The 72,089-nt window shown below is 40.1% G+C and overlaps 2 protein-coding genes and 1 long non-coding RNA gene across 7 annotated transcripts; 2 read left to right on the top strand and 1 right to left on the bottom strand.

Annotated features, from left to right (window-relative positions):
• The first annotated feature begins 7,002 nt into the window (after positions 1–7,002).
• On the top strand, positions 7,003–13,755 carry LOC121707767. 2 transcript variants are annotated; one of them, XM_042090567.1, is made up of 11 exons: positions 7,003–7,392; positions 8,227–8,321; positions 8,448–8,544; positions 8,630–8,764; positions 8,894–9,039; positions 9,155–9,291; positions 9,375–9,468; positions 9,560–9,895; positions 10,160–10,322; positions 10,414–10,541; positions 10,886–13,755. In XM_042090567.1, the coding sequence occupies exons 1-11, from the start codon at positions 7,323–7,325 to the stop codon at positions 11,207–11,209; spliced, it is 1,725 nt and encodes a 574-aa protein (XP_041946501.1). In that variant the 5' UTR covers positions 7,003–7,322; the 3' UTR covers positions 11,210–13,755. The 2 variants fall into 2 exon arrangements, with proteins under 2 accessions (XP_041946501.1, XP_041946502.1); XM_042090568.1 differs by having other exon boundaries at positions 7,005–8,321; positions 8,436–8,544.
• A 15,991-nt stretch (positions 13,756–29,746) lies between these two features.
• klhdc8a (kelch domain containing 8A) lies at positions 29,747–63,315 on the top strand. Its single transcript, XM_042090314.1, has 6 exons — positions 29,747–29,946; positions 55,936–56,423; positions 56,824–56,988; positions 57,464–57,682; positions 60,279–60,380; positions 61,704–63,315. The coding sequence occupies exons 2-6, from the start codon at positions 56,039–56,041 to the stop codon at positions 61,904–61,906; spliced, it is 1,074 nt and encodes a 357-aa protein (XP_041946248.1). The 5' UTR covers positions 29,747–29,946; positions 55,936–56,038; the 3' UTR covers positions 61,907–63,315.
• Positions 43,324–50,245, bottom strand: LOC121707620. 4 transcript variants are annotated; one of them, XR_006031356.1, is made up of 6 exons: positions 49,893–50,245; positions 48,626–48,706; positions 48,290–48,322; positions 47,146–47,283; positions 45,849–46,113; positions 43,324–43,659 (listed from the first exon to the last, which is right to left on the bottom strand). It is a non-coding gene; the product is annotated as an uncharacterized LOC121707620 (long non-coding RNA). The 4 variants fall into 4 exon arrangements; XR_006031355.1 differs by lacking the exons at positions 48,290–48,322; positions 48,626–48,706; positions 49,893–50,245 and having other exon boundaries at positions 43,352–43,659; positions 47,146–48,221; XR_006031357.1 differs by lacking the exons at positions 48,290–48,322; positions 48,626–48,706; positions 49,893–50,245 and having other exon boundaries at positions 43,352–43,659; positions 47,274–48,221.
• Positions 63,316–72,089: the final 8,774 nt, after the last annotated feature.

Here is a 72,089-nt window from a genome sequence, read left to right as displayed (position 1 = left end):
TAATCCATCAGTTCTTATGGATCTCTTTTTTTTTTGTTTGTAAGTTTCAGATCAAGACCTTGCTCTATAAATGGACAGTTTATTGGGGAGCAAAAGTACATAGGCTACTGTAAGGAATGTGAACCAAGCCAAATAGTGTATTACTGTGGAGCAAGTCTTCTCCTGGACCTGGAGTATTTATCAGTAGTACTTGTTGTTTTGGGAGAGAGGAGAGTGTCTCATCCTTAAGCTGCTGGCCTTAAATCTCCTGTGGAGAGACAAACTAGCTGTGCAAAAACAAACACACACACACAACAAATATACTAATAAAGTGAACAGCACTCCAGAGTTTGTAGCTATTGACCATTTTTGCTAAAATATATCCCTGTCTAGTGGGCAGAATGAAGATCAGGCCTCACACCTCATCTTTAGCCAGAGCTAGACTCGATCTTTACATGTAAGTTATGTGGGTTGGCAGGGAAATGATAAACAGCAGAGAGGACAAAAACCTGTCACCTTAGAATCTGCTGCATCAGAGTTTTTGCCCATTGCTTACACACTAAAAATGAATGCTTAGACCAAAGCCTCAATACGTAAACTTCTTGTAGCATACCTTAAACACTGTGTAACCATAGTATAAACACATTTTCTGCTTTGCACATTGTTTGCAACTCTGCAACACACTTATTGCGAAACACTACGTACGGTTTCTTACATTAGACACTTTGTTCAAAAATGAAATCTCCTGTTATCATTGGGAAAACACATCCATTCAAAATGCAAGCACATCTGGTAATTGGTAATACCCACACACATACCTGAAAACACTGAGAAAACTGAACACCATTTTACACATCAAAACAAACACAAGTGTGTTTTTCCAAGTCAAAACACAAAATAGCAATTTCACTGAGACAAAACAAATCAGTCTACATCGGGTCGTCTCTCTCAAAATTCTGTCTACATCGCATGCAATGTCCTAGTCCAAGGCACCGGGAAAAATATATTCTGGAATGATGTATCCAGGCCTGACATGACAATATCCCCACATGTAGACTGGGTTTTTTTTGTCTGTAAAAGGGCTATTTCTTTCTCTTCTCACTCGTTACTTGTGGCTTATTTATAGTGCTTAGGCTGATTGCAAAGTGAACTAATTATCTAAAACAGTTTTCACATGAGAAAGTGTGCCAGAGAGTTGGCAAAATAGTGTGAATAATAGCCATTGTGCCTACAGTTGTGCAAAGTGTGTGTTACAAAATTGCAAACTGAGTGCAAAGCAATGTTTGTGCTTTTAGTTTTGCGAACTCTGTGAGTGGTTTTGCTATAAGTATTAATAGTTTTAGAAATTGTGCTATAAGAATCACAGTTGTGTTTAAGCATTCAGAAAAAACTGTAGTCCGGCCCACAACATTTGAGATCGGGAAGTTCGGTCTGGCATTGCTCCGTTGTGGAGCAACTATGCTCGCACCAGAGCTGTGCGGACCATTCAAATTGGGCTTTACGATGATGGACAGGTGAGCAACAGCGCCTCATCTATCACGTCATCTGAGCACGCTTAGATTGATTATGTTTGCAACAAAAATGCTGTGGCTAGAAGGAGATAGATGGCTTCTAAGACCCCATATGGAAAATGCATATTATTTCAATGAGGTTTTATCACTGAAAACAATTATTTCTGAAAACTTTGGCCAAAGTTGAGATATGGGAAAACTCATGGTTTCACTTTCATCAAGGGAAAACAGCGTGTTTGTTGCATTGTGACATGTTGTTCTCTCGTTCGTTTGAAATCTCTGATTGACCACCTGTTCGAGGGATTTGCGACAGCCTTTCCCAGCTGTTTATAACATGTTTGTAGCATATCAATGTTCAACTGAATTATTTTAAAAAATGGAGGGGGTATAGGCTATCAGTTTTTTCCTAATAGCCTACCCTACTACGTCTTAGATTTCGCTAATGAGTGTGTAGGAGATATTGAAGGCACAATAACTTTTACAAAAGACCACAAAACAATGTTAAGGCATTTGTGGAGAAGAAGGATGGTTTGTGTGTTCTTCCTACATCTCATGGTAAGTTATTTCGTTGCTCTGATTGGTTAGGTCTATCCAATTGAGTGCAGAGGCATTCGCCCGGTATTGGTTGATACATGCCCCATAATTACATCCCAATGGAGTAGTATTAGACTCATATTCTGACTAGAATTTGAGTATGACAACGTCAGGCTAAGTGAACCGATATTTAGCTGCAAAAAGGACATAGACAACATATCAAATGTTGAAAATGAAAATGTTGACTATTTCATGGAAAATATATGTTCATTTTAAATTTAATGCCAGAAACATGTTTCAAAAAAAGTTGGGACAGGGACATAGGACCACTGTGCTGCCTCACCTTTACATTTAACAACATTCTGTAAATGTTTAGGAACTGAGGGGACCAGTTGTTAGAGTTTTGAGAATGAAATGTTAACCCATTCCTGCCCAATATTGGATTTCAGTGGCTCAACAATATGGGGTATTATTAATCATGTTTTTCATTCCATGGTGCACTTAATTTGACAGGTCTGGACTGAAGTCCATTTTGTCACCTGGACTCCACCTCTATGGAGAAATATTTTTATATATGTGCATAATTCATTTTTCCATTGTTTTACTGAAATATTCAAGGTCTTCCCTGAAACATACATTGCCTGGATGGCAGTTTAAGTTAAAACCTGTATACATCATTCAGAATTGATTGTGCCTTGCCAGATGTATAAAGATGCCCATGCTGTAGGCACTAATGTACCTTCACACTGTCATAGATGCTGGGTTTTGAACTGAGTACTATAACAAGTTGGATAAGTTGGATAGGCCCTTTCCTCTCTTTAGCCCAGAGGAGTCCATGATTTCCAAAAAGAATGGCAAATGTTGATTGATCTCACCACAGGACCTTTTTCCTCAGATAATTTTAAACAAGCTGAGGCCCAGATAAGATGGTGGTATTTATTTATCACGTCTAAATACAATTTCTTCTTTTGCATGATAACGTTTACACTATTTTTGAAATGAGTATCAAACTGTGCTCATAGACAATGGTTATCAGAGGTTTACCTGAGCCCATACAATGATTTTCATTACAGAAACAGGTCTGGTTTTAATGCATTGCCATCTGAGGTCCAAAAGACCACAGCCATCCATTGCTGAAGCATTTTACAGTTTTTTACAACTGTTTACACACGTTTTCAAAACTCTGTGTCTATTTTTCAAAACTCCACACACAAAACCCACAACTGCTCACACAAAATGCAAAATGCCTCAAATCTCCAGCAAAATGACACACAACAATCAAAATGTCGCAAACACATCTTTAAACCAAACATTCACCTCACATTACAAACACTTTTTTCATAATATGACATTTTGGATACATCATGTACACACTGTTGCTCAAAACCTAAAGCTCTTCTGTCTTAGGCTTTCTATATGTATTTCCATGCAAGAGTGAAAGTTACGGTATCAACAAAGAGAAGTTAAAAATACACAGTAAAAATGCAAGCAATATTGAAACCAAAAATAGTGATTTTTCACAAATAATTTGCACAAAATGATGAATACCTCTACATCTTTACTTCTAAGAGACTCGGTCTTTCTGGGCTGCTCTTTTTCATACCCAATCATGTTGCCAGTTACCCTAATTAGTTGTAAAATATTCCTCCTTTTGTTTTCTTTATCATTACACAACTTTTCCAGCATTTTCTTGGCCCCATCCCAACTTTTTGTAAAACATGTTGCTGGTATCAAATTCAAAATGAACATATATTTTCCATGAAATAGTCATACATGTCATTTTCAACATTTGATATATTGTCTGCATCCTTTTTGTAGCTAAATATGAGTTTACGAGATTTACAGATTATCACATTCTGGTTTTATTTGCATTTTACACAACATCCCGACTTTTTCTAATCAGCCATTTCAAAACTCCACCTGGTTGTTATTGTTTTGCTTTGTTTTTTTCCTTGTTGACTGTAAAATACTGTATTCACAACAGCAAATTATTTGTGGGAAAATCAGTATTGTTGGTTTCAATATTGTTAACATGTTTACTGTGTATTTCAACTTCTCTCTATAGAGACTTTAGATAGACTTTCACTCTTGCATGAAAATATACATAGAAACCAATGAAAAACAGAAGAGCTTTAGGTTTTGAGCAGCAGTGTGTACATGATGTATCCAAAATGTCATAATGACAAAGTGTTTATACTGTGAGGTGAACACTTGCTTTAGTGATGTGTTTATGACATTTTGAAAGTTGTAACTTGTCATTTTGCCCATTAATTTGAGGCATTTTGCATTTTGTGTGCTATTCTGAGTTTTGTGTGTAGTTTTGAAAAATATAGACACAGAGTTTTGAAAATGTGTAAACAGTTGTAAAACTGTAAGCTATGGTTACACAGTGTTTAAGGTATGCTGCAAGAAGTTTAGGAATTCATTTTTAGTGTGTAAGCAATGGGCAAAAATGGTATTGTGTACCTGTTCAAGTGTGTACTTTTACATTGAGTACCTGTGTACAGTTCTGCATTTGCCCCTTTACTCCCCATTTCTAAAACCTATCAAAGAATTATTTTCAGTGTGTCAATGAAAAGTATATGACCACCAACCACATACCAGCCTGCCTCTTTTGCAAGCAATGGAAGGGGCATGCAAAGATATCAAAGTTGGGTCAGTTCAAGGGTGGATATGGCACACAAGGTGATATTTTCCCCAATGCGTAGCCCAAGAGAACATTGCCCCCCCACCCCCGGCACACACACACACAGCAACCTTTGATCAAGGCGACTTCACGAGAATACCTGCAATTATGGGGCATTCAGGCCACCTGGGAATATAGGGACAGCCCCCGTGATTAGACCCTACGTTGTTTTTCTGACTGCCAGCGTTCATGCGCACTTGTGGCAAAGATCTGAATTTCTACTTTGTGTTTCAGCAAAACCACTGGAATTTCAGGTTTGATTGTAAAACCATATTTCACCTAAGATAACAAGCATCCGAAATTAATTTCCACTTTAAAAGTGCATTTGTCTAGCCTGGCCCAACCCACCTATCTTCTTTTAGGGAAATCTAGTCTGGAAACCCATAGTTCATAACCTTTTCCCTCAGACAAGAAAAATGTCAGGCCAATCAGCGACAAGAGGGGAAGACAAAACCGAAACTTATTGTGATAAACAGAAACAGAAACAGCAACACATGCAAACATGCAAACGTCAAATGTAGAAATTTATTTACAGCAAAGGTAGACCCACATACATTGTTTCCTGACTGTTGGTGCTGTTTATTGTCAGTTTGTAAAGTTTAGGCGAAGTAGGAAGTAATGTTAGGAATTTCTGAATTGGTAAGGCTGGACCAATGATTTCAAAGTTAGTGCCTGTCGCGATGCAATTGTTGGAAATGTTTCCCAATCGAGAGTTCAAAGACTGTATTCACTTCGTGAATGAGTGGATATTTCCAGGCTAGCATTTGTCACCAGAACCATGATAAAAATTTGGAACTCTTTCATCATCGAGTGCATTTAGCCTGGAGAAGGATTCCTTTGAGGCGTTTCTTTTCTCTTGTCAGCTCGGTTCTGTGGTTGCAGGTTTGCAGAAGGCGAGTTGCCTGGGCAGGGCCAGCGAAGGGTTGTCTGAGGATGGCAGAACTGGGTCGAACCATCTGGGCCTCCGCTCTCCCGGGCCCAGTTCTGTTTTTAAGCCCTGGCGCAGAACATCCGAGTGCAGATACTCTCATGCATCAGTTTAAGAACAACACGGAGGCTGCAGTAAGTATGAGTTTGTTTGCGTTTATTTCCCCATTCACTTGTAGTTAGTCAGGAGGACGTGAGGAGGGAGGAAAAAAGGAACTGGCCCACTCAAAACAAACCCATCACACGTTCTTCACATCATCAGTTTAGCGTGGTGCGCTGTGAGCACATTCCCCCAACTCTCTCATCGGCACTCTCCCACTCCAATATGTGCTTTACGAATGCCAGTGTGGCAGTCACAAAAATGAATTCTATTTGATCCACGATTATTCATTCATCCACGCGTCGGTGTGGCCGTGCGGATGCTCTCATGGGGACAGTGAGTCATCCAAGGCTCTGAAGTGACGTCGACGGATCTTGTAACTTTGCTGGGGAGATACAAAGACCCGGGGAGTGTGGGATGCTCATTAGAGTTTGCTACCTTTTCCCTGACATTAAATATTCAAGATGAAAATGCAAATGTGAGATGTTTTTAATACATGATAGAGAAAACACTGAAATCTAGACATACTTTTAGTTGTACTTTCACTGAGTTTTCATCCATTGTGGTTTTCAACCTGTGTGAGTGAAGCTTGAGTGGAGGACGGTAAGTGTGTGTGTGTGTGTGTGTGTGTTAGTGTATGTGTGTGTGTGTGCGTGCGTGCGTGCGTGCGTTTGTGTGTGTGAGTGTGTGCATGTGTATGCATGTGTGTGTGTGTGCATGTGTGTGTGTGCGTGCATTTGTGTGTGGTGTGTGTGTGTGTGTGTGTGTATATATCTTTCCCATCCTACTCCTGTGGGTTTGCTGCCGCACCCACATCACACTATGATTCCACAAAACAAAAAAAAGAACAAAAAAATGAAAGTTAAGGGGTTGGACCAACTAAGGGAAAAAAAGCTCCCCCTCACAAAAACACTGCACAAACAACAGGATGGTCTCGATGCGGTTGATGGAACAACATATTCCACTTATTTATTTATTTAATTTTTTCCGCAATCTCTGATTGTGTGTGCAGGGAAGTGCGAAAACATACACTCTTATTTGCATATTCACTTATTATACTGTCACTTACCATTAAGTGAGAATAAACAGTTGTAGCGATTTCTCTCTGGCAGTCTGGTGATGGAAAACACTCTCATGCCCACGTATACCCCTCCCTCTGAACACACACACACACACACACACTCACTCACACACACACTCTCTCTCTCTCTCTCACACATGCACACACACACACACACACACACTACCAGTCTACTTTTGCAGTTGTCACCCTACGGGGAATTGGCTTGATCATGGATGATCTTGGGCTTGTCTGTTTGTGGAGGACAATTAGGCAGTAAGAACACTAAGAGCTCCGCAGCAGCACACAGCGACCCAAAAGAGAATGGATACTGCACAGCAAAATTCTCAGAGTTATTTTCCCAGTGTAAAGCAAAAGTGTTAAAATACAGAGTTAAAACTACACTGAAAACAGTTAGATTAACTGTTAAGGAGTCAACTTTGTAAGAGAGTTAGTGTCATTGGCCAGTGTTTGGGACTCAACTCCTACAGTGTTATGAAACCACGCCTCTCCTAACGTGACCTCATGGATTTCAGCCACATTTCAGCAAGGTGTAGAGACGCCATCTTTCTTTTCGATGGAATCCTAGTATATGGTAAGTCACGCTCTGCTTTATAGTTGTACAAATATGTCCAAATAATTGTTTCTCTTTCTTTTAACCTACAACTGAAGATTGAATATTGTTAGTTAACTAGGAGTATGTTAGCGATGATGCAGCTAACTGAACTAACTGATAAAATGTTAGCTATCGCTAGCTAGCTAACAACAGGCTAGTTTTGGTTAAACGGAGTAATATAAGGCTGCATTTTAGCGAATTTGTGAGTAGTCGATGGTCTTTGTCGGATAAAAAGGTATTGGATCACTAATAATCCAGCCCTCTCGTGTATTTGTAGTCATATGTGCCTTTCTCAACTTCGTTTTTTATTCTGTAGCTGCTAGTGTCTGTGGCAGATTCAGGAGTCTGAAGTTGCTAACGTTAAATCTGATTGACTAACGAAATTCTTGTAGACATGGGCAGTCATTCCAAGACAAATTAATGATCCAATAGAAGGCAACATTTTCGAATTAGGTTTTTTTTAGTTCATGCCTGCACTAAAATGCCAACAGATTGGCATTCAGTTACGATAGAAGAAGTAAGTCGACTGCAGTGGCAGTGGAAAGGGGAGGGAAAGGGAGAGAGGTTATGTGTGTGCACGCGAGTGAAAGGGTGCAAAGCGAACCTTCTGATTTTATCGTCATCGTCAAGTTTGCCGTATAGATAGAACTATAACTTTATATGGCTATTGACAAACCATGAGTTATGTTCTATTTTGCAAGACAGCATCAGCTCTGTTTTTTTTAATAAAATGTGCAGTGATCTAAATTTGAGATCTAAATTGTTCCTTGGAATGCTCTGGTCAATTTCTCCTGTATTTTCTTATGTTTGCAGTACTGGATAATTATCTTGACAGTTATCTTGGTCATAATTACCCTAATAACAACTCTGTCAGTGTTGTGGATTTTCTTGTGTCATTCCTAGCTTGGGTAAGATTGACAAAGTATTTATTATTATTCTTATTAGTAGTAGTAGTAGTAGTATTAATTATAATCTTAGTAGCCTAAACTTGACTATACCTTTGTTGTTACATTTAAAATTAGCTTCTTTTCTAGAGAATGCTTGTGAAAGTAAAGTACAGAGAAAAGCAGAAATATGTCAAGGTTACTAACAGTGATGGGACCTGTGACTACCAGCAGTTCCACCAAGCAGGTTAAACATGCTTTATTACTGACCAATACATGTTGATTTTGCAACCCTTTGAGAAGTACTAATGATAACATGCCGCTCTGTGCAGTCGTAGAAAAATTTGGACTGCCTCCTGACGCTGAGGTCATTTACAAAGATTCTTCTGGAACAGAAGTGGACCCGGACATCTTTTCTGAACTGTTGGAGAAGGGGGAGGATTTGTTCAAGGTGTATGTGAATGATGGTAAGTAATTGTAATGTAATGCAGGAATGTCATATTTTTCTATTGCATGAAAGTTTTAAATATGCATTGTTCTTGACATTATATGCTTATTGTGGTGATTCAAGTTAAATAAAACTCTTGTTTTACAAGATTTCGATTTAGAGGATATGTCAGTGTCTTCTGAAGCATCATACCCCTCAGATGCCTCCACTGTTATATTGGATGACAGTCCGTGTGAGACTCCAAACAAGAAAATTAGAAGGGATGACCAGAGTCATAGAGAAGCAGTCAAAAATGTAAGCAGTTTTGATAAATGTAAAATTACTGTTTTCCTTGAGTGTTCATTGTTGATGTTTGAGTGTAATTGGTTGTATGTGTATTGTGGTATGTGTTTATGTGTTATATGTGCAGATGGTCAATGAAGTTCTTCAAAGAAAGCCAGGGGGGGAGAAGATTTTTCAAGAGTACACTAAAACAAAGTCACTGTCAGATGGAACCAGGAGACAGCTTGTGAATATCTTGGTTGCTGACATGGTGGAGGTGCATGGGTATGTTTCAAGAGTTTTTGATGGTCAAAATGCCTTTATGATGTCCCAATACCTACTTTTAACACTTTATACTATTATTTCAGACGGATCCCTTCCCAAGCTGTTCGAGTGAAGTATGCCCAAGGCATTGTGGCCTTGTTCCCATATCTTGAGGACCCATTGTCGAAGCATGGATATGTAAGTTTGGTATTGTGAACTAAATTGCAGTTGTTAAATGTCAATTTAGCAATCTGAAAGTGACTAATTTATATATTTTTATTCCCAAAAGGAACACTTTTATGATGCAGCATCAGGCTCTGGGTACATTGCATGGCGTCTTAAGACTGTACAACGAAGCCTATCTGATGGCTCAAGGTCTCGGGTAGCAGTGGAACAATGCAATGGTGGTCCAAAGGCTGCAAGAGACTCGGTTTCTACCATACAACAGTTGACTGATCGAGATTGCGAAGAGGCAATATCTATGATGAATCATTCTTCCGATGAAGCACTGGTTATGGAGAAAATGAAGGCCACTTTTGAACACAGACAGAAACTTGTCCGTGATCCTGACAAGTCAGTAGATGTTCTGGACACCTTCCCAAGATTTCTTGACATACCTGGCCTTGTGAGTTTACATTTAATTGTGAAATATGATCATGCTATTAAAAATTAAGGTTAATGTTAAGATGTGCTCAGCTATGCCCAATTTGCACTGTAATGTTATAAATGTTTGTGCTTTCATGGTAATATTGTACATTACTTAAGAAATGGGAGAATGTCATCAAGTACATCACGTTAATGCTTAGTTCCGTAAAAGTGTGGGTATTAAATACTCTATGGGTAGAAGGGCCGAGTACCATGTATTAACATTCTATTGTTTTAATATTAGATTGAGCAGGACTTTCTGATGCTTTTTGGAGAGGAGGCATCAGGGAAGTTCTTAGCCAGATGGCCAACGTTTTTCAGACCACACATCACTGAAGATGCTAAGGGGCTAGTACCAACTCTACATGTTGAGGAGCTCCTTAGCTCTGCACAAGGAAATGATGGTGGTAGGTTGAGCTCATTTGAAAATGTTATCAGTCTTTACTTCCTGTTTCATACTTGTAACACTGCTTACTTTGTCAACACTAAACTGCTTAGGATGGGACCGTGACATTGCTTCACTGTGCTTGCTGCTGCATCTCATTCCTCCAACATCTAAGGGCCACAAGAAGTCTGCGAAAATCAGTGCCCTCCAAGCAGAGGACTACTTGGTGAGGTATCTGCAGGTAAGTTCTTAATGTTAACAGTTCTTCCTAAGCAAATAGGCTGCCTGTTCAGAACAACTAAGGGTTGCAGAACTTGTAAAACGGTAATTTATTGCCATAAATAAACTCTTGAATCTTTTTGTGTCACAATCTGTACAAAACTTGTATTTGAACCTAATTTGTTAATTTGAACACAAACCCTAGCGTAGGGAGACATTTGTCTGTAATAAGTAAATATAGTGTGGAGAAAAGGATTGAGAGGAAAAAAAAACACAATTGAGAAAAACTACAGATAATTGACTGCAAATATTGAGTTGGAATATCTTAATGCATAGTGAGTTCCTTTTTTTGTGTTGGTTTTGCAGGTTGGTGCAAGCATTCAAATCTTCTTGACCAATCTCGAACCGTCTCAGCCCTTTCTGCTCTGCATTGGCGAACAGAAGAACAAGATACAGAAGTTCTACATCATCGTGGATAGCAAGGCAATTCCATGCAGAGCACAGACATCAGTAGCAGCATTTGACGAGCTGTTCAAAACACACTTTGTTTTTGGAACGTCATATAGTGAGGCCCTTGATGGTTTTTACACTTTCATACAAACAGCTGTGTACAACATCGATGTTGGTATGGTCAGAGAAAAGCCAAGAGTGAGGGAACTTAGGGCCAGGTTTCTAAATTTGAAGAAGTAATAGTACATAAGTTATGTTTACTTGTTTTGTTTGCAAAAACGTACATTCAAATACATATTCAATTTGCCGCCATTTAAAGTTTCATCATGGCCTATATCCAGGAAAATATTTGCGTCTTAATTGTGCAGAGGGTGGATGCACATCAGTGTTCGGAACTTACTCTGGCTTTAAAAAGCATTTAGTTCAGATTCATGGAAATAAAGTTTCTTTCAGTTCCTGTCAAATAGATGGTGGGAGAAACGAGAGTGAGGGTCTCTCTGAGTCGGACAGTGGATGTGATCGTCATGATGGAGTTCTGCACACCTTTGACAATGATCTAGCTGTATGTAATGAGGATGAAAGTGGAAGTTTGATAAAGCAGGGCTCTTCTGGGGGTGAGATTAACTTGAATGATATGTGTGGGTCTTTAGTTGCACAGTTTCAAGCTAAAATGGTAGCTCATAGCACTGTTCAGGCAGTAGTTGAGGCAGTTGAGGAATTGGTTGAAGACATACAAACAAAAACAAAGGAGACCATTCTTAGTAATATTCCATCAGAGCTTTGTGAGACAGTTGAGAGATGTTTCCGTTCAATTGAAAATCCATTGACAAAATTCAATACAGAAGCTAAAAGACAAAGATACTATACAGACAAGTGGAAAATTGTGCAACCAGTAGAATATGTCCTAGGTGTTAGATTTGATGTTAGACGTGACAAAAAAACTGGGATGTACAGTCAGGTTCCTGTTACTGATAAGTGTATATATGTCCCAGTCCTAAAAACGATTCAGTCTATGTTCAGTAACCAAGAAATACTAAAGGCCTTTCAGCAGATCAAAGAAAACAAAGATTGCTTTTATGAAGATATTTGTGATGGTGAACATGTGAAAAGTAACCGATTATTTGCTTTTGAGAAGAGTGCTTTACAGCTTCAGCTATACTATGACGATTTCGAAACAGCTAATCCCTTGGGGTCCAAAAAAGGGATCCACAAACTTGGTTGCATGTATTTTATTTTGAGAAATCTTCCTCCTAAATTTAACTCTGTATTAATGAACATTCAACTACTTTTGCTTTTTCACACGGATGACATTAAAAAGTATGGTTTTGATGCTATTCTGAAACCTTTAGTCGATGATTTGAAACGTCTGGAAACAGATGGTGTACCTACCCCAGTATCTGATAGCCCATTAAGAGGGAGTGTTGTGCAGATCACTGGAGACAACCTTGCACTTCATAGTATACTGGGCTACGTTGAATCATTCAGTGCCACATACTGCTGTCGTTTTTGTTTAGCCGAGAAGGAAGCTTTTCAGAGGATCTTTTCTGAAGATCAACCTGGCATTGTGTTTCGTTCTAAAGAACTTCACTCTCAACACTGCAGCAGTTTAAGGGAAAATCCACAGTTATTGTCAAGTTTTGGTCTGAAGAGAGATTGTTTGTTTAATAGACTTACCTATTACCATTCTTGTGAGAACTTTGCTGTGGACATCATGCATGATGTCCTAGAGGGTGTGGCCCAGTATGAACTAAAACTTGTTTATCAGCATTTGGTTGATACCAAAACAATTACGCTAACTGATTTGTGTGAACGGATTCATGCTTTCAATTATGGATACCTGGAAAGAAAAAATCGACCAACTGCTTTGAAAATGGATGATAGCAAAGATCTTGGTCTAAATGCATGTCAAGCATGGTGTTTATTGCGCAACACACCTCTCATATTTGGAGATCTCTTTGAAAGTACAAGTTCTGTATGGCACTTATTTTTACTTCTGTTACAAATTGTATATATTGTGTTCTCCCCTCGTGTAACTGAAGGCATGGCTTGTTTTCTAAAGCATTTAATTTCAGAGCACCATAGCCTTTTCAAGACTGTATTCCCAAGCAAACGACTCATACCCAAGCACCATTTTTTAGTTCACTATCCCCGTTGTATTAGAAAAATAGGCCCCCTCCTTCATGTTTGGTGTATGAGGTTCGAGGCTAAGCATAATTTTTTCAAACGCTCCGTTAAGAACTTCAAAAATGTAACCAAAACTATGGTGAAGGCACATCAGTCACAGATGGCCTTTTACTGGGAAACATTTAATTTTGAAAGATTTGAGCATGGACCAATACATATTGAAGTGGTTTCTAATTTGGAGGGATATGAAGTTATATGTCAGTGTCTTAATATCAGCTCACAATATGATGCCCATACAACTAGCTGGGTAAAATATTTTGGAAGTGAGTATCATTTGAGTTTATTTGTGTGCTGTGGCGTTCAGTCTGATATGCCTGTGTTCAAAAAAATTGTCAATATCATTTTGAAAGATAACTGTGCTTATCTTGTTCTTTGTGAAGTTGTGACTTTGGGGTTTCATGACCATTTCAGTGCATTTTGTATAGAAGAGAGACCTGGACCGTTTCATATTGTAAGCATTGATGACTTATTTTACCACAAAGCTTTTGACAAGCAATTGTCTTACAATTCTGATGAAAACATTTACTTGGTCCCCCATTGCCACCTGTGCTAATGTAATGTTTTGTACTGGTATTCGATTTTGCAATAAAATCTCTGCAAGAGTTCAGTGTATGGTGTTTTTTAGCTAAATAACTTATATAACTAAATAACAATTATTTTCAGAAAATGTTGTTGTATTAATCAGTATTGTACCAAACTATTCAGTAGCAAATAATAACACTAATTAGTGTAAAATTAACCCATAAGCCGATTTGAAATTGAACTCTGCACTCTAGTGTAACAGGAAGTTAACACCTCCTGGTGTTAATTGTTAACTATATATAGAGGTGTTCCAACACAAATTAGTGTGAAATAAACACTGAAACAGATTTGAAATTTAACTCTACACTCTAGTGTAACAGGAAGTTAACACCTCCTGGTGTTAATTGTTAACTATATATAGAGGTGTTCCAACACAAATTAGTGTAAAATAAACACTGAAACAGATTTGAAATTTAACTCTACACTCTAGTGTAACAGAAAGTTAACACCTCTAAGTGTTCATTTTAACTCTATACAGAGGTGTTCCAACACTGTATCTGAGTTGGATTATTTACACTCGATAGAGTGTTAAATTAACTCTGACAAGATTGGGACAAAATAAACACTGATCTAGTGTTAAAATTGACTCTTACAGAGTTGTTTTAACACTGTAAATTTTGTAGTGTGTGCTCATTTCCTTAAAGCCTTCAATGGGACTTCTGCTCCCTGCACCACTGCATAGCGCAGACAAACGGGCAATAAACAGCAGGCTGGACTTCTGAGACCACCACAGACCATGCCGGTGCTTTGTGTCGGCCATTAGGGAGCCATTATGCACATTTCGAGGACAAATAGGAAAGTGCAGAGGCAATTTTGTCTTAGAGTGCAGTATCGGCAGAGGGATTGAAAAGCACTGTAACAAAAACAGACACACAGATACAACACCTTTTAGATCACTCGGTCAGGTCTCAGTCTTTTTAGATCACTCGGCCAATACTGACCATTCAAACAGAAGGAGGCAGAAAGCTTTTACTTCGGTCCAGTCACATAAAAATACAGTAATGCAATCTGTAGTCATTTGTTATGCTCTCATCTATCCTAATTTGCTATCATTTATGAATCTCAAGGGGTGGAGGGGGAAGGGGAAGTGTGAAAAATCCATTGCTTTTCCCACATGACGCTAATCATGCATGGATAGAAACACGGCACATGCTTCTCGCACTATTAAGGTAGTGGCAAGGCAAGGAGCCCATTAAGAAAGCGTTCAGCGAGGGGGAAAAATACGAAACGCAAGGATGTGGCTCTGCGTTCTCGACTGTGTGAACACACCTCGCACCCACCCTGCTCCCTATCCCCCTCCCTCTCATCTCCCACACAAGCAAAGTCAGACGGATGTCAACTGAAACAGTGTTTTCCAACTTGAATACAAAAGAGTATCAAGCAGGAGACCGAGCACACAATGGGCTCATCCTGACTTAATTATTCTGTTGACTCAAATACACTTATACATTCCAGCACCAGTGCTTTATCATTCTGCTAATAAAAGTTTGAAACCCACACATATGTAATTAAGGGTGGATTGTGGTTCAGGCGAGGAGAGAGAGAGTGTGTGTGTGTTTGTGTGTGTGTGTGTGTGTGTGTGTGTGTGTGAGAGTGAGAGAGAGAGAGAGAGAGCAATTGAGGGGGAGGGAGGTATAATTAGCTGTGGGTGCTTTAAGTAAAACCCCACGGTGTTACAGGCTTTTCGTGTTGTGCTCGTGCTACCTTTCTTCTCCACTGAGAGAGTGTGAGCTGTGGCAACAAGCAGGAGCAAGCACTGTTGAACAAGCTGTTTGGCTGTTTTATTAGGATGAACCTGTCACTGTTGTCAGACAGGCTATGAAAACAATCTGTTGGGTGGCTTTGCAAAGAGACTTACAGCAACCACTGTCTCATATCTTACAAGATCCCTTGTGGAAATTGCCTGCGTTTGGATAATTGAACTAGATTTGCTTTTACTTGCTTTGTTTAGACTTATTTCCCTGGGAAATGGTGCATTTTTCATGCCCATATTCTTTTGGCAGTGAACATATCTTTAGACTCCTTTGAAACAAACCATGTCTCCATAAAGTCTATGTTGTATCGACTGGGTTGATGAAATGTTTTTGCTGCAGACTATTAATAAATTATTGAAAAAGAATGTGCAATGATTTTGTATTTTGTAAGCTAATGTTATTACAGTAATAGATATGTTATGTTTAGTTATATCTGTTATAGTTATGTTATGCAATTCTAATGTTATTAATAGACAATTACTGAAGTTTTATTGAGCTGAGTAATTAGATACACATCCTGATACACAGATACACATCTGGCATACATGCCTTAGACCTACAGAGGTTCAGTAAGAGGCAGTGCTTCCAGTGCCTGTGGCTCCTCATGCAGAAGTTCATGAAATCTTCATTAGGGGGCACTATTTCCTTAGTAGCAGCATTGGCATGTGGCTCATCTTCAGCTCTTGTGCATTGAGCAGGGGTGTAGTGGAAAAATAAGAGTGGGTAAACTATCAATTCTGTGATCACGGTAAGGTGGACTGTGCCATGCGGTATCTAATTTTTTTAAAAAGGCACTTAGAACATGTTTGATGATGGTGGAGTTTATTGTCCAATTTTTATAACAACATCGGTGGTATTACTAGAGTATTGATGAGTGTACATATTGTGAATGTGGATAATACAGTGTGATATTTGAATGGTAAAAGTTGCAATTGGTGCTTTTGAGAGGTGGATAAACACTAATAACAGGTGGATAAACTCTATTTCTGAAATTTCAGAGGTGGATAAACTGTGTTTACTTGCGTTTAGCCTCTACAACCCTGAGAGAGAAATATGTAACACATACATTAGAATAGGATATAGTGGTTCTGTCGCTGTATGTCCAAATGCAGAAGTATACTAGAATTGTATGATGTTATCTGTGTTTTTTTATAAAACATATTTCTTAGGATGTCATTAACAACACCATAAATGTCTAGGTTTATAATTCATAAATGAAAGTCACCATATTACATTAATATAATTTGAAATAAGTCACCTTTTTAAAATATTCAACATTGAGTATATTGAGTATTAAAATCCCCTTTTCATGAGGATAAACCAGCCTGCATAAAATCATCATCTAAGCTGTGCTTCATTCAGAAAGCCTGTCCCAGTTGTAGCGGCATGGCCTATTTGTGTATGGCCATAGCTCACCGCACCTCTGAAGGCTGTTTTATTTTAAACAATGCGCCGCAGTCCCTCAGCGTGTTATTATCGGCGAGCGGCGTTGTACGAAGGGAAGTGTGGCAAGACAGCGTAGGAGGCCGGCTCTGGCTCCAGTCATCTGTCAGCGCCCGGGCGCGTTTCCATGGGAACAACAAAGTGCACAGCAAAGTAATGAAGCAGCAGATAATTGCTCAGGGGTGACCTTGCCGGTCCTGTCAAGGTTGCTTTTGGGGGTCTGCGCTGCCTGCGTCTGTTGGCATACATTTTTATGAACGCTTGCTCCTCAGGGATGTGGCATCAGGGAGTGCAGAAACCCCAGACTTTAGTTATTCAGATAAGGTCAATCTCACTGCTCATCCTGGAATCCCGCAGTGCAAAAACAAATAAAGGTCTAATGAATAAGACCGAGAGAAATAGAGGGGAGAAAAAACATCTCTCCTCAGGCTCTGTCTGCTTCTCTGATACGTGTTAGGGACTCGTGGATGAGCCGAGACAGCGGGAATGCATGAGATGGGAAAACGATGCTGCTGCAAATGTGGGCAGGAGGATTTAACTTCAGTGAGTGGCTCTATTTAAAACTCCTGCCATCTCGCAGAGGGTCCTTCTCCTCCTGCCTGTCAGCCTGGCCAGATCCGTTTCCCCAGAGAAGGCTTTCTCCTCCGTGGTCACAGTGACCCATAAGTGTCCAAGACATACAGACTCACAGCAGGTTAGTCTGCACAAACATCCCCTCGCTTCCAATATAATATAGCCTACAAGAACAGGCATGGAACAGATGCATTTATTATACAAGTCAACATACATATAGATCCTACATTCCAAAATCTCTTTGCCTTGTCTGTAGATTAGATATGTTTATGTTACCTTTTTTTCTTAAACCACATTTGGTTCTGTATGCCCTGATCATCAGTCTAAAATGTTTTTCAGTTTGCAGAAGCAGGAGCAGAAGAGGGGGGGGGGGGGGTTCAGATGAGTGCAGGTTAGTAATGAGGTAGTTGCCAGTTGCACCTGATTGTCATTAACAGGCTGGCTATTCATCTCCTGCTCGTGAGTCAGCGGGTGGTGGTGGGAGAGAGAGAGAGAAAACGAACACGCGTCTGAGCTAAAAGATGGCTTGTGCTGCAATCAGGAGCCCAAGCAAAGGTTGCTTTCATCTCCTCTGATACATAACCTTGGTCACAGTGTGAGCCGTGCAAGTCCTATAAGGATAATGATGACCAGGTCATTAAAACTGACTGTCCAAAACCATGGCCAGTTCCACTGCAGACATAATAATATTGCCTTTACCTTCCAAAGACACAAGTGAAGATCCAAATCATAGTGATGTAGTGGTTTAACTCCCTGCTTCCCTTCATATGTTCATATGTTATTGTGTGTGTGTGTGTGTGTGTGTGTGTGTGTGTGTGTGTGTGTGTGTGTGTGTGTGTGTGTGTGTGTGTGTGTGTGTGTGTTCTACAAGCTTCATCAACCCCATCAGTATTAAACAAAATAGAAATATTCTTACTGAGTTTATTTATAATGCAACAATAATCCAATTATTTCATCAAACTCATTCAGCTGTGCCATAACAATACAACCACAGATATGACAGACTCCTGTTCTGCTGAAGAATCCTGCCATCTTTAAACTGTGTTAAAACAACACAGTTTTAGAGTAAGAGTGCAGTAGTAGGCCTAGTCCTTAGGTGATGTATAGCAGTCCACAATGGAACCACTTATAATTGTGAACAGAACAAAAAAGTGCAACACACAAAGCTCTCCTGCAGAGACAGCCACAGACTAGCCTCCTCCACTAGCTTAAAAATGAATACAGCTGAAACGGACCACCAGGGGAAGCTTTTTAACCGCTTATATCTGGCAGTTACCTGAGACAACCTGCACAGCAGTAGAAGGTGTGTGTGTGTGTGTGTGTGTGTGTGTATTAAATTCTCCATTCTGAAATGTTGTTGGATTTTACAAAATGAGTCCCGTTTGCAATGTGAGGTTCCAGCCATCTGCTGGGTTGAGTTAACTTCTCTTGATCGGATCTTTTGAATGGTTTTCTTCAGCAGTGCAGGTTTGAATTGAAGGTGCATGACTCATCGTAGTGTGTCTGTTGAGACCTTCATCTGCTTCTTTAGTATTTCAGCCGAACAATTCCAGAGCACCTCAACAACCTACGATTGCAACATTCTGGTTCTGTTGTCTGTGTATTATTGATTGAGCATCCAGCACAGTTACACTATGCTGTCAACATTTGGTAGAACAGAATGTAATTAGAGCATACATTGGAATTCTCAACTGTGACAGCATGTGGCTAAATGTGAAATAAATCCACCCAAATACTGATTCCTCTGGAAAATGCTGCCACTATGACAACTCTGTATGTATCATTCAGCTGGAAAGCTTTTATTGCCTAGTCAGATGCAGCTATACACAAAAACAAAGAGGCACATTTTTCAAAACCAATTCATCATACCATATTGAGAGTTGTATGATAATTCACTAGAACTAAATCAATAACAATGTTAAACTCTTAGTGTTTAAGCACAAAGTAGCTCGGGTTTGCCAGCGATCAAATTTCTGTGTTTATCAGTGATAAACCTACAGTATCTGGACTGGGAGCCATCTGAGTGATTTACTTTGTCTTTTCTGTCATGTTAACACTAGCCTATGAAAGAATACTAATGAGAAGCTGTGGCTTTTTTTCCCTCTGATAAGTCATTGTTTTCTGCAGGTATGTCACGTTTGCCACTAATGAGAACAAATCATTCCAATTACTGACAGCCACCAGCAAAATACAGGGAGCTTAACCCGGATTCAAAGCGCTCTAAACTTTTTTTACCCCTCGTGCTTGCAATTCACCACCATACCCTTCACCACATGTAAGCTTTTGAAATGCCACAAAGTGGTGGCTGGCTGATTAGAGATTAAATGAAAGCCGTGGATCTTGGAAGGTCGTTGTTAGGAGTTTACTTTTTGCCTGAACATTTACTAAAGGGTTCCAATAATGTACCTTTTGTCCACAATTGGTCCCTGAATGTTAATCCTCCTGTTGTGTTTGCGGTCAAATGTGACCGATTCTCTTTTCTCTCAAAAATGTTGTTAACTTATTCTGACTACCATGAGGCTCCATGACTTTGTTAACACAGAAACCAAATGTTGATCATTTTCATAACAATTTGAGTGTTTTATTTAACTTTAGCACACTCATGTGTATTCCCGGTCAAAAATGATAGGCGATTAGAAATGAATGGGTGAGAAAATGGCCAGTGTATAAAATTGAGTCCAGGCACACAATTATTGATTTAATTGGACTGCATGTGTGCTTATGTACATTAAAACACACACACAAACACACCCTGACTCCCCCTCTTTGCTTCTATGCCAGCCCCCCCTGGAACCTTTCCCCAACAGAATCTTCCCCTTTCTCACTTGCATGAGCTCAGGTCAATGAGGCCTGCAGGCTATAAATAGCAAATGGAAGTTCAAATCTTGTCATAATAGAACACAACTTGATACAAATGTCTATCACAACATTAGATGATAATATATGTGTTACTATAGACTGGAGATTCCAGACCCAAATCTGAAAGATTAAGGGTCTGGCCAAGAATAATATAATGGCCCAACTCGAGGGGCGGCACCAAGAATGCATTTGAAAATCTCACTGCACGCAACTGGATAACATTATACGACCAATGTTAACCGACTGATTCAGGACTTTGACGCAATTGTGACACTACGACTTTAAAGGAGAATTCCGGTGTGATATTGACCTAAAGTGTATTGAAACATGATACCGAGTGTAAACGTATGTCTCCTAGCCCATCTCGGCTTGTCCCCTCTACTCCAAAATCTGGCGCTAGTTAGCCTATGCTACCAACAGCTTTTCAATAGTGGTGCTTCGGCATCGGGCTAGCTATGCAAATAAATCACTGTTTTACACCCATTTACGAGGCTCAATGTATCTCCACACTTCATTGGTAGACTTCCGAGGGCCCTGACATAGTATATGGCGAAAAATGCTACAGTATCAGTATTTGCCCAGTTGATCTGCTGATACATTACGTCAAAACACTTTACTGTTAATTAACCGCCAACAAAATGAAAGTTATGTGAAGCAAACACTATGTGTTCAATACAATAGGCCTACATTTGACAAAGAAACAACAATCCTTTACAGTAAAAAAAAAAATCCTACATATTGTCAAAATTTGCTAACATGACTATTGTGGTATTGGCACTCTATGTTTTTAAAATCCATATAACATAAGCATTTAACAGAAAAAAAAGCTATACAGCTACATGATTAACTTAAGTTTTATGTGTTGCGATTTTGAGGGGTCCTTGGAGAATTTTCCACTCCATGAGGGGTCTCCGGCCCACAAAAGTTTGAAAATCCCTGGTTTAATGCATGGGGTAACATTACGTGAGACACACAGAAGATAAGCCTGTCTTTAGTAGCCTATCCCTGAATCCTGTCCCTCTCAAATCACTTTAAAGAGAGAGACCCCCAGACCCCCGTGTTATTGTGATTAGGAATAGGTCCAAATCTAAATGTTTGGGTTCAGTTTATGAAGTGTTGCTACAGCATAATACTGTGTTTGTTATTTTTATTTATTTATTTATTATTTTTTTTAATGTTTTTTTTTTGGGGGGGGGGGGGGGGGGGGGTGTCGTCGGTCCAGTGGTGGGCCGATCCAGGAGAAATTTGCTAGGGCCGAATTTTGCTACCAGTCCGACCCTGCACATAGCCTACCTGCTCCACCACTGAGTTCTTATCATGTAGTCTCAACTAGGCTCCACCACCTGCTCACTGTCCCTCTGCTCTGTATGCTTGCTTACATCCTCATTCAAACTCAACAAACTTCAACATGTTGCTGACATATGCAATATTGTATTTTTGAAGCTTCTACATTGGTGTTACTTTTGCACTATTAGGCAACTTCGACTAACTTTTGATGCGCTCACAAAATCCTGGCGCTGAGCCAAAATGCGAGGGGTGGGGCCTGACATTAGCTGTTATTGGATCAGTCAAGTGTCAATATGGAAATGTAACCAATGGGCCGCTGATTGTCCTTCCTTTGGGCCGATCGTTGGCCAAAATTATTAAATTATATAGCCTATTCTATCAGCCCAAAAGGTGCGTCAGCCCACTGGGAAAATGCCCGGTATGCCAGATGGCCAGTCCGCCCATGATTGAACAATACTAATAGAGAACTAAACCATCTTACTCTATAATGTATTCTAACATTCACACAGCAATGTCAAATATGATTTACTGTTATTTTCATTAATTGGTGGAAATCTAGTCACTGAAGATTAAGAGTGCTCCAGAACTAGGTGCCTGTGTCTTCCTGTCTGTCACACTAGTTATTCAACACAGGTCTACATCCCCCCAGCATAATGACTATTGACCCACATCCTGTTTTAGTAGGCTATCCCTTGAGGATGTCATCATTATGACCACCGCGCAGCGAAGCGGCGGTCATATAGGTTTAGTCAGATTTCTTTTTTTTCTTTTTTTTTTTCTCTTTTTCGCATGTCCAAATTTCCGTCAAGGATTCCCGGGACACTGTAAGACCAGGGTACATGAAACTTGGTGGGCATGTAACCCCACATGGATAGCATGGAACCATCATTTTTCGTTTTGATCTGTAGCCCTCCCGCTGGACTGGACCCCCCGAAAGGAGGGTAGGGCAGACACAGTTTTCTGTGAATATCTCGAGAACCGTAGGGTTTAGGAGGACCATTTTTTTGTATGTTGATCTCAAAGGGCCATGTCAACCCATTCCATAACCACTCATTTCATGTATAGTGCCACCTAGTTAAACACAAAAAAGTAAAAATGAGGTGTTGTAATCGCTGAAGTGCATAATGCAATTCAGTGAGACAGTTAGAATCATACAGTATATGCCTTTCAGCGTGACTTATTTTTGTGCTCTGCGGTACATCTAGTTAAAAGTATGCGCTCACCCACAGTTGTGTGTGAGAGGTACTGAGGACTTGCAGTCATTCAGCAATGTGCTTTATGTAACACTGACCACTGGTAATCTGGAAGAGCTTGATTGTGATTCTCACTAGTGTAATATTCATGTCTCCTTCCTTTACATCTCAAGGGTAGCATAGATTACTCTTCCACGTATTTGATTTTTTTTTTAAAAATGGCATTGAAAAGCAAGTATGTTCCATGGAAATTTTAGCTTGTCAAATATAGGTCTTGGCAGACTCAATTCCTGAAATCAATTGCCCATCAAGCAAACACTGTAATAATTCTGCAATTTATGAACAGATCAACTTGAAATGTGCCACTGCTTTCAATTACATTGGACTGCAAACACCAGTACTTATTCTTCCTGTAACCTGACCTGACACTTATGTAGTGTATAGTACTGCGGCTAATGGTCTGTCAATCTCTTTCTCTACAGTTGTAGCCGCTCTGCAGTGGGTGTGTCATCATCCACATTGGCATGGCTGAGAGCCGAGAGGCACAGCTGTCCAAAAGAGACCCAATCATCCAAGAGAGAGCCTGCCTGTCTGTCTGTCAGTCAGTCAGTCAGTCAGTGTGCAGCCTGTGGCTTGGAGAACACCTGGATCAGTCACGGTGCTCAACCTGCCACTTTCACAAGCCAGTGGAGAGCGAGAGCCAGCCAGCCTCTGCCTGCGCCTGAGCCACCACCGGTCTCAGCTTCCGCTGCACACTGTGACGGGGATATAAATAAAAAAGAGAGAAAGAAGTGCCTGGGTCCAAGAAAGAGAAATTCGCTTAGCTGATCTCTGATTGATTGACTGGAAGAAAATGCAGTCGAAAATTCAGTGCAGGCCGATAAAGTCTCAGGCTCTGGAGGCTTTTCAGTTGCAAAAGTGCTTGCCAAACACGACCACAAAATCAATCAGGTCACAAAGGTGAAACAAACAAACTCCTGGCAGAGGGAACATTTTATGCCAGATATACCTCCCCAGTAACCTATTCCCACTTTTTATTGGCACATTCTACGTACTTAAAAATGCAATTTACACACTGCTTTTTTCACAGAGAGACTTTTTCCAAAAGTAAAAATAAACGGATCCCTTGATTGTCAGCAGATATTCAACTGGTTCATTGATGGCCTCTTAACCCTTGACCCTCATGACCCTTATAACAATCAGTAAAGAGACAGATAGGTTAGATATGAGTTCAGCTAGAGGTCATCAACATATCAGAGTGTCTGTGTGATTTGGGGAAATTGAGGTGTAGGAGTGGGGTGGGGTTGAGGTATACGTAGACAGCATGAGAAATCCAAACCACTGCCAACAACTGCAGAGATTTGTTATGATGACATAAGGTGAATACTAGTGGTGACTTGCATGCAAGAGTAAAAAGAAACAGAAACAGTGCATCCTGCATTTTGAATGCCTTCACACAGGGCTATGGATAATGGATATGGACCACAGAGAGAGACAGAATGTTTTGCTGCACACCCACTCATACATCTGGAACTCAGTCAACATCAAGATGCACTTCCCTCTCTCTTTTTTCGTTTCTGTGTGTATGTCTTTCAAAGTGGTGAAACATTCATGAGTGTTCTCATTAGTTATTGAATAAACAGAACGAAGCCACATCACATCACCACATCTCCATCCTAAGACAATGATTGTCGCTATGACTATTGCACAACATGCATATTTGGGCAAGCCTGCCTGTTGTCAAAGCATAGTAACAGTTGTCACACATATAACGCTCATTGCTTCATTGTTGACACCTGATTATTCTGTGTACGCACAACCCAGCCGCAAGCAATATGATACAACTGTGACTGATGTGTTTGGCTGAAAGCGCTAATCTCAGGTGAAGCTGACTGGCTCTTGTGACAACAGGTTGTATGGTGACTGCAGAAGTGTGAAAATGCCAGGGCCTGGGGAAATGACAGCTTTTGATTGATGTCCCTGATGAAAATGATGATGATGATAAGGTTAAGTAAAAAATTATGTGATAATAGGCAACAGCTGTGACTGTAAACACACAATATGAAACATGACGTTTCTCACTCGGTAGCTTGCACACAAGTGATCTATTTACGCAGAATGATGAGGATGAATGAGAAAAACTTTAATGAGAAGATCAATCAGTTTGGAGTCTGACATGCATGATGCATAAGGCTGCGTTGATCTAGGTAAATGTGTCCTCCGTCTGTCAGACTCATCATGGAGCAGTTTAAATGTCCACACACTGTTAGCCTTCCTTATCGTGCGATTTCAAACTTCACCAACGACCAGGATCATCTGGTAGGTTTGCCTGGGTATCCTCAGAAGTACCCTCTTTACTGTGCCATTTTATGGAGTTGGAGAATGTTATAATTGGTGTGTATACCGGTCTAGTGAACAAAAGTGAAATGGAACACCACCAGTGTTAAGGCCCATTCACACCAAGAACGATAACGATAACTATAACTATAACCATAACGATAAAAGCGTTCACACTGAACAACGATAAACAAAGTCTCTCATTGTGTTATTAAATGTGAGGGCTAAAATTCGATGGGTTCTGATTGGCTATTAACATTTTATCGTTGTGAAAATCGCTCTGAAAGTGATCCCCGACGATATCGTTCTTCATGTCGTTATCGTTATAGTTTATGTGTGAACGTAGTCATTCATATTAACGAGAACGATATTTATTTATAGTTATCGTTATCGTTTTTGGTGTGAATGGGCCTTAAAGGCATGCTCTCTTGCACCTTGCCTGCATAGCCATCCTTATTTGCTGTTGAGGAATCCACTGACGTTGCAGGGTCTTTGTTCGCATCAGTGATAAAAGGGTTGTTGAGTACACCCTTAAGAATTCTCCCTGAGGCAAAAGATGTTCTCTGCATCACAAATGTGTTTTCTAAAGCCCATTGAAATAAAACCAGAGAAAGTGTGGAATGTACTTTACCTTTTTACAGATGTGCCAAGAAGACCGTACACCCATACAGAATTGGTGTACTGAAAACAGCTGTGCAGTTTTGTCAAATTGGCAGTTTTTCCTTATACCTCCATGAATCAGATGCCCAGTCTTCTCTTGAATGTGCTGTGCTAACAAAAATATAATAATTAGCTTGGAGGGATGCTTGTCCCTTCACACATATCCTGCTTGATTTGCACTGATTTGTACACTTGTGTAGCTGCATGCTGAATACAGGGCCCAGAAGAGTTCCACACACTTTTGTGGTATCAATTTTATATAGGTTTCTCATCTACTGAAATGTTTAGTTTAACCATGCATATGTGCTATTGTGAGGACTCCTGGGCCTACTCAAACAGCTGTAGCCCCAATTAGGTCCTCATCACCCACTTATTGATTGAATGATTTCCTTGTGTTTTCCTTGTCACCCTAATGAGCAGCACCTGAACTCTGGGACTCCCTATTGGTTGTAGTCATCACATGTTTTGGTACTTAAACTCCTTTGTTTCAATTCCTTCTTTGAGCAGCATTCGTAATGCTACACAGTGTGAAGCCCTGTTCTGTGTTTTGTTTTCTAAACAGTTTGGACTGTAGTTTTGTTGTCATTTTTGTTATTCTTGGCTTTAATACTGCTGCAAGTTGGCTGGTTGACTGGTGTGACTTTAAAATAAAAGAAACCTGCATCTACTTCCTGCATCATGGATGACTTGTTACAGCTATGCTATGAGAAACTGGTTCCCTTCATTCTTCTGTGTCCCTAAAGTCTTCCTCTGTGGAAATTTACAGAGAGTGAGAAGACTGTTTGTAGGCTGTCAGATTGTCTTCATCCCAAGAACACAAATATACCTAGGCCATTAGAAGGTTAAAGCTGCAGTTAACAAGATTTTTTGGATCATATTCACTGAAACCAACACTGTGCTCCAACAGAACAACATAAATCAGCCGGTTTAAAAAAAAAAAAACTGCACTTCTACCTCCATATAGAGCCTGTTATTTGTTTTGCAAAAATCTACAGCTCCCGGTTCTTCTGGTCCAATCAGAGCAGGGCTGTGTAAGATCTGACTGTCAATCACAGTCTGGTGCGCTCTGATGAGATGGTGCTCGGTGGTAGTGGGGGAGGGGCATGAGAGTTGTAAACAGGCTTGGAATTTTACCATTTTAGGGGCAAGCCCTCTTGGCATTCAGTTGGGCATATTTGGTGGGGGGCACAAAGGCCAAAGTTAACTATACAGTAGCAGGCTATAAAAATGATCAACGTTGTATTTATTCACAGCAGTAGACCTGCATCACTGAATGAACCATTACAAAAACATGAAACATGACATGACATAGAACTGTAAATCATCTGATCATCTAATATTTACAGATATCTAGGCTATGTTTAACATTTATTTTATATTTGGCCTGTTATGAAATCATGTATTGAACAATTTAAGCACAGCTCAGCTTTAAGAAACTGAAATAGCCTAGATGCATGCTTACTGTAGCATTTTGTGATCATTAAGGCTACTTTCACAAACTCTTAGTCAGCTGTCCTCTGATTTTAATATTTACCTATATCTAGGCGATATTTGTAACATTTATTTTGTATTTGGTGAATTTGGACGCACTTTCTTTCTTGCCGTGCGCTGTCACTTGCTCCACTGCGTAAAAGACTAAATAGTCTATTAGTCGGACGCAAAGCAGAATATTGAAAGAAAGGGGCACCAAGGCCACCGTGGCCTGTAAACCTCTGATTTTCAAAGGGGCATCAAGGCCAAAGCAAGGGGCAACACCGGCCATAGCTGTCGTGGCCACCGAGAAATTCCTACCCTGGTTGTAAACATTCCAAATCTTGGCTAAGTCCCCTCAATCTGTCAGATTTGCCAACTGCAGCTTTAAGGGGTGTTGTAACATCCTTATATCTGTTTATACTAACTGGATGGATGGATCAATGTTGGGGGAAGTATCTTGTGGTTGTGTGTGTGTATGTTAAGGGTATAAGAACTGGCTTCACCCACAGATGTGTGGGATTGTTACTTAGCATTTACTGTGGGATACAGTCTCCCAGTATCATGAATAAAGCTGCAGTCTCAGAGTAATTTTGACCACACTTTCTTATCTCATCATATTTTTGTGAATGGAAAGACAGTTAAGTATGGTGATACAATCACTACTTAGAGGTTTTCCTGCACACCTTCTGTCTCACTCATTGCAGATCTTTCCACAAACAGCAACATACTATTTTAATTGGATATACTGAACATCACAATACTGCAGTTGAAACTGAATTCACCATTTCTCATGAAATTAAACATAATCCCAAAACTGTAATTCAGGCTGCAGGTCCACATTGTATGTCTGTGATAGCTGTGTCATTTAAAATATTTACTGTATGAGATTTGAATATTTGAATATTTGAGCTGTGTGTAAAACAATTAGTTCCTACAGGTACCCATGGTACCCAAGCTGGTGATGTTTTATATTTAGCTTCATCGACAGAGAACACAGCAGGGGTTTGTGGGTGCAGCAAACTCCTTCACATGTCTGTGAGTAGGGAGAAATTATTGAAGTCCTGAACTGACCATGTGGAGCTTGTAACTGTTCCTTGAGGGTTGGGTAAAAGGGAGGTTATTTACCAGACCATAGTGTGTCTCTACTCCTCGTGGATATGTACCTGTACGTGGACCAATAGTGATGGGGACCTCAAAGAAGGAAAATAGATTTCTCAGCTTTGGATCTTCAAACCCAAAAGAAATAATCCTTAATAATAAAGTATAAAACATTGATCATGTGACAAAAAACAATCCCATGATGATATAGGCTAATAGCATAATAAACATAAACATTTAGTGTTTAAAGCATACATAACATGTTTGGCAATGGGTACAATAATGTCACTTGATGTGAATAGGTCAAATTGTCTTTTAATGCTCATTTTAACACTGTATGCTAACAGACTAGAGCAGAGATGAACATGTTCAAAAATAAGGCTGTAGGGCTGAAACATTCTCTTCCCCTGAGGGGTGGGCCCAAAGAGGGAAAGAAGACAGATCAATATAGCAGAGAAAAAAGACAAGACATGGTACAAACTGCACAATCAATAACCAGTGCACATAGACAGTCAATAACCAGTACAGCAGCATCTCAATGTAAAAAAAATATATAGTATTTAGTTGACTCATTTCCTCAGTGATCAAACAAAAGTAGAAAAAGCTTTATTGTAAGAAGTTATTTGCACAATACTAAGTAGAGTGAGTGCTTCCACTACAAGTCTTCCATAATCCCTTTTTATTCTTCAGGAAGAACAATAAGGATGTTTCTTATGGGTTCAAAATGTGGGAGTGAAAAAAAAGCTTTCCCTACAACTTTTTGACTTTTTTATTGTGTAATTATTTTGTTTCAGCCTATATGTGTGTGGTGCAGGTTTTGCCCCATACAGTATTATAAACGGGACCTCTGAGACCAGCTGTCACACTGCTTCTGCCCTCTGTGGTTACTACATCTTGGGTGTGATTAATGGACTGCATATGGGGGCTGTCCCAGTTAGGCTGAAGGCCAGCAACTAATGTATGGCACAAATGTCGATGTCTTGTTTTTTGTATAAAATGGGAAAACTTCAACAGTCCACAATAAATGGGGGGATGCATTCATTCATTCCTTTGGGAGCTGTTTAATAAACAGAATCGTAAACTGGGTCAGCATCTTTGAGAATCTTCTCATCTATTTCCAGCCTCAAGTGTAACTGAGCGAAAGAAAGGAACTATGCGCCAAGCCTTTCTTTTTACTCAGGTGGGCTTAATTCTGTTATTACAAAGTGACAGAAAGCGACAGACTCCCCATTGCGATATTCATATCAGGATTAACTCTGGTTTGAGAAGGGGTGACATCAATATTTAATGCGTGACCCATATTAGAGAGACAACGAGACAGAGTCCATCAGCTGTTCGGCTGAGCTTCGGTTGAAGTGGTGGCGGTCCCTGCATGCGTCGCATTCCGATGCTGAGACGGTTCATTTTCCTCGCGCGGAGAGCGTGTAAAAGAAAGGGAGTGTCGCGTGCTGTTGGATTTTCTTCCGCTTTCATCCATAATCACGAGAAGTGCCCACGGAGACTCAAAGCTGACAGCGCTGCGTTCAGTAAAGAAGTAAGTGATACTGTTCAATTAAAATATCATTGCGCTCAGTCGACATCCACCTCGCACTTCGCTTTTTATGAGACGAACTCACGGGTGCATCATTTCCTTAACCCGGTTTAAGACAGCATGCATCCCTATCTGTATTGTTCTCCAAACACGGTCAGTATGTCAATTGTATCAGTATTGTAAGTTGGTAAAGAATATAACATTTACAAGCCTACTGATCATAGTTCATCAGAAGTAGGCCTAATTAATATTTGTTTGAGTGAAAACCAAAGCGATATGAAGTTTGTTGCGAACTAGTGCACTGAGCCCATAGCCTATTATAATCTCGGTGAAATAGCGTGAAAGCGATCACCAAACAAAAACAAAAAAATAGTTATAATTTTGAGTTGCCGTCAGAGGAATAATATAGTGCTCCTGATCTTGATTGCAATCTACTACACAGTTAATTGATGCTTTAGCTAAATGGCCTTACATTGCCTCACAGTTATTTCTATAAGCTTACATCTGTAATTCCATCAGTATGAATATAAATTCTGCCAATACCTTGCATTTGGCTTCCTTCTGTTATGACATAAACTTGTCACCCATGTAACCAGTAATACATGATGTGTGAATGGGAAACTGGCACCTTGGCAGACAACTATTAAGACTAAACCCCAGAGATGTCAGTGCAGGACTGTTTTATTATTTGGAATGTTCCATGCGGAACTGAAGTTCTTGAAAACTTCAAGAAGGGCATGTGAATGTTGGGTGATCGAGACAGAGTGATATGGTCTAATCACTCTTCCAGCTCTTGAGACTTCCTGTTCATTCTCCATCGCTCTGAGCATGACGATACAAATGCTGAGTGTGAATTTTAAGACCCCTTTTGAGATCATGAACAAACCATCTAAGCAGTCGCTCTATGAAAGATAAATGTTGGTGACACGTGCATTTTCTGTTCATCAGAGTTCCCTGACTCAATCTTTGAACTCCTTTATCCCTTGAATACTTGAATCACTACCACACCAAATCTGTGCCTTATCTTTCCCTAAGCAGTACAGTGTTATAGGGCAAGATCATGTCTTGAAACACATTACTATTGCAATAGATCATTTCTGTATTGATAGGAGAAGAAAGCACTCTCAACTTTTAGCAAAGTCATAGGCTCACATCCAGTAAGATACTCACTGGGTTCTCTATGTAATCCTTTTGTTGTTGTTATTGTTGTTGTTGTTGTTTGAGAAAAACAAAATAGCAGATCAGTAAAGGTGCCCCTGTTATTGCATGGCACCAGCTAATGTAGCAGTAGAAAGCTCTAGACTGAGCTATGAGAGACCAACCCAGTCTCACGTCTGAACGTGTCACTGTCACGTTAATTAATCTATTGGGACGTGTTGTGTAACACGTTTCCTTGTTAAAAAACGTGTTGAGCAGGACGTAATTATCGTGTTACTATCACGTTGTATTTCGCATTCAATGAGCCAACAGAACCACGTCATCTGTCAAAAAAGCCCGACCCAAAATGGCCAGAATGTTATTTGATGCTTTTGACGTGCAGTTTCATACTCTTAAGCCTGCTTTGAGTTGTGGGTTAGAAGGAGCCACCTTCTAGCTAGCAGTTTTAGAAGGCTGAACCCCAGAATCCAGAAACAAGAACCGAGCAGGGACGGAGAAAAAAGAAGAATCCAAATGGGAAATGAGGTGAGCCTTGCTACTGCCGCTAGCATGATCATTTTCCTAGCAATTGAGCAATACATTTTAAAGTTGATTTAACATGAAATAGTAGCCTATGCATGGGCAATACTGTGAATTCAGAGTAGGCTTGCACAACTTATAATTTAGCAAACGTGCATGATGTAATGTTACGTTAATCTGTAAAGCAGCTGTTGTCTGTGTAAATTAACATTGTAGCCTAATATTGTTAGGGTGGGCTAAAGCTAACAGCTGGGAGGTAGCCTATCAGCCAGGCATGTATAATCGATAATCATGATGAACGTGAATAGATTTCGTTGCGAAAACGCGCATTGTTTTAGGCCACATATCAGCTATAAAACAATTGTATTCTGATACAGCAGTTCTCAGATGTTAGATATTCACTTATATTATAATATAATTTTGTATTTCTTTAACCTGATTAAGAGAAGGGTTTAATTCAATAGAGAATTGCAATGTGTGTAGCCCATAATATTAGAGATTAGATTAGGCTAGATTTAGATTAGATTCAACTTTATTGTAATTTAAAAGAGTAGGCTACAGGTACAGAGCCAATGAAATGCAGTTGACATCCAACCAGAAGTGCAAAGAAGCAGTTATGTAGACGATCAAGATTAATTATGTACAACAGTTAGATAAATAGGCAAGTTTTCCAGATGACATGTGTACAGTGACAGAAATAGCCTATACAGTGAATATGGAATGTGTGTCTAGCCTATAACAAAACAAATTGATAATAATACATAATAATGATAATAATAGCAGTAATTACAGTAGGCCACTCGCACTGTTATTGGTGACGTGTCTGTTTCCTATTATTCCATGCCACTCTCCTACTGTCTCCTTTACTGTCCTGTGCCACTTGCCTACTATCTTTTGCCTCTTGCCTACTGTCCAGCACCACTCGTCTACCGTCTCCTATGCTGACCCACGCCACTCACCTACTGTTTCCTAACACAAACTGTAACATTAAGCTGACACAATCTTGCTGCACGGATACTTATCTGCATGCAATCACTATTGCCAGCTGTTATGAGTAAACATTATATTGGGACACCAATATATTTCTAATTCACGGGCAGTGTATTTGCTACTGAAGAAAAGGAGAACACATAGTAATTGTTCTTGGATGGGGATTTAGAGTAAGGTTTCTATTGATCTTTTTCAGATAAGGCCTCTTCATTTTCAACTGTGAAGGATCTACATGGACTTGGTCTGGATAGCCTTTCCTGTTTTGATGAGCCAGTCGGTATGTATTTGACATTCTTTAGGATAAAAGGAGCCATATGTTATCAAAAATTCTACACCCATATGTAGAAAAGCTTTATTGCTGTTTGTTATTGTTGTTGTTGAAAACTACGTTGAATGTAAAGATATGCATATGTCCCTTGGGAGGAGAGGGATGAGTGTGGATGATTGAATTGTCCAACAGACATAAAAATATGATTGTGTATGATTGTGTTTGTGTCTGTATATGATTTTTTGTACTTGTTGCATTTTAAGCATGCATACTTTACGCCATGGTGGTCTAAATTGTCTTTATTGCCACTTGCAGGGTATAGAGGGAAAACCCTATATGAGCCCCAGGGTGAGTAGTGTATAATTACTTTATCCCAAGATTGATTTTCGTAGAAAGGTGTTCAAACCAAAATCAAACCAAAATCTTCTAAAATAATAGATAGATAGATAGATAGATAGATAGATAGATAGATTTATTATTTGTCCTTTCGGAAAATTGTTCTGCGCCATACAGTAGACAGTTAGACAAGACTGAATACAAGACGGAATATAGACCAGAATTTCCCTCACCCCAACCGCCCCCACCCTACCACACTCCCACACATACACAACATCAGGGCAGAAGGCACAGACCCCACTACACATTTATAGAATGATAAAGTGCAGTTGTGCATACTGTGATAGTCCAGCTGGAAAGAAAGTGCATGGTCCTGCAGGTAACGTCTTGTTCATCAATGTAATGCTAGTTGGAATGAATTACCTACTGGCTCAATTTGTTTGGAAAGAAGGTAGCCTGAACCTCCCTGATGGCAACACCTCATATGCCTGGTGTATGGGATGTGACATATCTCTATTATTTGCATGACCTTTCTTCAACACCCTTCTTTCACAGGTCGTAGCAATACTGTCTGGTTTTTGCCCCTCAATCTTGCTGGCCATGTTAACTATCTTGCTCAGTTTGGGTTTTTTTTGGTCACTGACAAAGAGAAATACCAGGTAACACAACAAAAAAGTAGCATGCTCTCCACAAATGAATGATAGAAAAGTAATATATCTCTATCCACTCTAAATTGTCTTAGTTTGCACATAAAATGCAGCCTCTGCAGCCCCTTTTTATAGATGGTGTTGGTATTACTGTCCCAATTCAACTTATTATCTATTATTGTGCCCAGAGGCGATTCTAGAGTCTGTGGGGGCCCCAAGCAAAAATTCCAAGAGGGCCCTACCGACAAGTGTTATCACCATTATGTTATATCACCATTAGGTTATTATGTTAAATAATAAAAATACAAAAGCGTATTATAAAAATTCTTATATTTTGACATGTACTGCAAGCTGGCAGCTCGACTTGCCTTACAGTATGCGTGTGTAGATCAGACTGTCCTGAATCTGGCAAAATCATTGCCGTGGTGGAGGGATTCTCTGGGGCTGAGCAATTTACAGACATATGTGGTGTGCGCCTTACAGAAATAAATGGCATTTTTTTTAATTTAGTGATGAAAAATGACCTCTCTGCGCTCTATATCTGTGACACGAACTGATCTGACCTGACTTGACCCGAGTTTGCGCGTTAGCCTGTGTGCCTATGTTGTATGCACTCATAATGGTTCTCTACAACAACTTTTTTAACTGCATTGCCATGAACAAAGTAGAGGCAAAAACGGGGTTTCTTTGTTGAACAAATTGGGATGCAATGTGAGCCTTGAATTGGATGCCACGCAGGAATTTGCTAGGATCTGAAAACCGGATTATGAACATGCTTTGCCATAGAGAAACACACGATAAAGTTGCATCATAAACATGCTTTGTCATAAAAACAGACAAAAACGTGGGGTAAGTCCAGCAATATGAAGTTATTATTTTGCTATCACTTCGTCTGTTGTATAACCCAGAAGGATATACATGGTACCAATGGATAGCCCTGTGTCTCTTCTTTCATCTGAGATGCTTGCCATATCTATGCGATCACGGGTCCGCAAGTAATTCAAACGAGAGTAATGGGTGCGCAGGTAAACGCAAAGAACTGTAGACTGTAAATATGATGCAATCTGATTTAATTTCATGATTTTTTCCCCCATACCCATACTTGATCGTACAGGCAAGTGTGTAGTCTCGTTGGAAAGCCCCACTTCTGCTCTTAAAGGTTTCATCTCGCTGCGATGAACAGTTCCGGAGCAATGTAACAAAGAAGAAATGTTGTGTTTTTGGAGCACTTTGCGTCAATCGGGTTCTAAAAAATTAACGTGTATGCTTGGTCCTTACTGCATCGTGATTAACATGTTATGGCTGACAGCCCTATTACAAACATAACGTTAACCGTCTCCTTGCTTAACTAGTTGTAACTGTTACTGTAACTAGCTAGCTGAAGTTTACTGGCGTATAGATGTAGCAAACCATGTTCAATCTTTCTGTCAATTAACATTAGCCTAACTTCATTGAGTAGGCTAAATGCCAAACTCCGATGTTGATCCGTCATCACTGCATCCTCGATTGACGTTTAGGCTACCACAGTAGCCTAAATATGTGCGGATTCTTTTAACTCTTTTGAACTCAGATCCGCTGTTTATAAGGCCATAGCATAGGGCCTACATATGTACAGATGTAGCCTACTGTTTGTACAACAGGACAGGAGCACGCAAAATAAATATATCATTCAATCTCTATGGACGAAATTCTCGCTCGACCCACCGGCAAACGCGCTGAGACCAGGTCGGGGGCCCCTTAGTGGCTTGGGGCTCCAAACAGTTGCCTGCCTTGCCTGTTGACAAGGTGCGCCTCTGATTGTGCCTAAGTACTTGTACTCGACTACAATCACAACATCCTCACCATTTTTAACCATACACTGGGGGGACTGGCTCCCAGTTCTGTACTGTAGTCTATTATTATTTGCTTTGTTTTCTGTATATTTAGAAGAAGACAGCTGGACCTACACCATTTCGCAAATTGATCCACCCAGGCCCTGTAGTTGGTCTCCTCGCTATTCTGTATTAATCCCACTATTGCTGTGTCATCTGCAGATTTTATGAGTTATGTAAACGCTTTAAAAACACCGAAGAGCCCCGTATAAGAGCCCCAGTGTGATAGGCTGGTTGCTGTCATGTGACACATCACTGTTAAATCATGATTGACAATTAAATAAATCATTGTTCACGACACGTTATGGTTAAATTATCTAAATGAATGCGATGGTGATACAATCCTGCTTTTCAATTAGTTGACATGGTGTTTGACATTAAATTATAATGAGGTCAGTTTCATGTAATAAGCTATTTGTTTCTTTGGGTCTGGGTAATTGAAATTAGCAATATATTAGTTCAATTCAATGTCTTATAATGGTAAAAGATGTGGACAAATACATGATAATTAGCCAAATAAATCGTTGTTCACGACACGTTATGGTTAAATTATCGGAATGAGTGTGATGGTGATACAATCCTGATTTTCAATTAGTTGAGATGTTGTTTGACATTAAATTATAAGCAGGTCAGTTTCACGTAATAAGCTATTTGTTTCTTTGGGTCTGGGTAATTCATGTGACAAAAAATTCTGTTATAGGCTACTACCGTTTTTCTGAAAAACAAAGCAGTACAACATTTCTATCTCCAAAATAATGCATTGTATGCATGTGTGTACTACGTAGTGCATGCAGCTTTTAATGTTCAAAGTAGCCTATACTGATTTTCCTGCATAAGATCTACAAATACTCCTCCAAAACTACAGTGTTGACACTTGAAGTTGTGGAGTTATATTTTAGTAGCCTATTCTATAATAGCATAAATACCCACATCGGTTTTACCCTTGTCTCACCTGTATACAACATATGTCTATGAATTGCAGTAGTGATCAAATGAAAAAGGAAAGAAAGGTGTCCTGATGTGTTGTTTAGGGATGGTCCTGCAATGTTTTCTCGACATATCTTTATGTCTTTTTTTTCTCCCCTCTACTTATGTTTTCACAGATCCTTGCTCCTGATATCCTGATGTATGGGTTGCACTTCATTATATGACTCCAACAGAACACTCACAGAAAGGAGAGTGGTGCCAAACTACAAGACAGCCAGCATGTAAGCAAGGCCTTGTTTGTCCTTGTTTGGCTACTCATTTGTCTACTTCCTGAAGAGGCTGAAGCATGCTGGCCTTGACACCTCAGTCACACTAGTGTGCCCCGGCACAGTGGTTGAAAAACACTGACCTAAACCATATATTTTCTGAAAGCCTATAGCCTCTAGATGTCAATTAATATACATTAGGACATGTCCCACCTTTCTACTGACTTTGACAATATACAAAATAGTGCCATGTATACATTTATATCCTCCAAAGTTTGCAGGAAGGTGGGCCATGTGCTAGTGTATGTTAACTCACATGTACAAGTGACAGGCTTTAAGAAAATATATGGTTTGCATGGCTGAAACTGCTTTGCCTTTGTGTTGGAGCTCAAAATGTTCTAAACATATCTTAAATTTCTCTCTTCTACTTATGTTTTCACAGATCCTCACTCCTGATATCCTGATGTATGCATTCCATTTCATTATATGACTCCAACAGGACACCTACACAAAGGAGCTGTTAAAGCAGTGTCCTTCTACAAACAACAAGACAGCGAGCATGTAAACAAGGCCTTGTTTGTCCACTTCCTGAAGGGGCTGAAGCATGCTGGCCTTGACACCTCAGTCCTTGCTTCCATTTACAGCTGTGTTGTGGAGCGCATTCTCACATCCTATGGTCTGCAGCGGGTGGTGTCATCGCGTTATTTATCATCGTTTGTGTAAATCTTACACATCTTACACAAAAGTCTAAAATAATCTAAACTTCATTTACTCTCCATGTATAGATCAAGATAGACTTGCAGAACAGGCTGCAGGGCAACAGTCTGATAGCCTGCATGAAAGCATAAATGGTCCGCACTTGTTAAAGAGTGCAATTATCAAAGGGCCCTTGAATTGTGTTTTTTTAAACCAAGGAGGATGGCTGTAGCGATGCTGTCAGCTCTGCCATAAGCAGTGACTGTGATTACGTTTGCACATTTTGAAAATGTTGTTTTTCTTTCTTTTGCATTCTTTTCCACTTCATTGTTGTATAGTTTGTATAATGTTTGTTAAAGTTGCACACATTAATTCACTGTTCTTATTTGTAAAAAATTGTATAGTGTGGTATAGTTTGTATGGTGGAGTCTTTATTGTATCGTACAAACAAGAACACCACACCCCACCCCACCATACCACTTTGACTAACCAATTTTCTGCAGGAAACCCTGGAGGCTTTCTACATGTATTTTGTTAAACATAGGGGTTTCTATGGTAGTGGTTGCTAAGCTATTGCTAGGGTAACTGAGAAGGTTGCTATGGTGTTGCTACAGGATATATAGTGGTTGCTATGCAGGTTTATAGGGTAATCATGTTGGTTGCTAGGTTGGTGATAGAGTAACTGAGAAGGTTGCTAGGGTGTTGCTAGAGTAGATATGGTGGTGGCTATACTAAATTAAGTGGTTGCTATGCTGGTTGCTAGGGTAATTGAGATGGTTGCGAGGCTAGTCATGTTGGTTGACTATCAAAGTGGTTGCTAGGTTGGCATTGTACAGGTGGTTGCTAGGTTGTTGATAGGGTAACCAAGAAGGTTGCTAGGGTGTTGCTAGGGTAGATATGGTGGTTGCTATTCCAAATAAAGTGGTTGCTATGCTGGTTGCAAGGTTAATCATGTTGGTTGCAATGGTGGTTGCTCGGTTGACATTGTGGTGGTAGTTGTGAGGTTGTTGGTAGGGTAATTAATATGGTTGCTAGGTTGTTGCTATGGTTCTTATGTTGGTTGCTAGGTTGTTGCTAGGGTAACTTAGAAGAATTTTGTTCAGCTAATACATTTTGGCCTACACTATTAAGGGACAGCTGAATTGACCATCTAAACCATATATTTTCTTAAAGCCTATAGTCTGTAGATGTCAATTAATATGAATTAAGACATGTCCAACATTCCTACTTACTTTGGTGCATCATATAGGCTTAAGCAATACTGCTATTTTTGCTCTTAGACTATAAAAATCCATAATCACTTAAAAAACGCACATTTTTTAGTTTTTGAAAGTCAATTTCTTTAAATCATGCTTGAAATTGTAACCATATTCTTTATTGAGTTATGTTAATTGACTATAATACTATTGTATTGTCATCCTTCTTTGGGACTTGAGTACTTCAATATCCCCTTCATGTATCAATGTACATTAAAGCATATTTGATAGTAAAGGACTGTAAATAATTACTTCAATTGTCTTTCACTTGTACTGGTTCTATATGTTTGGACCACTGATTGACTGCACTCTGGTTTTCATCAGCAAGGTCAAGGCTTAAATTAACCTCAGATAAGTCTGTTTTCATCACATGCATTATATGTGCTAATGTTGTGAAGTAATTGGTGTGACCCTACAAAGGCCTGTCTGACCTATGACCTAATAACCTAGGGTTAGTAAATATGGGATCGGAGTGAAATTACTTCACACATTCAGAAACCTCAAAGTGAAATGACCTCACACATCCAGGAAGCTACAGCAATACAAACTCAGCTACAGGTCTCAAATACGGCAAACCAGTTGCCAATTTCTATGCCCTTTATATCAATTTGTGCCACATGTTATTAGTTGAAAATTACTGGTGTAAGCTTATCTGACCTGTCTGACCTTTGCAATTCATGGACATGTACACATTGGTTTCACATTTCTAACAAGAATATGACTGATTAAATTTGACATGTAACATCCTTGGATGACACAAAATATAGTGAAATGGACTCAACCCTCACATATTCACAGACTCTGTAGCACCCCCTACAAATCCTTTTTTTTTTTTTCAATCTTTGGCTCCGCCTCCTGGCAACACACAAGCAGTTATATTTGAGTGTGTAGTTAAATCGCATCTCACATATTCACAGACTCTATAGCACCCCCTAGAAATCCAATATTTCCTATATTTGGCTCCGCCTCCTGGCAACACACAAGTCATTAGATGTCCCAAATTTGACAAACTAGTTTGTTATCATCCCGTGTATCAAAATATGTGCCACATGTTGGTACTATCTTGAATTAACTAGTGTAATCCTATCAAGGCCTGTCTGACCTATGCAAATTATGGCCATCTAAACCTAGGGTTAGCATTTCTAACTTGCATACCTCATAAACAGACTAAATTTAGCATGTGACATCTACCTATGACATAAAATATATGAGATACGTAAAATCACATCTCACACATTCATAGACTCTATAGCGCCCCCTAGAAATCTACATTTTCCAATCTTTGGCTCTGCCTCCTGACAACATACAAGCAGCTAGAGGTCTCAAATTTGACAAAGAAGTTTGTTATCATTCCCTGTATCAAAATATGTGCCACATGTTGGTACTATCTTGAATTAACTGGTGTAATCCTATCAAGGCCTGTCTGACCTATGCAAATTATGGCCATCTAAACCTAGGGTTAGCATTTCTAACTTGCATACCTCATAAACAGACTAAATTTGGCATGTGACATCTACCTATGACATAAAATATATGAGATACGTAAAATCACACCTCACACATTCATAGACTCTATAGCGCCCCCTAGAAATCTACATTTTCCAATCTTTGGCTCCGCCCCCTGACAACATACAAGCAGCTAGAGGTCTCAAATTTGACAAACACGTTTGTTATCATTCCCTGTATCAAAATATGTGCCACATGTTGACATTTCATGAAATAATGGGTGTGACACTTACCTAGGCCGGTCTGGCCATATGGGTGTCTCAATTGTAGTTTCTGAGTATGTCCGGTGCATCAAACTTGCCATGGCAGGTAAGATCAGTGAAATTGGGTTTATTTCAGCACAGCACATCTCTGTGTATCATATTCAATCAAAATATGGATGTTTTAATGGTTTGTTTATGATTTAATAACTTTTGTTGGTCAACATCTGTCAAAAAATGCTCTCTGAACGGCCATTTCTGAAGATTTCTTGTGCATCAAAATTCCCACAGCACCTTAGATTAGTGAAATTGGGTTTATTTCAGCACAGCACACCTCTGTGTATCATATTCAATCAAAATATGGATGTTTTAATGGTTTGTGTATGATTTAAGAACTTTTGTTGGTCAACATCTGTCAAAAAATGCTCTCTGAACGGCCATTTCTGAAGATTTCTTGTGCATCAAAATTCCCGCCGCACCTAAGATAAGTGAAATTGGGTTTATTTCAGCACAACACACCTCTGTGTATCATATTCAATCAAAATATGGATGTTTTAATGGTTTGTGTATGATTTAAGAACTTTTGTTGATCAACATCTGTCAAAACAATGCTCTCTGAACGGCCATTTCTTAAGATTTCTTGTGCATCAAAAGTACCACAGCACCTAAGATAAGTGAAATTGGGTTTATTTCAGCACAGCACATCTCTGTGTATCATATTCAATCAAAATATGGATGTTTTAATGGTTTGTTTATGATTTAATAACTTTTGTTGGTCAACATCTGTCAAAACAATGCTCTCTGAACGGCCATTTCTTAAGATTTCGTGTGCATCAAAAGTCCCACAGCACCTAAGATAAGTGAAATTGGGTTTATTTCAGCACAACACACATCTGTGTATCAAGATCAATCAAAATATGTAAGTTTGTGATTGCTTTAAACAGGGGGTTGTCCAATACACATAAAACAAACAGCAAAGGTATATGCTAATACAAAGCAGCACTACAGGCACTAAATAATAATTTACATTTGATCAGATTCACTTTTATTGTCATTGTGCAGAGTAAAAGTACAAACAGGGTTCCCACTCTAAGTCAAATGTAAAATTCTATGACTTTTCCCTGACAAAACACCTGAATTTCCATGACTTACAATATACCGACCAATGATTTCAGAGCACCCGCATCAAGAGTCTTTTACTTTTTTAGAGCGGGAGATGAATAAATAGGCATTGAATTAACACAGTTGGGCTACTCAAGCAAGCTGTAAAGCTAATAACCAGATATACACCAATACTATGTGGAAATATGTTATGCATTTTGGCTAGTACATCATAAACTACTACGACAAAATTCCCTGATATTCCATGACTTTGCCCCCAAAATGATAAAAATTCCCTGACTTTCCATGTCTGGAATAGACTTCTATTACCCGTGGGAACCCTGTACAAAGCAAAAGTGCAATGTGATATACAAAGTATAGACAGATGGTGCATAGGCAGGACAAGAAATACTGTATAGTGTTGTGTAGACAGTAATATGCAGTTGGTTTACAGCAGGTGGTTTAGAGTAATATACATTAGATATAAATATGGGCAGTGTATTAACAGAACATATGAGAAAAACAGAATAAATATGGATATTCAGTATGAACCATATAGACAGATATGTGCAGTGTGGTAACAGTACCATTGTAGCGCAGAAACAGTAACATTATAAGAGCATGAAGAGCAGTAGAATATGGTTATGTATAATTGTAATTACAGTATGTGCATTTGTAAATAAATAACACTATGGGTGGGATAGGGTATTTGGGGGCTTAGTTAATTGGTTGTCACCGGTGGGGTATACTACGAAGCACGTTAGACATATCTAGGTTATGTCTACATATCGAGGCTTGACAAAGCCTTGACTCAGGGGTATATGTTAAGTGATACTACGATAGCAGTTATGTGATATATTTGTCAAACTAGGCTTCCAGCTCAGATCTGTGCGCGTTCTCGGTGTTGGGATGACGTTGGCCAATCGTGAAACGTGGAGACGCACGTTTTAAAAACAATTACAAGACCGCCTCTATTTAAAAACAATTACTTCCGCATTTATGAGCGATAGCTTAATCTACACTGCGGTAATTTTTTGTGTCTAACCTATAACATCAAATAAATCAACTGTCATCAGTTGTTGTATGGTATGCACGTCCATAGTGGGATATCTGCACGCACAGCACTATTAAAGTGCATCCGAGATCCAAAATGTTAGTAGAGGTGGAGCTCCACCTGTACGATATATGACAGAATCCTACACGTGAGATAACTTCGTTTCTAAGACAATTGATTGGTCAGTGGGGCGGTAGATTACACGATTTGAGCTATAACTTAGCACATAACCTCCTCCCGACCAGGTTTGGTTGACAGCATAAGATACCATGGTGATACAGCGACACTAAAACAGATCCACTTTCGTGTCACAGCATACCCTGGCTTTGAGCGCAACATACCTCGCTAACCGACTAATCGAGATTCGTAGTATACACCACGGGATACAGAGCTACAGTCCAGTCGGGTGACAGCCACAGAAAAGAAGCTTCCTCTGAACCTGCTGGTTCGGGTGCAGAGAGACCTGTAATAATAATAATAATAATAATAATAATAATAATAATAATAAAGACAGTAATATTTTTCAAGACCATAGAGAATGCTGTACTCCAGTCTTGAGGCGATAAGGGCATGGATGAGAATGATGCATTGTTGAGCCGTCTGGTCACAGTAACACAAGACCCATCCTGTCAGACTAGGCCAGAAGTCCCATCACCGGAATGATGTAGAGGACTTTGAGACAGTCATGTGGCGCCTTTGACCAGTGGTCACAATACAGAGGACCCCTGGCCAGTCAATGAGCAGTGCTTGACAAACATCATGTGTAGAAGACCCATTTTGCAAAACGATGTAGACACCCATCTATTCTCAGGAGCAGTCCTTCTATAACGGGCAGGAACAGCTGCAGAAAAATCCCCGGGCTTTGCCTTGCTCCTTCCTGGCATGTCTTTCTGCTTTGGGGATAACCAAACAGCTGACAACCTGGAAATTAGAAATAGAAATAAAACAAGTGTACAAAGAAAGAAACTACAATCTCAGTGTATCTCTTGACATGTTCAAACATACTGATGACTATAAAGTCCACTTATAAAATGCAGGTCTATGCCTTTCAAATAGTGTGCCAAAGTATTTAAGGAGGGTGGGCCAAGTCCTAGTATGGTTTAGGTGGTTGAATCAGCTGTCCCTTAATAGTGTACGCCAAATTGTATCAACTGAACAATTTGTTTCTCGACCTACAATATGGGCCTATGTATGCTTTATCATATGCCAGAGTAAGTAGGAAGGTGGGAAATGTCTTAATTAATATTAATTGACATCTAGAGGCTATGGGTTTTCAGAAAATATGTGGTTTAGGTGGTCAATTCAGCTGTCCCTTAATACACTAGCACATGGCCCACCTTCCTGCAAACTTTGGAGGACATAAATGTATACATCACACTATTTTGTAAATTGGCGAATGAATGGGGCATATGATTTTGAGCTCCAACATAAAGGTAAAGCAATTTTAGCCATGCAAAGCATATATTTTCTTAAAGCTTGTCACTTATACATGTGAGTTAACATACATTAGCACATGGTCCACCTTCCTGCAAACGCCGTATGATGCACCAAAGTCAGTAGGAAGGTGGGACATGTCTTAATGTATATTAATTGACATCTAGAGGCTATAGGCTTTCAGAAAATATATTGTTTAGGTGGTCAATTCAGCTGTCCCTTAATAGTATAGCCCAAGATATATCAGTTGTACAATCGGTTTCTCGATCTACAATATAGGCCTATATACGCCTTATGATGCACCAAAGTCAGTAGGAAGGTGGGACATGTCTTAATATATTTTAATTGACATCTAGAGGCTATAGGCTTTCAGAAAATATATGGTTTAGGGGGTCAATTCAGCTGTCCCTTAATATTATAGCCCAAGATGTATCAGCTGTACAATGCGTTTCTCGATCTACAAAATGGGCCTATGTACGCCTTATGATATGTCAAAGTCAGTAGGAAGGTGGGACATGTCTTAATGTATATTAATTGACGTCTAGAGGTTATAGGCTTTCAGAAAATATATGGTTTAGGTGGTCAATTCAGCTGTCCCTTAATATTATAGCCCTAGATGTATCAGCTGTACAATGTGTTTCTTGATCTACATTATGGGCCTATGTACGCCTTATGATGCACCAAAGTCAGTAGGAAGGTGGGACATGTCTTAATGTATATTAATTGACATCTAGAGGCTATAGGCTTTCAGAAAATATATGATTTAGGTGGTCAATACAGCTGTCCCTTAATAGTATAGCCCAAGATGTATCCGCTGTACAATGCGTTTCTCGATCTACAATATGAGCCTATGTACGCCTTATGATATGTCAAAGTCAGTAGGAAGGTGTGACATGTCTTAATGTATATTAATTGATATCTAGAGGTTATAGGCTTTCAGAAAATATATGGTTTAGGTGGTCAATTCAGCTGTCCCTTAATATTATAGCCCAAGATGTATCAGTTGTACAATCGGTTTCTCGATCTACAATATAGGCCTATGTACGCCTTATGATGCACCAAAGTCAGTAGGAAGGTGGGGCATGTCTTAATGTATATTAATTGACATCTAGAGGCTATAGGCTTTCAGAAAATATATGGTTTAGGTGGTCAATTCAGCTGTCCCTTAATATTATAGCCCAAGATGTATCAGCTGTACAATGCGTTTCTCGATCTACAATATAGGCCTATATACGCCTTATGATATGTCAAAGTCAGTAGGAAGGTGGGACATGTCTTAATATATATTAATTGACATCTATAGGCTATAGGCTTTCAGAAAATATATGGTGTAGGTGGTCAATTCAGCTGTCCCTTAATATTATAGCCCTAGATGTATCAGCTGTACAATGTGTTTCTTGATCTACATTATGGGCCTATGTACGCCTTATGATGCACCAAAGTCAGTAGGAAGGTGGGACATGTCTTAATGTATATTAATTGACATCTAGAGGCTATAGGCTTTCAGAAAATATATGATTTAGGTGGTCAATACAGCTGTCCCTTAATAGTATAGCCCAAGATGTATCAGCTGTACAATGCGTTTCTCGATCTACAATATGGGCCTATATTTAGCACAGCGACAACCATATCTAGCAAAATCACAGTAAAAGTAATGTAAAAGTGACGTAAAATACCTGCCAATTGTCCTCTGTATCCACCGCTGCAGTAGACCATGATGTGAGGATGCACTCCATAACACAGCTGTTAATGGAAGCAAGGAGGCCAGCATGCTTCAGCCTCTTCAGGAAGTAGACAAATGAGTAGCCAAACAAGGACAAACAAGGCCTTGCTTACATGCTGGCTGTCTTGTAGTTTGATACTACTCTCCTTTCTGTGAGTGTTCTGTTGGAGTCATATAATGAAGTGCAACCCATACATCGGGATATCAGGAGCAAGGATCTGTGAAAACATAAGTAGAGGGGAGAAAAAAAAGACATAAAGATATGTCGAGAAAACATTGCAGGACCATCCCTAAACAACACATCAGGACACCTTTCTTTCCTTTTTCATTTGATCACTACTGCAATTCATAGACATATGTTGTATACAGGTGGGACAAAGGTAAAACCGATGTGGGTATTTATGCTATTATAGAATAGGCTACTAAAATGTAACTCCACAACTTCAAGTGTCAACACTGTAGTTTTGGAGGAGTATTTGTAGTTCTTATGCAGGAAAATCAGTATAGGCTACTTTGGACATTGAAAGCTGCATGCACTACGTAGTACACACAAGCGTACAATGCATTATTTTGGAGATAGAAATGTTGTACTGCTTTGTTTTTCAGAAAAACAGTAGTAGCCTATAACAGAATTTTTTGTCACATGAATTACCCAGACCCAAAGAAACAAATAGCTTATTACGTGAAACTGACCTGCTTATAATTTAATGTCAAACACCATCTCAACTAATTGAAAAGCAGGATTGTATCACCATCACACTCATTCCAATAATTTAACCATAACGTGTCGTGAACAACGATTTATTTGGCTAATTATCATGTATTTGTCCACGTCTTTTACCATTATAAGACATTGAATTGTACTAAGAAATTGCTAATTTCAATTAACCAGACCCAAAGAAACAAATAGCTTATTACATGAAACTGACCTCATTATAATTTAATGTCAAACACCATGTCAACTAATTGAAAAGCAGGATTGTATCACCATCGCATTCATTTCAATAATTTAACCATAACGTGTAGTGAACAATGATTTATTTAGCTAATTATTACGTAGGCTATTTCTCCACGTCTTTTACACTTATAAGACATTGACTAAGAAATTGCACTGATTTCGCGTGATTCTAGCTGTTTTACAGCATGAAGGAGTTTTGGTCAGGATAAGTATCTCTATATTTTGTTCAAAACAACAAAAAACAACTATTTGTTATAATTATTATTTACTAAATTTACGTAGTTTAACTTACCTTACCCCACACGGCTCTACAATGTGTTTCCGCTTTCTTGTGGTGGCGTGTGTCACATGACAGCAACCAGCCTATCACACTGGGGCTCTTATACGGGGCTCTTCTGCGTTTTTCGAACGTTTACATACCTCATAAAATCTGCAGATGACACAGCAATAGTGGGGTTAATACAGAATAGCGAGGAGACCAACTACAGGGCCTGGGTGGATCAATTCGCGAAATGGTGTAGGTCCAGCTGTCATCTTCTAAATATACAGAAAACAAAGCAAATAATAATAGACTACAGTACAGAACTGGGAGCCAGCCCCCCCAGTGTATGGTTAAAAATGGTGAGGATGTTGTGATTGTAGTCGAGTACAAGTACTTAGGCACAATAATAGATAATAAGTTGCAATGGGACAGTAATACCAACACCATCTATAAAAAGGGGCTGCAGAGGCTGCATTTTATGTGCAAACTAAGACAATTTAGAGTGGATAGAGATATATTACTTTTCTATCATTCATTTGTGAAGAGCATGCTACTTTTTTGTTGTGTTACCTGGTATTTCTCTTTGTCAGTGACCAAAAAAAACCAAACTGAGCAAGATAGTTAACATGGCCAGCAAGGTTGAGGGGCAAAAACCAGACAGTATTGCTACGACCTGTGAAAGAAGGGTGTTGAAGAAAGGTCATGCAAATAATAGAGATATGTCACATCCCATACACCAGGCATATGAGGTGTTGCCATCAGGGAGGTTCAGGCTACCTTCTTTCCAAACAAATTGAGCCAGTAGGTAATTCATTCCAACTAGCATTACATTGATGAACAAGACGTTACCTGCAGGACCATGCACTTTCTTTCCAGCTGGACTATCACAGTATGCACAACTGCACTTTATCATTCTATAAATGTGTAGTGGGGTCTGTGCCTTCTGCCCTGATGTTGTGTATGTGTGGGAGTGTGGTAGGGTGGGGGCGGTTGGGGTGAGGGGAATTCCGTCTTGTATTCAGTCTTGTCTAACTGTCTACTGTATGGCGCAGAACAATTTTCCGAAAGGACAAATAATAAATCTATCTATCTATCTATGATTTTGGTTTGATTTTGGTTTGAACACCTTTCTACGAAAATCAATCTTGGGATAAAGTAATTATACACTACTCACCCTGGGGCTCATATAGGGTTTCTCCTATAGACCCTGCAAGTGGCAATAAAGACAATTTAGACATGGCGTAAAGTATATAAGCATGCTTAAAATGCAACAAGTACAAAAAAATCATATACAGACACAAACACAATCATACACAGTCATATTTTTATGTCTGTTGGACAATTCAATCATCCACATCCCTCTCCTCCCAAGGGACATATGCATCTCTTTGCATTCAACGTAGTTTTCAACAACAACAATAACAAACAGCAACAAAGCTTTTCTACATATGGGTGTAGAATTTTTGATAACATATGGCTCCTTTTATCCTAAAGAATGTCAAATACATACCGACTGGCTCATCAAAACAGGAAAGGCTATCCAGACCAAGTCCATGTAGATCCTTCACAGATGAAAATGAAGAGGCCTTATCTGAAAAAGATCAATAGAAACCTTACTCTAAATCTCAATCCAAGAACAATTACTATGTGTTCTCCTTTTCTTCAGTAGCAAATACACTGCCCGTGAATCAGAAATCAGAAATATATTGGTGTCCCAATATAATGTTTACTCATAACAGCTGGCAATAGTGATTGCATGCAGATAAGTAACCGTGCAGCAAGATTGTGTCAGCTTAATGTTACAGTTTGTGGCATTGGACAGTTAGGAAACAGTAGGTGAGTGGCGTGGGTCAGCATAGGAGATGGTAGACGAGTTGTGCTGGACAGTAGGCAAGTGGCGCAGGGCAGTAAAGGAGACAGTAGGAGAGTGGCATGGAATAATAGGAAACAGACACGTCACCAACAACAGTGCGAGTGGCCTACTGTAATTACTGCTATTATTATCATTATTATGTATTATTTATGTATTATTATCAATTTGTTTTGTTGTAGGCTAGACACACATTCCATATTCACTGTATAGGCTATTTCTGTCACTGTACACATGTCATCTGGAAAACTTGCCTATTTATCTAACTGTTGTACATAATTAATCTTGATCGTCTACATAACTGCTTCTTTGCACTTCTGGTTGGATGTCAACTGCATTTCATTGGCTCTGTACCTGTAGCCTACTCTTTTAAATTACAATAAAGTTGAATCTAATCTAAATCTAGCCTAATCTCTCTAATATTATGGGCTACAAACATTGCAATTCTCTATTGAATTAAACCCCTCTCTTAATCAGGTTAAAGAAATACAAAATTATATTATAATATAAGTGAATATCTAACATCTGGAGAACTGCTGTATCAGAATACAATTGTTTTATAGCTGATATGTGGCCTAAAACAATGCGCGTTTTCGCAACAAAATCTATTCACGTTCATCATGATTATCGATTATACATGCCTGGCTGATAGGCTACCTCCCAGCTGTTAGCTGTAGCCCACACTAACAATATTAGGCTACAATGTTAATTTACACAGACAACAGCTGTTTTACAGATTAACGTAACATTACATCATGCACGTTAGCTAAATTATAAGTTGTGCAAGCCTACTCTGAATTCACAGTATTGCCCATGCATAGGCTACTATTTCATGTTAAATCAACTTTAAAATGTTTTGCTCAATTGCTAGCAAAATGATCATGCTAGCGGCAGTAGCAAGGCTCACCTCATTTCCCATTTGGATTCTTCTTTTTTCTCCGTCCCTGCTCGGTTCTTGTTTCTGGATTCTGGGGTTCAGCCTTCTAAAACTGCTAGCTAGAAGGTGGCTCCTTCTAACCCACAACTCAAAGCAGGCTTAAGAGTATGAAACTGCACGTCAAAAGCATCAAATAACATTCTCGCCATTTTGGGTCGGGCTTTTTTGACAGATGACGTGGTTCTGGCTGAAAGCGAAATACAACGTGATAGTAACACGATAATTACGTCCTGCTCAACACGTTTTTTAACAAGGAAACGTGTTACACAACACGTCCCAATAGATTAATTAACGTGACAGTGACACGTTCAGACGTGAGACTGGGTTGGAGAGACAGAGCAGGGCCCTTTTAAGCTGAGTAAAGCAAAGTGTTAATGCAGTGCTTGAAGTTCTGCCTACTTAACTGCATGGCGAAAAAAAGCAGAGGTTTGATGCAGAGAAAAAGGTGCAGTTATTCCCACTTTACTGGTGTATGCTATTTTGTCTCCAACTGTGATTTGAACAAGAGCTGCTCTCCCACATAAATCTTAGGTTGAGCCAACAACAGTGTGGGCATCAAGTTGAACTGGGTCATGGAATAGAAGCAGAGCACCATCTTACATTAGTCTGTCGGTGTGTTGACCAGGATGTCCCCTTTGGGACTGCTTTGCAGTAGGATCCAATGCATTGCCCGACTGATCTGAAAGGAGTATGGATGTATAAGCAATATGTAGTCAAGCATGTCATCACATTATATTGTAATTATTGGTGGATATACTGTACACACACTTTTGAAGAATGTTGCATCGAGAGAAAAACATTTCATCCTAGATATATTCCCAATGGCTTGACTTCAAGTCCTCCCACTTCATTTCAGGGGCATAATGTCATATCTTGGGTAAATGTTATTATGTATGACAGCTCTCTGACATAATCAGGCCAAATGGTGTGAGCTCAAACTGTGCCATAGATACATTTTTACCCTCAATCTTCCGAATCATGTTCATCTGTGTGTGTGTGTGTGTGTGTGTGTGTGTGTGTGTGTGTGTGTGTGTGTGTGTGTGTGTGTATGTGAGTGTGCGTGTGTGTGTGTATGTGTGCGAGAGTCCACTCAAATACTGTAGAGGTGAGTGTCTGGAGTCACCTGACTGCTCTTGTTTAATGTGACGTAAGAGAGGTTTCTGTAGCTGACATCCAAGGTACAGCCAAGGTATCAGCCAAAGCTGTTACAAACATTGTACAGATGTGTTACAAACCTTGTACTTAAGAGGTGTAAAGAATTACATTTCAGTATCTGTCTCTTTCAGTATGTCTCTGTTGTATTCTGGGACCATTTCACACCAAGTCGTGGTCAGGAAAAATTCACCTCAGTCCAGCACTCAATGCCCAATAGATCCTTCTTCCACAGGATTTATCTCTTCTGCCTTGTTGCTGAAGAATTGTTTTGGATCTTCTGCAATGTTCCAGGATAGGCTCCCTTTTGTGTGAGGCTTAACATAATGTCTAAAGGAAACATGTCTGTCTGCAGAAGGAAAGGGGAACTGAAAGATGTTGAACCTCAAAAGCACAAATGCAAACATACTTGCATTTGACCACTCACAGTTGAGTCCCACAATACTTGACTTGAGATACATGATACACGGTATCTCTACTCTGATGTACATTAAGATAGGGTTGACCAATCTGCTTAATGCATGCTACAATCAAATAGTCAGATAAATGAATACAAAAAATGAATTACATTTGTTATTAATAGACAGATCTCATCCCTTTCTCTTGCTTCATGTGTATGTAGACTGAATTTCTGCAATTCAGTTAGCATACTCAAAACAACTATACATTTACTTAACATTGACTCAGTCTATCCATATATAGTGGACAAATGTATTACTCAATTCAATTAAAAACTTTTATCCAAACACGCCAAAGTTGGAAAGTACACTATAACTACTTAGGGTATAGAGCAGCAAAGTGAGGCCAATTTATATAGCACTCAAAAATATCAGTTTAAACTGCTTTACAGATGAGCAGGTAAAAAAAAACATGTCAGAAGGACACTGGACATTTTATATGCATCGACATGTTTGTTATGATTCCATTAATTTCTTATCATACTTGTCCTCACCTCACTAATACAGCACCTACTAATAATTATGGTCATCCAACAAATCTGACCTTAATAGGTACACTTAGAGACAGCGTGGACAGACTGTAAAAGTAAAGGTTCTGAGAAGATAACACAAGGGAGTGAGGGTTGCTTCTGCACAGACCAACGTGCAAGCCACCTTTGTGCTCATGATCCCCCCTATACACTAATATTTCCTCAGCAGCACATCATATTCAGCGCTACAAGCAACTCAGAGGAGCGGTGAGGCAAAGCAGAGACTCTGTAAAGCATGGCTTACAAGAACCGAGCTGACCAGATAAGGCTGTCTGGGCAATCTTGAGTACAAAGTGAGAGAAAGCAGGACTGGAAATATTTTGACATTCCACAGGGCTCTGAGCACCGTGTACACAGTGCAGACGCATGTGTGTCCCAGTCTGCTGTTAATATTCAGAGGGGGGAAAAAAATAATTTTGTGCCGGCGGATATGCCTAAAAAGTAGCGCAAAAACCCTCACCTGGTGTAATTGTTCTCATGCAGAGATGCTCTCAGGCAGATTTAAGAGTAGGCACCCATTTGAATACAGGCAAGCTAATTAAATGTAAGTCTATGAATGATTTTATATTATGCCTTTGTAAATCCCACCAAGCAGGATATGATCACAACGTTTTAGCCAGTGCATGCAAGTAAAGCCTGCTGGAAGATAAACGTGGATAATAACACCGTTTTAGGATTACATTTAGTCTGAAGTGGTCTTTAGTTATGGAAGGCAGAGAGGAAGACAAAAAAAGAAACATAGCTGCCAATTAAAAGTTTTGAAAGGAATGCTTGCTGATTGGAGATGACTTCGGTGGGCACTCATGGGCCTGCTGTGGATCCCAAGCTGTTCAAGCAGTTAATTAAAAAAAAAGTCATGGCGCAACCAATTGGTTACAGATTGCAATTAAAGTGCCTGGCAAGACATGCCAAGAGAAAGCAATCCCGCTCCGCTAATGAGAGAACGCCTGCACGGGGTCAAAGGAATCTGAGACAGCAAGGCTTATTTATTTTGTAATCCATTATTTAAAAAACTAAGAGAGACAAGGCCAGGAATGCCCTCCCCTCTCCTGGAGGATGCATCATTGTTTCTATAGCAACCGTGCCCTGGTTCCCCAAAGTTAGTTAATAACAAATAGGGAGCTTGCAACATACGTCCATGGCATCCAATTCCACTGCATTTGTTCATTACATTTGTGTAAGCCTTCAGGACTTAACTTGTGTAGTTCACCCTTACCTTAGCCGATCCTGTTTCTTTTCTGCCACTGAGACTTGTTTTGGCCAGATATCAGTTTGACTGTTCGGGAAACTGCATTAGCCGTGTGGAGGCTTTGATGGAAGGTCCTTTGCTCAGGCTCACTCACATAGGTGAAAAGGTTGAATTGCTTGACAGGGTCGATAGAAGCACTCAAGACAGAGGTGCAGGTGAAGCGGTCTCTGCTCTTTACTGCAGAGTAGGCTATTCCCCTGAATTGTGGAGCCTGATTCCGAGTGCATTTCCATAGCAGAGCCTAGAGCTTTCACTATGATGCAATAGCAGCCTGTCAGGATGGAAGAAAATACGGTATATGGTGTTGTCTTTCCAAGGCAACAGTACTCAATATCAACTCTAACATTTTGTCGAATTATGCATTTTCTTATGAAATTGTGACATGGTGAGCTTTACTACAACACAAAACCACATACACACTCACAGTGATGATAGCTATTTTTTCACATGCAGATATCAAGGGAAATAAGCCCCTCAAGGTGATGGTTTGTTGTTGGCATCTGAACAAGCCCATGCCTGAGAAACAAGTCTTATGGAGGCTTTCACACAGAGACAGGAGGCAAACTGGCAGCTTGATACCGAACTCAGAATCATCTGCTTTGTGCCTTTTCCCATATCCTTGGCTGTACGGCCAGTTTGTGATCAGACCAAGTAAACAGTTACGAGTTACCAATCCAGCAATCAAGTGAGCTTCTGATTTTGTTGTCACCATATTGCCAAGATTTGTACAGACTGTTCTGCTTTGCGTGTATACCAATGGTGAATATGGATCTACCCAAAGGGGAAAGGATATTTGCATCCATCTTTGACCTTAGCCTTCCTGGAGCCCTAGACATTGTTTTGCAGGAGACCCCCATAGGATGCATTCTACATGCCCTGCTAAATGCAATGAGCATTTGTACTACTCATACTTCCATCCAACTTTTTTCAGGCATTGTTAGAACTTTAACCAGATGGGAGCAGCTTGTTTGATGTAAGTATCTTGCAAGACACCCATTTGAATTCCATTCTCTGTGCTTATTCACAAGGTATACCCTGAGGAAGAATGTATTTCTCATTGCATTTCCGTAGCTTTTAACTCTTAAGAAGACAAGGGACGAGGCTATCCTCTTGGGTCTTTCGCCCGGTGTCTGCGTACCCACGTTTTTAGCACGCCCGAATCCCTCATTTAAAATGTCATTCATTACAGACATAATCCATTCGCTGAGGAGGACTCTAATTGTGGAGCCGATTAAAAGCTCGTGTGTAATGGAAGTGAGAGGGAGAAGGCGGGAGTGTGGATATTACGCAGGGGACGTCTGCCGAAACCGGGGAGGAGTGAGTTCATTTATGGCATGATTGAGCCTGATGAAACTCCCACCACTTTCGGCAATCTCCATATACTATAGCCAGGCAGCCGGAACATCTCTCTCTCTTTTAACAAGCCGGCAAAAATCACCGTCTCACCACAATTAAGAGCCGTAATGTGTGAAGCACCGAGAGAGGTGTCCAGAGAGCTCATCATTCATGTAATGTAAAATTCTCTCTATATATAGTCCAGGCTGTCCAGTGGATAAAACATTTGCAGATTGCATGGCCTACCCGCTTAGCCACCATAGGGCAGTAAGTAGATGCTCAAACGATTTGAAGAAATGATCTTCAAGCCATCAGATGACTGTATTTTGTCATCCCAGTGAAGCTCTATATGGACATCCAGCCTTTTACACTGATCTCTGGCAAGGCCTAGTATATGTTCTGTGAGACACCAGGGGTTAAGAGAACAGGTCTGGCATCAGTGTGATAATAAGCCGGATGCAGCTGACACAATGTTTACCAGAACGCGTAACATTTACCCATGGTCCTCGTTGGCGGCTGCTGCTGCTGCTTCTCACAGAGGTCCCAGTGAGCGTGAGGGAGAGGGAGTGAGGGAGGGAGAGGAACGGAGGCTTCCAGGAGGTGGAGGAGGGGAAGGCCTGTTGCTTAGCTACAGATGGATGTAAAGCCGCACTATATAACAGCCCACTTCAAGCTAATTGTGTGAGCAGCCAAAGTGGACCGCCCGAGAGCAGCCGTGCAAAATTAATCGCGTCAAATGAGCCCGTGGTGTTGCAGCCTCTGCGCTTCTGTCAGTTACAAACACATGCACATATATACACACACACACACGCACGCACGCACGCACACACACGCACACACACATATAGACACACAAGGGGCCATACATACATATTACCCATAACAAAAACAAGTGAAAGTATGTGGTCAGATATTCTGGAAAAAAAAGAAAAAGATTTGGTAAACATAGAGCAATATAATTCATGTCTGAAAATCAAGGCCCTGATGTTATGCCTCACTGGCCTTTGAACACTGAGTCATAAGCACTCCAAATATGTAAATTATTGGGATGTGTTACTGATTTATGAGGTAATTATGAAACAAACAGACTCAGTAAATCTGACCTATGCTTTGAAAAAGGCTGAAAGGAATTTCATATTATTTTGCAGGATGCTTTTCCTCCAGAGAAAAATGAAGGGATTTATTCATATTTATTTATTAATTATTCTGAAGCATAGTTAAAAAATTGCAAAGAAACTGCTGTGAAATCATTAAGATAGTTTTCTATTGTATTGTATTTCTTGCTGTAGGACTCTGTAGAAGTTCTGTACTCCTGCTGCGCTCTCGAACGGACCAGCCAGCTTGGTGACTGAGGAAAGGACTGGCACCGCTCCCGCTGGCCTGCAGGAGGCGATGTTGGACATGACCGTGCCCTCAGCCCAGGAGTTCCGCTGGCAGAGCCTGGCGCGTCTGTCCAGCGGGCGCGTCTACCACTCCCTGGCGGAGGTCGGCGGGCAGCTGTACGTTCTGGGGGGGTGCGATGCGGCCGGGCGCCCCTCCAGCACCCTGGAGCTCTACTCGCCCGAGGTGGACCAGTGGGTGAGCCTGCCCCCCATACCACTGGCCAGGGCTGGGGCCGGCGTGGTCACGCTGGGCAAGCAACTGCTGGTGGTGGGAGGCGTGGGGAGAGACCAGCGCCCCCTGAAGGCAGTGGAGGTGTACAACACGGACGACGGGAAATGGATGAAGAGGAGCTCACTGAAGGAGGCCATCATGGGCGTGGCTGTCACCGTCAAAGGTAAAATCTGTCCACAAATGTTTTGCTGTCTGAAATGCTGTTTTATTCAAGGGCAACATCAGTGACGGGGTTCAGCATGTTTTGAAAGCTGCAGATGCTTATTGTAATATTCCATTAGCGTCACCATAGACCCTAGTTTTAAAATGCAGTTAGTGGGCAATGTTTCATAACATCAAACGAAAGCAACGAGTCATCAGGTCAGAAACATAAATCATAAATATTAAGAGAAGAAACCTTTCATTTTTTACTTTCATTATTTCATATCCTCTGTGTGTCTGTGTGTCTGTGTGTGTGTGTGTGTGTGTGTGTGTGTGTGTGTGTGTGTATGATTGTGCATTGGTGTTTGTGTGTGTGTGTGTGTGTGTGTGTGTGTATTATGTCCCTGTCTGTGTGTGCCCAGATGGCAGGGCATTTGCGGTCGGTGGAATGGGTTCTGACCTGTTGCCCCGGAGCATCCTACAGCAGTATGACCCAAGGAAGGACATGTGGGCCCTGTTGCCGCCGATGCCCACCCCTCGCTATGATGCCAACATCAACCTGCATGGCTCCAAGCTCTACGTAGCAGGTAGGTTTGGCATTACCGTCAAAGGGGCCATGTTGTCAGCTGCCATAGCAAATATCATTTCACTGTGAATGGGATGCTTACTATGTGCTGCAGCCTTTTGAATATCACCTTTTTTGATGTTTCACTCCATTTAATGAGCTTTTGAAATTTTTATGGTGAACGTCAGTGTGTGTGCATCTCCAGAGTTTTGTTAGCTGCCCATAAAAAGATGTGAGCTGGGGAACATGTGTTCTGCATGAAATATTCATGCCTTCTTACAGAATTCATTGTATATGACTGCTGATGTGGTTCTTACGTAAGCGCCATGCCATGCTAGTGCATATGCACAGAAAATGTTCTGACATGGACAACAGACAAGTGCACAGACAGATATAGCAAGTGTGGAATGCAGTAATGTACACATAGCATGAGAGTGTCACATGAGTCTTATGTAAGACCCCCTAACAACCGCAGATGACTTGACTTCCCCATACAGGCGGCCGCCAGTGTAAACGCTCACTCAAAGCCTTTGAGGTGTTTGATATGGAGAGCCGCGTGTGGAGCATCCTGCCCGCTCTGCCCTGTAAGAGGTCGTACTCAGGCGTGCTGTGGGACGCCAGCGGCCGCCTCTGCTGGCTCGGGGGGCTGAGGCAGGGGGGCATGCACCAGCGCTCCAAGTTCACCAACAACGTCAACATATACAGCCCCAGTGAGGGTGAGCACAACTTCTAGTGTTCACATATCAAACAATTTAATATGGTGTATAGGTTCATGGAATGTGCAAAACATATACAATATACTATACCACACCAGTTACATTGGAAATATTTACAGTTCATAAGTCTTATATTATCATATCTTTCTTATTAGTAGTTTCTAATATCCATTAAATATTATATGTGTGTATGTAATATGTAAAGTTTAACATTGACGTAGTATATCTGTGGATAGTTTATCTGTGGGTGGCATCTCTGCTATTGGGCTAATTTGAGAATGATCCATACTGAGATATGAGATATCGCCTTGACAACGACTTTAGGACTGTTTATTTTATGAGACAAGTTGTGGTAGAATCCTTTCGTGAAGGCATTTTTATTCAGCACATCTGTCTCAGTATTTGGACTCGTCTTCTCCATTTTTAACTACACATACTCTCCGCTATCAAAGAAGGCAGTCCACAGACGGTCCACTTAATCTGCCAAATGTGCATCCAAAGCCACACGTTAGTCACAGTCTGCCAGTGTCACCATGTCCATGCTTCAGGCTTCTGGCAGCCTGAGCTCACCAAATGAAATGAAATGTTTGCACTGAAGTTGGAATAATGAGATGCATTAAGAAATGCCCATCTGGAATATCTTGATGTCAATATAGCATTAGAAAAATTAGATAAGGTCTGATAATCCCTCGGATGAGTTATTGATTTCTGGCAAGGTAGTACCATGGCAATTCACGTGGCAGGTTCCTCCGCTCCAAAATGCGATTTCCACTGATGGCGTTTGGGCGCGGGAGAAAATGGAAGATATATTTAACCTGCTGAGAGGGAGGGTGATGAGAGGACATCTTGACACGCAGGTGTCATGGTGCAGCTGTGAAAATAATATGAATCTTTCATCCCTCTTTTTTTCTTTCTCTCCTCGCGTACGTTACTCTATTCAGGCAGACTCTGTCAGTCAGTGCCAGGACTACGAACAGCCGCACACAAAAGGGACTCTTAAAGTCTAAAGGTCTGTGCTCCCTTTACTTCGCCTTGGGGTGACAGACAGTCCTCGCCTCTCTGCACACCTAACCCCCACCCCCCTACAGCCGCCCCCCCCCCCCCCTACCCCCTTCCAGCTCCACCGCCACATTGTCAGGGAAATCATGAGTATATTATCAGATGGTATTTAAAGAAGCGAGTTATCTATTATTCCTTTTATATCAACGGTGCCATCTGCTCAGGCTGCCAGCTAGCCATCGGACTGGCACACTGGCAGACCACCCGGGTGAAATCCCCCTTGTGCTGCGGGACGGCTCTGTGTCTGCTCCTTTTTATTCCCTGCCATTTTAATTATGCCACCTCATCTCTATTTAGATGTGAGGGTTTGATAACGGCAGTGTTTCTGTATGGAATACCTGCCAATCAGCGGCTAATTTTTTTACTATCGCTTTCAAGACTCTGCTCCTAGGGGAGTGACAGCTTGGAGAGAATTTGCCTTTTTTCGGATTGTTTGAAGCTCTTTTGACTGCTTCAGCACAAGGAGAAAGCAAGATCAGACACCATCTGCAGCTCCTCACACTGTAATGCACTAATGTGTAGCCCATACCAAATACTGTTGTTGCAGAATCAAAATTATCCATTAGGAACTCAACACTTAATATAAAGCGTTTTCTATAATTCTCTTACTCTGCCTGTCTCTTTGTCTCTTATGTCTCTCTCTTTCTCTCTCTCTCTCTCTCTCTCTCTCTCTCTCTCTCTCTCTCTCTCTCTCTCTCTCTCTCTCTGTCTTCTTGGTGTCGTTCTGCCAAATAGTGCAGATCCGAATCTCAGCCAGGAAGAGTGTGAGATAGAAAAGCCCCCCTCTCTCTCTGGCTCTGGCCCAGTTATTAAAACTCCAGAGGATTTCCACTGCCCTGTCAGCAGGCAAGCAGACACAACAGGAAATGTAAATGAAAAATTGAATCTTCCACCTCGGTGTAGCACAGAGCAGGAGTGTGTGTGTGTGTGTGAGTGGGGGGGGGGCAAAGTTCTGACTCATAGAGCCAATTAAACTGTTCCAACCGGATGGTTTACCAATCGCACTCATCCCCCGCCCGAACATTGGCATTGGCTTAACTAATAGGGTTTGTTTGAAGGGAGACAATCCTGCCAACATCCTTTTCCCACATCCTAAGAGCACCATGATCTCAAACAGCCAGCAGATTATGGCTTTTCCACTTCATGAAACTGTTGTTGTTATTTCATGTGAAAAGTGTTAGATTAGTCCCTGTTTTTTTCTATTTACAAGCAGATCTAAGGTAGCTCAAGCTGACAGCTCTGGGAAGCTGTGAAATGACATTTTCTCTGGCAAACTATGTTATGCTCTAATGGATTAGAAAGAAACTCCTGCTAAATCTATTATACATACAGTATATGGCCATGTTTCTTTTTTTACAGGACTAACAAAACATGTTGCAAGAAGGGGGCTTTCTGTAATTGTTTGAGAGGCAGCAAGCATGTAAATGGATGTAGAATTCTATTACAGTTAAGGTAACACAGTGGGTCAATCAAATTACAACTAAAAGAAATCCCTTTCTTCCACCCATTCCTGTTTTTTGTCCTGACTCTGTTCCAGGGTCGTGGCTGAAACCGGACAACACTGTTCCCTTGAAGACCAAACGAGCAGATTTTGCAGCTGCCATCTTAGGCGGCAGGATGGTTGTAGCAGGTGGTCTAGGTATGTAAACATATCTTGCTAGCACTGAAGCAAATTACGTACAGCATCCTTGTCACATGGATGGATCTTAGCCTGGCATAGCCAGAGGTTTACTACAGCATATGTCTGGTGACAGCCATGGAAGAAATAGGTCTGTATGGGAATGACTATTGTGATTTATGAAACAAAGAAATCCATTAAGGTCATTAATAATTGAAGTCATGTTTGACCCTGCAAAGCTCAAATGGTTCTGCATTTGAATAATGCTCTAATTATCCAAGATGACAGCAATTCAAACAACTAGCTTGTATGAGCAGTTGAACAGTTCAATTTGAATTGTGGACATCATTTCTATGACCATACCATGTTGAAAGGGGGGTTTAGATGGACCACGCACCAGAAGAATAGCTAAAGGTTCTGTTTACCATACAGACTAATAGAAACAGGACCTCAGAGGACCTATCAAAGGGCTCCTCTTTTATACTGAAATCTCTTCAGATTATTTTTCAAGACTTAAGCAGTGAATTAGGGGAGGGAATTTCACCTAAATTGAATATGCCATTCACAATGACTCTTTATAAATGGGAGCGCAGAAACCCAATTTGCCCATAGCTATAGGAATAGGATAGCTCTGTTATTAAGAACCAGAGAGAAATGTTAAAGGTATTTTGAAGAAAATCCATTATACTAACAGGTCATATATCTCCAGGAAGGACAGGCGGTTCTTGGAATGACTTCGTGGAGCTAAATGTAAAGTGCATTTTTTGTATATTATAATGAGATGGTGGGATGATATTCAGTTTCCTCTGACAATTCTTCCCACCCTGCATAAATGAATACATATTCATCACATTCATTTATTCCACACCGCTGGGGTCATGGTTGTGTGTGAAAGCTAGGTAGGTAATGGACGTGACTATGTCCCTTTGTAAGTGGAAGCTACAAGTACTTGTTGAAATATTTGTTCATTCTGAAACTGGCCCACAGATTGATAAAAGTACTTTTAATGAAATAGGCAATGAATTGTGAAGGATTGTGAATGGACAAAATCAGCAAATTACCTACTCACCAAATTCCATCATGTTTGTGGATAATTTAAGATTAGAGGGTATGTCAGAGTAAAACAAAATGTATCATTGGCCATATTTTAATTTTGGCACATTCATTCCTCTGACAATACATTTCTGGGAGTCCTCATGGGTCCTCATCAAGTCATCTATTGTGAAATTGCCCTGGAGTGGTGGAGAGATATAAAAGGCTGAATGTTCTTTTTGATTCTGTTCAGACAGCAGAGCAGCAGAGTTGCAACCGATTAATTAACACCCCCACCCCCCCTCCCCCCAGGCCACCAGCCCTCCGTCCTGGACACGGCCGAAGCATTCCATCCACAGAAGAAGAAATGGGAGCCTATCGCTCCGATGGCCTCTCCCCGTTGCTCGGCATCCTTCATTGTCATCCGCGATCGCCTGTTTGTAGTGGGCGGCGTCAATCAGATTCCCAGCCCAGCTCATGAGGTGCTGTATATAAAGGAGAAGGAGTGCCTGTAGCACACACAAAATTGCAGTATAATATTTTCAAAGCGTTAGCTCCCCCTACAGGCCACGCTTTCACAGCACAGTCAGACCTTCAGCGCCATCTGCAGGCTCACTTGTGAGAACCGGTTGCAAGCTGTAGCCGTATGGAACGTAGCTGTCAAATTTGAGCAGTAGGAAGCCTTAACCAATAGCCAAAGACTGGCAAAACTACAATCACATCAGACCGTGTCCCCACAGCATAAAAAAGTCATGACTATCAGTACATACTATAAACAAGACTGTAAATAGTAATCCATTCACATATGCAGATTTTTACATTATTTGAGGAGCTGGTTTTCTCTGTAGATAACTCACTTATTCAGGAATACAGGATGCATTCAGTGCAAAGTGTCTTTAAATGTGTTAACTTTTCAGCTTTCACAATGTGCACCTTGTGAAGACTGCGCTGGTGTCAGTATTCTTGTAGCAGAATGCACTTAAGTTTTATGTCATTTATCAGCAAACCATTGTGGATAAGTGTGTGTTTAAACAGTGGAGATAATAATGGGAGGTGAAGGTCATTCAGCAGAGAAATGCCATAAACAAATTGTATTTTTACAACAACAGTTAAAGTGCCATTTGACAGACACAGTGAATAACTGGCTGACATTTATTCTCTCATGAAACTGAAATTCAGATACTAAATAAATGCAGTCTAATACAGCGTTTTTATCTCATGCCACCCTTGGGGTTTCAACGTTAAGAGCACAACCATGCTCTTGGTTAAGAGCACAACAATTTCTGGTATGTAGTAAACATTTTTGTCGTAGTTCAAAGCAAAAAATAATAGTAAGGAGGATATAATATAAATGATGCAGTATCCCCAGGGTGATTGCATATTGCTAGACATGATATTTTTAGCTGTGTTAAATCTAATGTATAGAATTAGATATCTTTGGAAACTGCACCACCAAAAGGCCATCAAGAGCAAAACACAGCATGCTTATGTCATGACTTAGTCAATAGAATTTATGCTCTGGCATTGTGGATTGCATGTTTAATGAAACAAAATACCCATTTTACTTTTTTAGTTAAGTTGTGCAATTTGCATTGCTGTCAGATAATTAGGACAATACAGTATAATGTTTATGATGTTTTTTAGGAAATAGTATGTCGGAAGGGCAGTTTGTGCAATACACTGTTGCAGTACCATTTTGATATGGCATTGTCATAGGGCTATACCTAATACTTGCATAGAAGTAATGCAGAGGAGGAGGGATATAATTGTCCTTGTTATTGTTTAATGTATGAATAGCTGGTCTTTGTTATGGTCTTTTTAACGATTCTGTAGCATGTGTCAAGGACGTGCAGTAAAAAAGCCATAATTACCACCATGGTCTTGGAGCAGGTACACCCCCCTCACTAGCACCTGTGGTTTTAATGTCAACCAATTAAACATTTTCTGAAGAAATACATGTGTGACTATGTGTGGCTCATGCTTGACTCTCATTGTAAAACAGTCAAAATGTAAATATGAAGATAAGCCTGAGAGAATTTGGATTTGGAATGAACAGATTCCTCCAATAATGTAATGTTGCCCATGTTAGTATTTTCCAATCATAAGACTTGGTCATTTGTAATGTAGAAAATAATGCAAATAATTTCTGAAATCTCTTTCCACTAACAACTACTCTCAGCTACTATATTTGGGACATAAGACTCTATCATGCACTCTGTCATCTCAACATAAACAATGTCAGATAGTATCTTGTGTCTTAATATGGTTGCTTCTATGCACAGTACCATGTTTTGACCTTCATGTGTGATTATCAGAAAGGTTGTGGGTGCGTCATCCGTTAGCATAAGCGTCCGTCCTGTGACAGAGCCTATATGTCTTGATAAGGGCGTTCTCATCCTTTCTGTTTCCCCTTGCCCGTGTCAGACGCCCGCTGTCTCGCTGAGCCCGTGCCAGGAGCCTGGGGGTGATACATCCGTATTGATTTTTCTCTCCTCTGCTGGTTAGCCAAGGAGCAAACACACTTTTTGTCATGCAGCTCCATCTGTGTTGAGGACTGCCACAGTCCTCTTCAGAGGTGAGGTGCCTCACTTTACTCCGATAGTGGTGACTGCTACTTTATACTGCTTCTGCAATGTCATAGAAAGTAATACAATGTAATGAAACTGTTACCAATGCTGTGCCATTCATTCTGGGAGGACAGGGTGCAGGAGTTTATTTCTTGGAGTTCTTTGCTTCCATCTCCTCCGCATCAGTGATATGTACTGTAGAGAGACATCATCAGCGTTTTTTGCAGGCTTAGACCGCACCAGGTGATATGGCTAAGTGTAAGATTGCAGCATATTAGTGAGTTTAAACCTGCCAGGTAACCTCATAGGTATAGGAAACAAGTTCCTAGTGTCAACTCGTGCTGTAACTTTGTGAGTTTAAAATAGCAAGAAGTAATAATATGGCCATAGCTCCACTCCTCTATTACATAAACTGTAAAGGCATCTGTGATTATATTTGCCTCTCAGGAATGTATCCTTTCATACAGTAGGTGTCAAAGCTACACACTATTCACTATTCATTTGTACTTGCTGCATGAATAAACAGTGCAACAGGGGAAACCTTTGAAACATTTTGTAAGCAGTTTAAGAAAGGAAGCTCAGCAGGGGAGAACAGAGCAGGTAGAGATCTCTGACAACACTCAAGAGAACTGTTCCAAAAATGTGTTATCTAACAGTAGCTTTTGCATTTAAAAGTAAAACTCTCTGAACAAGACAAAAACATTATTCCATTGTTTATTTTAGCCCTCTTAGACTACCATGGAGTCACCTGGATTACAAACATTTTTTTAATCAGCCATACATGTGAATTGCACATAAATCACTGTATTCTGTATTGTCTGAAAGGTTTCCCCAAACCACAAAAATTAACATTTGAGACATATTCCCAAACATTTCCTTTCCCTCCTCTGTATAATCTGCAATCTATAAACTGCATGATGCACTAGTTTCATGCTGATCTAATCACTCTGATATTCCAGGGGTTTCATATTTCTCCTCATTCCACTGCCTCATGATTGTACAGTGCCTCCACTTACAGGATCTGAATGTATATATAGGACCTGTCACTAGGGGGCACTATAACAACATTATACTCTTGCAGTTTACAACAAACCTGCAGAGATGGAGGGAGGGATGGAGCTGCTGTGTTAACTATAAGATCAACCATATTTTATTGATGATGCCATGATTTGTAAATAGATTAAGATGATTTATTCTCCAATGTATGTGCTGTAGGTGCTCTGTGGACTTGTTACTGAGAAGCGTAAGTTAGATTTCAGCTACTTCACTATAATTCTAAACCCTGAGTCTGAGTCTGAATGCAGAGTGTGTTCTGATGTTGGGCTATCTGAATGAATGGGGACCAGTGAGCCTCTGTGAGATCTTGCCACTACTGTACAATGAACAGATAAATAATATTCTGTGCCTGCCTCAGCCTCAAGCAAATGTTTGTTTGTTTCCGTGTTTTATCAAGTAGCAATAGAAGTTAAAAGGATAAAAGATGTACTGGTGCGTTAACATAAAAGAACAGGTATTAGCCTACTAAGGCCTCTAGAGGCTGTCCATTTTTCCACAGCAAGTAACCAGAAACCATCCACAACTAGGGAGATTTTCTCTGTCTCTGTCAGAATGACGTGCAAGCTCTCTTGACAACGGCACCTTTTTGTTCCACTGAGGTGTGCGGACGGGCCGACGTGTGTTTCACCTCCCAGGGCTATCTGAGGTGAGTCGTTCTGAAGGGGAATAATGTGACTGTTAACGAATTTCACGCATGCTGCCCGGCGTGTCGCCAGGCTACTCTGTAACCAACCCTTACTGTTCTGCGTGCCTCTAGAACCCTTCCACTGGGGTACTTAAGCGGTCATGTGGCCAGTCCCTGGACTGAAGGTCTAGTGACCTCTAATGTAAAGTAGATGATTGCCTCCAGTGGTGCCCCACAATGGGATGGCAGCTCTTTTTTCAGTCTGCGTTCTCTGGAAGCTTTTTCCACATTAGCTATGTTAAGTAACTTCACAGTAACACCACTTCCTTTGGAGGATTAGACCAGTGTGAACTAGACTGTTATCCAACAGAAGAAGATGAGGGCAACAGGGATAGTTGAGAGGGTATTGATTAATCCTGAAACAGTAATTTGATATAATTCATCAAACATCACGTGATCACAGGACGCACCATGTTTAATGTGTCACTTGTTCTGATCGGAGATTAGAGGTTGATTCTGACCATGTAAAGCAGGGGTGTCAAACATAAGGCCCGGGGGCCAGATCAGGCCCGCCAGCAGGTTTCATATACGGCCCCCCAGATGTTCTGGGTAGGAAAGGGAAATTAGAAAAAAATATTCACATTCAGTTGTCTTCAACAATGTGTAATGAGCAATATCTCTATGATATGATAAATTGATTAAACCTAGCACTACAAACCATCCTCAGGAAGGAAGAAGCAGAAAAACTAACATGGAAGTAGGGCATTTCAAGAGAGAAAGAGCAGAATATGACAGCAGTACATTATTTGTACTTGTTTGCTCATAATATCATCAAATGACACTCTGATACACATGCAGAAAAATGATAATGACCAGTGACGGCCCCCCACGAGGTCTCATTCCAACAAATCCGGCCCACTACCTAATATGAGTTTGACACCCCTGATGTAAAAGGAGGTGGAAATTTGACAGAAATTTGGTGGAAACCTGATAGACATATGTGACCAATAGAATCCAAAGGAATAAATTCTTAAATCCCCTTCATGCATGAACTAAAAGTTTGAGAGAGGAACTGAAATCTACCTTAAGTAATTGATGTTAGGTGTTTTTGCCACCAGCACAGTAGAGCAGCAGACTTGTCAACAGTGTTGGGAGGGTTACAGAATACAGAATACATGCCCAAAAATGTAAGTTGTAACGTATTCCGTTACGTTACTCAATCTGAGTAAAGTATTCTGAATACTTAGATTACTCCTACATTGAATTGCATTTTATAAGTGTAGGAATGCGGCCATCAAATCCTACTTACTAAACAGGCCTATTCTGGTGTGTTCTTCTGTTCCAAATAGCTGAAGTGTTAGGCCCACATAGGAGAATGTAAAGTCAACTAAGCTACCTGATACAACTTTAAAATAGCAAGGTGACCACTAAAACTACAGCAGGCGACTAGGCTAATTAAAACAAACAAAATAAATATGCTACTTTAAGGGCGTAGACAGAAATTATAATTAAGGTGTGCCTGTGAGATTTTTCGGCTGCATCAATCCAGTACAAGTGAGGGGCTCATATTACAGGTGGAACGCAAATGACCTGTAAATGTAAATACGCTAGGCTACTGTATATCAGGGCTCTCAAAATGGACGTGATAGCGTAATGACAATCAAAAACCGCACGTAAAATGCTACTCGCAAGAATAATTCTTCAGAGGCTGCACCATATAATTCATTTTAAAACGTAAATGTAGATCTAATTAGAAAAAAATCCATAAAGCTATTTCTAAGTTACAATAAAAAACTTAGAATGCAGTGCCTATTTTAGAGATTGGATTTATTGTAGGTCTAAATCAACACGTGAACTAGGCTTTGTTTATTGATTAGCAAACTGTTTAACCGATTGGCTGAAGTAGCCTGAGCTATTAATACTTGGGAAAATATCCTTTGAACAGACATCAGGAATCACAATCAGTGAAGAACAGGAGTTACCTCCACTTACTTTACTCCTAATTTGCTGTGCAAACAGTCATTTCAGGGTCTCCCATGACGTGTCCATAATACGCGCTGGGGTTTTGAGGCTAGTGCAAGACGGCGGGGCTTGGATTTAAACATGGAAACAATTTCATAATAGATTGCTTTCAGGAGCTTCTGGGAAATGGAGTTGCCTTAATTTATTTAGAGAGTGAATAAACTTATGAAACAGAGAACTATCATCATGTAATCTATTGATTTCAACAATGTAACTGTATTCTAAATACCAACTATTTAACTGTATCGGAATACAGTTCCTCATAATTTGTATTCTGAATACGTAACGCCGGTAGCCTACATGTATTCCGTTACTCCCCAACACTGCTTGTCAAGCAGGCCATGATTTAAGAGATCCATGTTGGAGATGGTGGCAGGTTTTACCCGATACTTTTGTTCAGGGCTGATGCAATATTCAGTAAACATTACTTGGCCTCAGCAAATCAGCTGAATGGCCTGTGTGAAGTTCCCCTTGGGGATCAATAAAGTATCTATCTATCTATCTATCTATCTATCTATCTATCTATCTATCTATCTATCTATCTATCTAGTTTATTGCTGGTATGCCGATGGATTGATAACAGGGATAGGCCTACACACCACGCAGGTCTGCAAAGCAGGTCTTGGAAGAAAAAAATCTCTTGCACCTGTGACATTGTGACATGTAAAACATGTACTGTTGGATCTTGGAGAAGTCCTGTGGTGTTTTTTAAAACACTCAGTTTCTTTTGATCCTAATTCAGTTCCCATTACAGCTTTGTTGACAAGAAGTAGCATAATGTCTCAAGTAACAAAGAACCAAAATGTGATGACAATGTCTTAAATTTGGTTTTGAATCATATGATTTTCATATTATTGGACTTTTCTACATTGTAGGAGGAGAAATATTTCTTTTCTCGTTTGGGAAACCATTCAGTTCTTTTACTGGCCTCACAGAATAGCCCATTTTGCTCCCAGAACAGCATCACTTTTGATATGAAATAGTTTTATATTTCAGTATATCACTTTTTTATTACCTCTCCGAAAGAGGACAACACATGCTGTGGACATTTGTATTTGTATAATATGTACAGTACCATATGTTCTACTCGGACATAGTTGCATGGCTTCCATGTTTGTATAGTTAAAGGCCTCCATTTCTTCCAGGAATAAATCAATGTTCTTAGTAAACCACCAGTGCAGTGTGCAGTAAATCGATGCCAAATGTAAGAATTTAAAAGAGAATGAAGAGACCTAAATCAAAACTATGAACTATGATGAAGCTATTATGAATGACAGCATAACTAGCTGCTTTTTGTTATATAATACAGTGACATTATGAGTTACAATATGTTACCAGTGCACAGGTCTTGAACCGGAAAGCAGGTCAGAACATTATGTAATTTCAATGTACTATTTCTGTTGGCCTGCTGTTGTCCCTAAATGTAAACTCTCTGAACTTGATTCCTCAAGCAAAGTCCAAGGGGAGGTTAGAGGCTATGAGGAAAGATTGGTTTTCAATGTACATTGGTTTAGATGAACATTTGGCTCCTCAATAAAACATTGACTGGGTTTGTCAGGTTAATTGTTGAGACTTGTTACCCATGAATGTGGTTTTGTACATGGTCTTGGTATTTCCCTCTGAGATTTCTGTGGAACTTCCTTCTACTATATTAGCTTTTCCTCTTAATTGTCTCATTGTCTTATTGTCTGATTCCAGAATTTCGTCGAATAAATGAGAGGGAATTCAATTCAAGGCTACCATGAGTGCTTAGATGGACTTACACACTCATCAATGATTTTACACAGACATTTTACACCTATATAACAGTCAGCTGAAGTGAGGATTTGAAACAGAGGGTCTCCCAAAGTTATGGTGGCTAAAATGGGCTTGTTTGGGCCTCTCTTCCCTATTCAGCAGAGTGAGTTGAGGAGGTGCTAACCATTCATAGTGACTCAGGATCAGTTTTCGTCCAACCGAACATTCTTCAGGGAGAAAAGAGCTCCAGGGAAAGAACTGGCAAAGGCTGCTCTCCGGGTTGCCAAGGAGAGAGTGGCTGTCGTGAAGCAGTTGTCATGGCAAGATTTGTTTGGTCTCCCATCCACACTACCCTGTGCCACCTCACTTCCTGGTAGAAAATCATTAAAGTTGTACACCTCCACTAGACAATGAACCACTGAGCAAAGGGTTTGTCATCAACAGTTGGTTTAATCCTTGAGTTATCGTGACCTCAATTCTGATTAAATTATTTGTGGATATCCTTCTGAGATCATCTGAGAATTGAAATGGAAAAAAACTGTGTGATGTTATAGGGGTGGTCAGACGTCTGACAGGCTCAGTTTTGAAGGTCAACATTTTCCATTTAGTCTTTTAGCTTTGTTGATTCTTGGATTACAACTTCAACATTATATTACAACAACTCCCTTGTTGAATAGGATGACTGAGTGCTAGTGCACTGAAGTGTAAAAAAGGTTATGAGATTTAGAGAACTATTGTAAGAAAACTATTGTAAGAAAATGTCTGATTATAACACATAGCTTAGGTAAGAACTTCTAAGATCAAATTTTAAAAGTTCCAGCACTGTGTTGAGTCTTTGCATTAAAAGTTCTAAAAAGCCGACGTTTCGTAGCAATGCTACTTCTTCAGGGCTTTAGGGTTTTAGTGCTTGAATTTCCCCTGGGGATCAATAAAGTATCTATCTATCTATCTATCTATCTATCTATCAGCACATGGGATGGTATAGATCTACTGTATGTAATTCCTTAGCTCATGAAATAACCATCACTTCACAAAACATTTCTGCTATCTATTTCAGAAGCATGCTGCCAGGGACAAGCTTTCCAATATCAGTCAATGGCATTCTGTAGTGACCACTTCCACAAGCCAGTGGAATAATGCTAGCCTAGCACTAGCAAGGCATTTTCAATGAAGTCGTCACTGGGATATGTTGGCTGTTGCCTGACCACTTAAGGTTGCTTGAACCTCATGAACATTTTTCACGATACTGCCTGTCTTTTGCCAGGACGTAGTCGTGGATATCTAGAAGCTGAGCTAAGATCTGATACAGAGATAGGCTATGGCTCAAATATGTTTAATATATCCACTGATGTGTGTACAATGAAGTGGGCTGTGGAATTAAGACCATTTTTTTAAATGTCACAAAGAACGATCAATAATAGAAGTGAAACACCAGTTTCAATCATCGAATGGATCATTGAATATAATTGATATAATGATCTTCCTTGTCATTTTCCATGTTAATGAGATGGAACTGAAACACTTGAAAATTCAGCTGTCAAATCATTTTTGATTAAACTACTACTACTTAAATACTCCCTTACAGATTTCACTTTGTATTATCATTATGGTGTTTCATTATTGTGAATGTGCTGGTCCAAAAAATTTTTTGGTGATAGAAACTTCAAAATGAACACAATGAGATTATTTTGCAATGCATACTACTCCGTTTTGATCATTTTGAGAAGGGTGAGCCTGAAAACACAAATGTTAGTTGCATTGATTGCTTATTGTGTCTACAAGACAGAAGGAACCTTCACTGTTTAACATTTACAGTATGCCCATATACATGTCTGATTTTCTATTTTCAGCTAGTATCTGCCAAAAGCGTAACAGCTGCAGTTCATCCTCTTTAGAATAAGAAATGAATGAACTTTCATTCACATACGCACACTCAAACATTAAACATTACAAGCCTCCCCAGTGGGACTTGATCTGCTGTAATCTGTGGCTACAGACACCAGTTTAGAATATAATGGTGCTCTGTAAATGTTTACAATGTACAAGGCTTTCACCTCAACAGTTTTAAGATGCATGTATTCCAAAATGTTCTTATTTCTGGAGGACAAATGTGTGACGTGGAATTACAGAAGGCATCTCCTTTTCTTACTCATTAGACTAAGGCATTCCAATTACGCCAAATATCTTGTGGTCTATTGTTGTGTACTGGATACAGACATTACGGTTGTGATTTTATTCGAATGTGGAACCAAATCTTCAAGGGGGGGTGAGTCTGTAAGAATGAGTAAAGATAGACCAGATTTGGCCTACATACATGTTGACCTGTGCATTCCACTGGTCTAAGCCAGCCCTTTACCCCAGTTTACCATGCAAGCCGGGCCCTCATATCAATTTGTCTATTTGACAACTCGCCTTAATTCATTCCACGTTTTCCTTTGAAATAAACTGGTTCTTTGTCAAAGATTTTTAGCAAGTCTCCTCTATAGCAAAAAAAGTACACTTATTGTACACTTATCCTAGTGTCTTAAATAATGTGTAAAGTAGCATGTTTCTTCATTAATGTGATGAATTACTTGTTTAGATTCACAAAATAAATAATTGTGTATTTAATTGCCTTTATGCCATGCAGGCTCTTCCTGGAATGCTATTTAGCCAGCTCATATATTTCCAGTGGATCATCAGCTGTGTTGT

Source organism: Alosa sapidissima, chromosome 4, assembly GCF_018492685.1.
Source record: "Alosa sapidissima isolate fAloSap1 chromosome 4, fAloSap1.pri, whole genome shotgun sequence".
NCBI lineage: Eukaryota > Metazoa > Chordata > Actinopteri > Clupeiformes > Clupeidae > Alosa > Alosa sapidissima.
This window is presented reverse-complemented; position numbering and strand designations above follow the sequence as displayed.

What these genes read in the sequence shown, in the direction of transcription:
- LOC121707767 (XM_042090567.1), top strand. Translation starts at nt 7,323, where the DNA reads ATGGATTTCAGCCACATTTCAGCAAGGTGTAGAGACGCCATCTTTCTT. An exon ending in GACATGGTGGAGGTGCATGG is followed by an intron (nt 9,292 to 9,374) that starts GTATGTTTCAAG and finishes CTATTATTTCAG; the next exon opens with ACGGATCCCTTCCCAAGCTG. An exon ending in TTCTTGACATACCTGGCCTT is followed by an intron (nt 9,896 to 10,159) that starts GTGAGTTTACAT and finishes TTTTAATATTAG; the next exon opens with ATTGAGCAGGACTTTCTGAT.
- klhdc8a (XM_042090314.1), top strand. Translation starts at nt 56,039, where the DNA reads ATGTTGGACATGACCGTGCCCTCAGCCCAGGAGTTCCGCTGGCAGAGC. An exon ending in CTCCAAGCTCTACGTAGCAG is followed by an intron (nt 56,989 to 57,463) that starts GTAGGTTTGGCA and finishes TTCCCCATACAG; the next exon opens with GCGGCCGCCAGTGTAAACGC. An exon ending in CATATACAGCCCCAGTGAGG is followed by an intron (nt 57,683 to 60,278) that starts GTGAGCACAACT and finishes ACTCTGTTCCAG; the next exon opens with GGTCGTGGCTGAAACCGGAC.